The following is a 72089-nucleotide window of genomic DNA, read 5'->3' on the forward strand; positions in this document are numbered from 1 at the left end:
GTTTCACTAATAGATATAGACTCTCGCTGGTCTCCACGGCAACTGTTGCCGAGGCCTCGGAGAACAGGATGCTGCGTTGACATGGTAACGAGACACCTCCCACCCACGGTACAGTAACCGTACAGCACTGGTTCTCAACATGGGATCCGGGGACCCACCAGGGGGTCCAAATGGACCCTTACGGGTCTGTAACTCAGAGGGTGTAACAAATGGAACCAAATGGACCCGTGAGGGTCCTTTTGGTTCCATTTGTTACACCCTCTGAGTTACATAAGCACTGAGGATTTTTACACCAGCATTCGCAGGCAGTTACGGGACAGATACAGAGTAAGAGAAGTACTGTAAGATGCAGCAGGGTAATAACGTCACAAAAAACACCATCAATGATCAACAATGGCACAGTGTACCAGTTCTCAAGCTATTTCGTGTCAAGGACCCCCCAAATTGATACGTATTTGGCCACGGACCCCCATCTGACAAGGTTTTATTCCAGGGACCCCCAGATGAGATGAAAAGATGACTTGCATAAAAGAATCCAACTGAAATGCATTATCAACTTTTGAATGAACCTACTAATTTATATCTTGCCAGTATGTCTTGTATGCACCACTTCATAGTTTACTGATAAAACCCATTGCATTATGTTAAATATGGACTCCAAGCTGACTGTTTTGCACGAATAAACATTTGATATTTAACATTTGAGTACAAGTACATATACAGTCACCTGCCGATATGGACTCAAAAATAGCAGATATACAAGCTTGTATATCTGCTATTTTTGAATAGCCAAAGTATAAAGCGTGGATGAAGTGGCTAAAATGATTGTGATGCTGTATTAACCATTTTGCTGGGGACCCCCTTGAACCCCTCCAAGGACCCCTGGGGGTCCCCGGGGGTTCCCGGAACCAACTTTGAGAACCACTGCCCTATACAATAGCGTGCACTATATACGCAGGACAAAACATACACACAACGATGGTCGTTACAGTATGCCGTATGCTTATGCAAATATGTAAGCAACCAGTATACAAACAGTATACACTCTCTATATACAATAGCCTGCACTATGCAGAACAAAAAATACACACAGTCACAGCCATTACACTATCCCGCCTTATGCTTATAGGCAAAATATAAGCAAAATACACATAAAAATAATGTTGTTAAGGCATCACAGAATTCACTGATATTGTTACACTGTACTGTATACTGGTGGTTCTCAAAGTGGGGTCTGGGCACCCCAGGGGTCTTTTAGAGGGTTTTACCACTATAACTAAATCCCCTTGATGTGAGGACACTGCTGCCCTGTTTTTCACTCTGTAAATATATGTGTATTTTTTTATTACATACTTTTGGACTTTTTCATTACATTTTTTCCCTTCTTTTTTGCAAGCTCATGGCTTTCACTTTGCTACATTTCAAATAGAAATATTGTACTTTTGACTCAAACTTACAAAACATATAATTTGAATTACTGAATTATAAAATACATACATTTCAAGTCCTATTTCAAGCTCACAACGCGTCGTGATGCGTTGAGAGCTTGTGAAATGTAATTTGTAATTTGTGCTTTTGAATACTTGAGTATTTACTTTAGTATATACTTGCAGTTCACAAAGCCTTCCCAGTGGAATGTTCAAACACATCATGTTGCTAGGCAACAAATAGGCAACATTTGCAGCCAAAAGGCAGTTTGACTTTTAAGAACAAATGAGCTGTCTGCAGTAAAGACTACATCAGTGGCTCTCAAAATTGTTTATGTCAAGGACCCCAAAATGTATGTGAATATGGCTGCAGGCCCCCAACTGAAAATAGGTTTTGTGCCAGGGACGCCCATTCATGATTTGTGTTCCTAAATGTTTTCTTTTCAAGATTATTTGAAAGTAGCAGTCTGACCAAGCGCACAACGCGTTGCGATTCAATGCGTTGTGAGCTTGTCCTATTGATGTACTGTTTATACTGGGTTAAAGTGGTTAAACTTATTTGTATGCTATATTAACACATTTTGCTGGGGACCCCCTGGATCCCCCTCAAGGACCCCACATTGAGAACCACTGGACTAAATCACAGCAGCCAGTATTTTTCTTGATAACAAAGTGAAAGTCAAAAGTAATTGTGAAAGTCAATCAAAGAACAAGATTTTTGGGCAGGATATCCTATTTTGTCAACAAAAGTCCACTAAAGACTCTAGCTGGAGCCCTCAATCAATGTCATTTTCATTATGCTTGCACCTCTTCTCTTCACCACTTTAGAAACTCCCAAAACAAACTGATACAACCACTACTCGGCCTAAAGCCCTTAAGCCCATGATGACCCACCTCATTCCAACACACTTTGCTAGTTTGGGATGGCTCAGGGTAGAAGTCAGGGTAAGGCAAATATCAGGATTTGATATTTCGTCATCATCAGTGCCCACATAAAGTGAGTGACTCCCAGTCACAACACCAGAGGGAGCACGATCTGGTACCCCTCAAATTTAGCACAAACATAGGAAAAAGTGTATTCTGCTACTCTCCCACCATAATATGGAATGACATCTTCCACTAAAGGATGTGAAACACTGGCCTCTTTCAAAATTGGCCTGAAAAAGGATATGTCAGAAGATTACAAGTGGAGATAGATATTAAATCCTCTTGATATGAGGGAACATACAGTACAATGTCACCCAGTTTTTTTCCTCTTCTGTAAATATACAGTGGTTACCTATTGAGTGTATTTTTTATGACATGCATTAATCAATTAATATGTTATGCTCTGTTGATGAATTGAATACAATGTACTTTTTTGTGTTATCCTTTTAGCCCAAGTGTTGTACTGTACCTCCGTGCTGTTTAACTTTTGACTAATAAAGTAATCACTAATCAGTGGTCAATGCAAATCTTCATGCACTGTGAGATCACAGAAAGATCTCTTACTGTCACTCAGTGCTGCAATGTTCGGATACAGGAGTGGGCACCGAAACAATGTCGGCACCTCAGTGTTAAATTGCCTTTTTCGTTCCTCAATAAAAAAAATGATAATACATGGAAATGGTCTGAAATGTACCCCTCAACTTTTGTTTATTCCATAATGACTGGCTACAGGTTTTGTAAAGCTTTTTACCATTTTCCAAATTCTGTATTTCTTTACATTTTGTAGTGCACACAGTACTCGTCTTGTCACTTAATGTTCACTCCACACTGGCAGTCAGACATGCTAATCAATGTGTGTAAATGGGGGCCATTTCACTCAAAGAACCACAATGCTATCAAGCTTTTTTTAATGTTTTATCCTTTGGACAACAGGATAAAACACAAATAAAATCTCAGGTGGGTTCCAGGGGGTCCCCAGCTAAATTTGTTAATACAGCATCACAATCATTTTAACCACTTTATCCATTTATAGTTGGCTATTCAAAAATACCAGATCTACAAGCCCACAGCGCATCATTTTGTGCCGTGCTGAGAGCTTGTACATCTAACTTTTTTTTTATGACATTTTTTTCTTTTCTTTAAAGTATTGGAACATTTTGAATAATTTTGAGGGGGCCACTTGCAATATCCTCACGGTCCACCAGTTTGGTCCTGGTCCACAGTTTGGGAATCGCCGGCACAAGCAGTTTGTCATGATGTAAGTGCAAACAATTCAAAAGCAACGTTTGAAAATAAGGAAGTGGTGAAGCATGTGGTAATAGGCCTAATAGATTTCATGTGTAACACTGTATATAACCTTAGGTCCTCTCGATTTGTAATGTTATGTCAATGACTCCATGCCCCACTATCGCCATGGGGATGCCCTTATGCCTGTACCTTGATCCTCAGCACCTGAGCTGATCTGGAGCCCTTAGTAACATGTCTGTCTGTGATTTGATTTGATTTGATTTTCTTATACATAAAAGAAAAACACATGGTACTTTTACCAGCGTTACAAATAAAAGAGTGTTCCTGTAGACCAGTGGTTTTCAAATGCTGTGCCAGGAGACCATAGACTGTATAAGCAGGAGACAAGCAAGTTCAAGTTCACATTTGTGACAACCACACAATATTAATGCAATATACAACTAGCCTATACAAACAGTTGCGAATTAGCTTACTATTTACTATTTATTTAGTACTCATTTACAATTTATGCACATTTGCCATTACAGAGGCAAATTCTATTTGTATTGTTTAATAAACAATAAACAATTCTATACTCAGGGGTTCTATACTGGGGTCCTTGGAGGGGGGGGGGGGGTCCCCAGACAAACGAGGAACAGTTTACGGGTTGTTTGTTTTTTCCCACCATCTACCAGGTTACAACCAGTGTTAATTTTGACAGCACATTCTGATTTAGTCTTAATAACACAATAACACAATATTTATCCGTGGGAACTGAGTCAAACTAAATGTAATACCTTAACTCCTACAATTCCAAACTGCTTGTCAGGGTAGGGGGTCCCCAATTCAATTATGATTATTTTAGGGGTCCCCAGTTCAAATATGATTATTTTGGGGGGTCCCCAGTTCAAAAATGATTATTTTGGGGGGTCCTTGACATGAAAAAGGTTGAGAACCACTGCTCTACAGGTCTAAACAATGAGCAGTACCTAACGCCAACAGTGGGAGGCAGCAATACGCCAACGAGCGTCCAGTCTGCCCTAAACAGAAAGAAGAAGAACTCAAAGCACACATTGGGGAAGAAGTGGCCGCTTGCAGAGAAGAGGGGTTTGTAACTCTACTGTTGTCAAATAAACTATGTTTTCATGCTTATACTTTACTTTAAAGGATAAAAATGAATGTCGCGACCCGTCAGGAGGAAGCACATTCATCATAATGCAGTTGCTGTTGCACCTGGGGCTCCAGCAGCAAGGCAGCTATGTTAGCAGGATGCTAAGTGTTAGCAGCTAATGTCCATTCATTGTTTATGATGTACTTCCAGAGTTACTAAAGGTGTTTTTATCTGATTGTATGTGATAGTATTTCATGTACAAGTATCTATGCTACTTTGTGGCAATGTGAAACACGTTGTTGTGTTGTAACTAAACTAATTCAACTAATTAAGAACTAATTCTTAGTGCTCTGCAGTGGGTTGACCTTAATTGTTGGCATCCTTATTGATCAAATACATAAAACACTAAAGCCTTTATGGTCCTTCCTTATAGGGACCACCATGGAAATGCAGACATGCATAAGGTATTGCATATTCTGCAGTAGTTACAGGTAACTTAGATCATGCTATCTGCATCTAAGTTGCAATACAAGAATCCATTGACAGCCTATTCATGAATAGGAGAAGGCCACATCTGATTGTGTTAAACACAAAACAGCGATAAACGGACAGCTGGGGTTAACCTCTTTGTCCCTGTCAAGAAAGACTTTGTTTCATGAATGACCTGTCAATGGAGGGCATTGCGACTTAGATGCAGATAGCATCTACGTTTCTTAGTGAAGTGGTTCTCAATCTTTTCAGGCCGTGACCCTCAAAAATAATATTTGAACTTGGGACCCCCCACCCTGACAAGCACTTGGAATGTAGGAGTTGAGGGGGGACCCACAGGTTGAGAACCACTGGCTTAGTGCATGAGGAGGATGTGTTCATGCATTGTGCATTGCTCTACTACTTAGTGTCCTGAACATCCATGGGCCTTTTCTGTGTGAGAGTTGTGCAAATGTAACCAAATGGACCTGTTAACGGGTCCATTTGGTTACTTAATTTGCACTATAGTTACAAATGGATAAACACTGACTGAGGGTTTTACTGTGTGCATCGAACTGCACCACAGCTCAGCTGTCAATCCTTGTGTGATTGTGTGTGTGCTTGTTGTTGTGTTCCAGTTGTCAGTGGTTAGCGACAGAGCCACATAAGCGGGATGTACCGCCCCAAGCCCACACTGAGGGACCGGCAGCACCTGTACAAGCTGATCATCAGCCAGCTGCTGTACGATGGATACACCAACATCGCCAACAGCCTCATCAACGAGGTCAAACCGCCCAGCGTCGTGTCGCCGTCCGAACAGCTCATGCAACTGGCTAAGACCGGTATGGATCTGCCTTCATCTCCCTGCACTGATTTATGCTGTGTTCACCAGGCCTTTCACAATTATTACATAATCGACTGATTGCAATTATTTCTCATGATTCATTATTTTGCATAATCGTCATAATTGCTTTCTATGTTGAAAAAAGCGATTACATTTTCAAACATTTTCCAAAAATAGCAGATCTACAAGCTTACAACACGTTCATGGCGTGTTGTAAGCTTGTAGATTAGCTATTTTTTACATTAGTTTGAAAGTATTAAAAAATTAAATGGGGGTAGGGTCAGTAATTTATTTGTATATCTATTTGTCATATCTGCCCTGTGCAATTTTTGATTACGACACCTAAAAGACAATTTTATTCATATTTTCCTATGTTCAATGCCAAAAACACAATTAAATCGTTAATCGCAATCGTTTGTAGGGCAGGATTACACATTTAAGTTGGCGGTTAATTGTCACTCAAATAATTGCGATTAACGATTCAATCGTGTGTTTGGCATTGTTGAACATTGGAACATATTAATACAAATTTCTGTTTGCCTTTTAGGTAAGAAAATTATTATTATTAATAAAAATAAATTTTTGACATATTGATATAAAAATAGCAGAAATAGCTGATCTTCAAGCTTACAATGCATCATGAAGTGACAGGTTGTAAACCTGCAGATCAGCTATTTCTGATTTTTTTATATTTGAAAATGTTTGAACATTTTTCAACATGGAAACAATTATGACGATTATGCAAAAATAATTGTGAATATCTCAAATAATTGCGATTAGACGATTATACGTAATAATTGTGACAGGCCTAATCGTTTTTATGACAATTAATCGTCAAATAAAATCTTGATTCGCGACAGCCCTAGTGTTCACGCGCTGGCAGCTGCAAAAGACATAGAGCTACAAGGCGACCCAGCGTATCTGTAGCAGAGTCGCTGTTGAAGTGTTCGTTCGCGCTCGTTTGTGAAGAAATATATAGAGAAAAATCTAAAGCTTTGGGTTCAAAAGAACACGGAACTGGCTGACGGAAATAATTAGTTTTCCCCCATTACAAGTTGAGTGTGTCTGTGGGTTTTATAAACATTGAACAAATGAAAAGTATTAACAAGATTTTGCAGCCAATAACTATATTGGAACACAGGCTACCGTGACTTTAAGTGTCCCGTTGGAAAAATGTCTTCCAGGAATGGAAAACGACGACGCTGCGGTGCAGTACGCCATCGGTCGCTCTGACAACGTGGCCCCCGGCGTGGGAATCGACCTGGAGTTCGACGCCGACGTCCAGTCCATGTCGCCGGAGGCGTCGGAGTACGAGACGTGCTACGTGACGTCACATAAAGGGCCGTGTCGCGTCGCCACCTACAGCCGCGACGGCCAGCTCATCGCCACCGGCTCCGCAGACGCCTCAATCAAGATTCTGGACACGGAGCGCATGCTGGCCAAGAGCGCCATGCCCATCGAGGTAGGACTTGATAGAGCTGTTAGAACCGTTTTACCAATCATTTAGGGGCCAACTTGCAATATCTAATATAAGCTTTTTTTTTATTAAAAAAATCTTTACTTCTAGGGGTCCCTGGAACAAAATATTTTGAGATGGGTTCGGCGACCAATACATATAATTTTGGGGGTCCTTGACATATTTTTTTTTTAGCACCACTAATATAGCAACATAGGTTTTTAGAAGACATTTGTAGAATCTGCCTCAGGTCTTAATGGGTTAAATCAAAGCAGTGATGTGTTGGTGCTGTTTTTCTCCGTTAGGTGATGATGAACGAGACGGCTCAGCAGAACATGGAGAACCACCCGGTGATCCGCACACTGTACGACCACGTGGACGAGGTCACCTGCCTGGCCTTCCACCCCACCGAACAGATCCTGGCCTCTGGCTCACGAGACTACACCCTCAAGCTGTTTGACTACTCCAAACCCTCTGCCAAGAGAGCCTTTAAACACGTACAGGTCAGCTGGAACACATTAATCCAACTGTGGGTGACAATGCCGCCAAAAATATCCGTCTACAAGCTCTAGACCAGCGGTCTTCAATGTTTTTCAGGCCTAGGACCCCTTAGCTGAGAGAGATGAAGCAGGGACCCCCATTACATATTGTATAGAATTGTGTTGCAGTTTAAACTTTTTCATAGATTTCATAATAGACTTAAGCACTGTCATCAGTGTATGGTGTATTTTCAGACCTTTAACCACTTAAACCGTCAATATTTAGTAAACTTGACCTTTCACTCTGTACTTAGCCTGCTTTTTTCCCTCTACACTAAACCGATCTAAAATAGCTGATCTACAAGCTCACATCGCCTCGCAGCGTGAGGCGTTGTGAGCTTGTCGATCTGCTATTTTTGGCCAACGTTCTCCTCAGAATATGGATGCTAGGGTTCAAGTGGTTAATGTAAAAAAATATATTCTATCACACAAAGATTTGGCGGCCCCCCTGTAGTGACTCTGAGGACCTCCTAGGGGTCCCGGACCCCCTATTGAAGACCCCTGCTCTGGACTTTACTGATTTGGCGTAACAAGAATATTCACGTTTGGACTCCTATCTGAATGACTATTCTGAATGAACTGTTCTGTCTGTCTTCCTCTATTCCAGTGGTTCTCAGCCTTTTCTGGATCACTTGAAAATGTCGAAAGCGTTGGCGACCCACCCATCGTGTTAAGTGGTCAGATGGGTGGGCCGCATGCATTTTCAGATTTAGTTTAATTTAGTGATCATAGATCAATCGATCGTGTTCCGGCTTGGATCCATGGATCAATCTTAAGTGTTTTGCCAATTATTTGGGGGCCCACTTGCAATATCCTCACGGTCCACCAGTGGGTCCCGGCCTACAGGTTTAGAACCAGTGGTCTAACCCCGTCCTCATGCATTTGCATGAGTGCTTCCAGGAAGATAAGTCTAACTCGGTCCTTATTCATTAACATGTATTATTGATTCCAGGAAGCAGAGATGCTGCGCTCCATCTCCTTCCACCCGTCGGGGGACTTCCTGCTGGTGGGCACCCAGCACCCCACGCTGCGTCTGTACGACGTCAACACCTTCCAGTGCTTCGTGTCCTGCAACCCCCTGGACCAGCACACCGACACCATCAGCGGAGTGGGCTACAACCCCAGGTTATTTTGCCCCATATGTCATACTTTGTTGTGCGACGGTATTACGCTGCGAAAATAGCCGATCTAGCTGCTCACAACCACGTTGCAGATGCGACACGTTTTGTGATCTTGTAGATGGACTATTTTCAACATGCGAGCGTAAATTAGGCTTTATTGTTCATTTTTTTTTTCGTTTTGACTCTTTGTTTATCAATTTCAGTTTAGTTTTAATTCCTTTTTAAAGCAGGTTTGCTAGTTTCATTTTTATTTTGAGAAAATGCTTAGCTTTTGTTTAGGTTTGACTAGTTTCAGTAGTTTTTTTCACTAGTTTTTGTTTTGTATCATAATATTTGGTAATATTTGTCATGGGTGAGAAAAGATCAGAGAAAAAAAAAGTTAAATAATGTATTCATAGTTAAAACCAGTTGTACAGATTTAACATACAACCAAAATACTTGGAATAAATTGACAAAGACTAAATCCAAGGACATTTCCACTCTTACGTTTAGTTAGTTTCGTAAACACAATACAGTTTCATTAAGTTATTGTTTTTTCGTAAAGCATAATTTTTATTTTTATTTAGGTTTACTAAAATGTTTTTTTTTTCCGCTACAACCACAGTGCCAACAGCTACGTGACGTGCAGCAAGGACGGCAGCATCAAGCTGTGGGACGGCGTGTCCAACCGCTGCGTCACCACCTTCGACAAGGCCCACGACGGGGCGGAGGTCTGCTCCGCCATCTTCTCCAAGAACTCCAAATACATCCTGTCCAGCGGCAAGGACTCCGTGGTGAAGCTATGGGAGATCTCCACCGGCCGCACCCTGGTCAAGTACACTGGTGAGGAAGCATTCGTTCACACTAACCTGGTCAAGTACACCAATGAGGAAGCATTTGTTCACACTAACCTGGTCAAGTACACCAATGAGGAAGCATTTGTTCACACTAACCTGGTCAACTGGTCAGTAGGATACAACAGCAGTGCCAACACCAGGGTTGCAGCTAGGCATTTTCCTGGCCGGCCAACGTGACCGACAACATTTTATTAGTCTGGCTAGGTGTTAATTAACCGGTCATAATTTAATACACGTGCGTGACTGTTTACGTGAGTGTGCACCACCCAACTAATCAGCTGAGTAGCCTTCACGCTTTTTTCAAACACAGATGCACTGCACTCTGTGCTGTCCAAGTGTCCATAGTTTCAAAAAGCATAATTTATCTACTCGATCATGCAGGGGTGTCGCTTGCCAAAAAGAACGTGAAGTAGTTGGGATGGATGAGTGATACATATATGTACAAGCTACACCGTCCACATCATGTGCTGTAATATTACAGAGAATAAACAAACTGGTTGAATATGTTTCAGGGCAGCTATGCATAGACCTTGTCCAACTAAAGGTTGAAAGAGTAGTAGGTAGGCTTGTAACATAATAAGCTTTCTTATACTGTTAGTCACTTGCCTGTGTTCTTCCATCACTTTCCAAAACGTTCTCATTTCATGACATGCCCAAATGACGCCAAGTTGAAACTGGTTCAGTGTCTTAACCCATTAAAACCGGGAAAGCATCTGTGTCATTTTAGATTTTAGCATCGCCTATTCAAAAATATCAGATGCTCACAGCTCACAAGCTCACAGCGTGTCACTTTGTGCCACGCTGTGAGCTTGTACATTTTTGAAAAAATCTTGAAAGTGTTTTAAAAATCTTGAATCATTTTGAATTACAAAAAAGTATGAGAACTACTGATTTAGAGGGCATTTGTAGAATCTGCCTCAGGTCAATAACCAGGCGCGTATCGTCATTGGGGCCAACGAGGCCATGGCCCGGTCTGTAGACCCAGCTTGCCCCTGTGTAGGGGCAAGATCCGCCAGGGGAAAAAAACTAAAAATCAACATTAGCAGCCCCTCACCCTATTCTGTTGTAGCCGACCACAGAAAGTCGCCTTTGTTTTCAAATGGGGCTCATTTGCATTCGGCCGAATTGTTAATGAGTGGCCATTAGGAAACCAGTTTAGCCGTCAAACCGGTCCCCCCCCCCCCCCCTGGCCCGGTTCTGGCCCGGTCAACGTTAGAATCCACCAAACGCCACTTGCAATGACGTGCATTGCCGCTTTGTGGTTGTAGGCGCGGGTCTAAGCGGGCGCCAGATGCACCGCACGCAGGGCGTGTTCAACCACACGGAGGACTACGTGCTGCTGCCCGACGAGCGCACCATCTCGCTGTGCTGCTGGGACAGCCGCTCCGCCGAGAGGAAGAACCTGCTCAGCCTGGGACACAACAACATCGTCCGCTGCATCGTCCACTCGCCCACCAACCCCGGCTTCATGACCTGCAGCGACGACTTCAGGGCCCGCTTCTGGTACCGACGCACCACCACCGACTGAGGGGGTCCCCCCCCCCCCAGGGGTGTACAAATGGAACCAAGTGGACCCTCACGGGGTCCACTTGGTTCCATTTGTACACTCTCAGAGTTATGGTGGTCCTTGAAATTTAAAAAGTTTGAGAACCACCGGTATCGTAATTGTACAGCAGACAGCAGTCCATATACCGTACCAGCTCTGACAGTGTGATAAAATCGGTTCTGGAAGCGGTTCCAAATGTGATGGAACCAATTCCCTTTCCTCGATGTTGGATCCGGTTTCTTCGGTTCCGGATCCCAACCATATCCCACCCACCACCACGGACTGATATCCCTTCCACCCCCAACCCCCCCCCCCCCACCCACCCACCAAACCCCAGATAACCATCCGGGGACACCTGTCTACTACAACCGGGGGTTTTAGTATTAATCTGGGGGTCTACTACAACCGCGGGTTGTAGTAGACCCCCAGATTAATATGTATTTGGCTGCAGTTCCCCCATCTGAAAGGATCTTGTGGCCCGGGATTCCCATACAAGATTTGAGTTGTTAAAATGTTAAAACAAATATTCTCCCAATTTTTTTTTTCAAGTTTCTTTGAACTTAGCAGATCTACAAGCTCACCACGTGTCGCTTCGATCTGCCTTTTTCAATTATCCCATGTGCATTATAAAGGGTTCAAGTGGTTAAACTGATTTTGATGTTATTTTTACAAATTTAGCTGGGGAACCCCTCGGACCACCCCAAGGACCCCTGGGGGTCCCCGGACCCCACTTTGTGAACCAGTGTACTACACCTACCATGCGTCACAAAACTTGCAACTGTCCATAATCTCTAAAGCTGCAATCCGTGACATTTATTATGTCCAACCTGCTGTGATTTGAACCTTCCTACTACTGAGTGCAGACTGCCCTGACACTAGGGTCTAAAATGTCTCAATGAAAGAGTAGGGCGACCACTTCCTTCCACTGCACAACATGTACTAGTTATATTAACATCCTCTCAATTGGTTAAAATAATCGTTTATTCATTCATTTAATTTAAAGGTAGGGTACGTGATTTTCTTTGGTTCAAATACGTGTTAAATAGCTATATTCTGATAGTACTCATTGCTATAGAGTGTTTGTTCAGTAACAGGAGTCTCCATGTCTCTCCACCTCTGTATTACACAGACAAAGCATTTTCAGGTCGGGATACCAATTTTATCCAATCAGGATGGACAACTCAGTCAGGATACAGATTAAAATTGGAAGTGATGACACTAAGAAATGAGCAGACAAAATTGGAACTGGAACAATATAAAAATGAAGCTGATAAATGGGTACTCTCTCCTGATTGTCTGGCTGAGATTTTGTCACCTATCTGAAAATGTATTTTCTGTTTATTAAAGAGCTGGAGAGACAAACAAACACTTAAACACTCTATAGCAATGATTACTATCAGAATATAGTGCTTTAACCTTTTCACAAACAACTTTTTGTTTTAACCAAAACATATCACTTACCCTTCCTTTAACTCTTGAGTGTACAAATGGCATCGAGGATTTTACTGTGTAATGTCAGCCTTTTGATATAACTCAACAACTTAACTTTTCCTTTGAATAATTTTGGCCTGTAAGACAAGGTGAGTATGTGAACCACTGCTACATCAAAGACAGAGGGCGCCATTTCTTCAAATATAGTTGTAGGGAGAGAATTTGTAGCCTCCCATTAATTGTTTTGATCACTTCCACTTTGTTTAGTAAAAATAATGATAAAGCAAGTTGTCTTATTCAGTCTGGTCTGTGAAGATGCTCATATATATTTGGAAAATCGACTTAAGAGCAGATGTGATTTGTTTTTTTTCCACTTTTATATTCTGTTGATCAAATTTTTGTGTTCAGATTTGTATTAAACGGGTTTTAAAGAAAATCCCTGCTCTATTTTCATTCACATGGTCATTTCCTACTGTCTACTCATAACCAGACGTGTATTTCAGCAAAACGGATGCTTTAAAACCACAGTGGATGTTGCAAAGTGGTTATTGTTGGTCTGTTGTCACGCTCACTATTCGCTCATGTTGACCAAATAAAGCCAAAATAAATTAAGAAAGAAAGTTATTTTGCTGCGTATCAGAAACACTTTCGGTTTCTCTTTTGGCACAAATGTGTCCCCATCAGTGTTAAGAGTAGGCCTATAGAGGGAGAGAAACTGATGCAAAACACGGCATCCAAGTTTCCTTTTTATGTAGGCATTGTCTTTTTTAATAAGACGGACAACATTAAATCCTGTGGGTTAATGATTAATCAACAGGTTCTAGGTCTACTAAGAGGATTTTAAACCCAAGAAAGCCAATGGCTTGGAGTGGCAGGCGGTCCTACAAACCCACTCCCCGCTACGTTAAATATCGTCCCACTCCGCTCCGCTCACATGCTCTGGTTCACCTATGTACAAATATAGCTAAACTTTCCCATAGTCAAGAGGACTCATCCTTTAGTTGATTACTCGATTACTTACCAAAGCTATATAATATATATCACTGCTGTTGGGAAGAAACCTGTATCTCTGTTTTATCTTATGTTATTTTTCTTAATAAATAAATGCCATATTTTATACTTCATCATACTGTATGACACTGACGTGCAAAAATAGCAGATCACAATGCAGTGTGAGCTTATTTTTACTTTTTTAATGTTTGCCTATAGCTGAAGGACATGCTCAAAATAGGGAAACAGGATAGAAAATGGTTACGTCTTTCTGTGTTTTTTATACATTTTTAACCACCTGACAGCGACGGTGCACAAATGATAAACTCAAAAGCATTGCATGGCCAAGTACGAGGGTCTAACAACAAATGTATCGATGTAGAAAGATGAATTGATCACACTGCCAGGCCAGACGACTAGGGGGTACGTGTATTTCAGCAAAACGGATGCTTTAAAACCACAGTGGATGTTGCAAAGTGGACCAACTACCTGTGGTTATTGTTCACGTCAGAGCATGTGAGCGGAGCTGAGCGGGGGGAAATGCCGCTACATGCTCCAGGGGGCTGTTGTCACGCTCACTATTCGCTCATGTTGAATCCCCCGATCAGTCGCTCACCTTGACTTGAGCACCGGTCACTCAGACCCGTCCGCTCAGCAGTCAGATTTATTGATTGAATACTTTATTAGCAGTTTGCAAAAAAAAGCACACGAAAGTACAGTTGCAAGCGTTGCATGGCCAAGTACGAGGGTCTAACAACAAATGTATTGATGCAGAAAGATGAAATGATCACACTGCTGGCCCAGGCGAGACGCAGACTCCAGCCCAGGTCTCCCAGCCAGAGGCCCTGGTCTCCCTCACACCAGCCCTGGTCTCCCAGACACCGGCCCGTCCATGTTGTCCCAACAACGGTAGAAGAAGTTGGAAGAATTCAAGCATTCAAACACAGACCCCCCCCCCCCCAACTCCCCCAAACCTGCCCAATAGATCAGTGGTTCTCAGCCTTTTTTGAGCCGTGCTTCCAACAATCCTAAAGGGCGACCCCATCTCACCTTCCCACAACAATACTATGAGAAGGCATAATAACACACTTCTATTAGTTCTGTTATTTTTTGTATTAATATTGAACAAAAATTATCTTATCTTAAAGAAAGATTTATACTGTAGTTGCGCGCACCGAAAGTGACGTGGTCTGAGCTTGTACATCGGCTATTTTCAGTGCACGTCAAGCCTTAACAGTCAATTCATAGAAATCTTTTTCCCCCTACGCCTATTAGTTCAAAGATCGTCTTATGGACTCACTCATGAAATATTATTTACATATCTTTTGGATATTACATTTAACACAAAGGTACAATACATTTCTGTAAAGATTTGAAAACATTTTCCCACAGACCGCCTGTAGTTATGCCATGGAGTACTTGAGAAACATTGGAATAGATCAGCCTCAAAATGACTTAAGTCAGTAATTACATGTATGGGGGAAAAGGGGAAGTGGTTGAAGAACAAATGAAAATAAAAGCTCTACCAAATAATACAAATGAAATGTGTTGGTAAAGTTACCAGTGTATGAACTTCTGCTTTCTGAGAAGTCATGAAAAGAGGGGATCTACAGCACTAGATTCACGTTAAAGCTCAACAGAGATTGTGGGTTTTGCGGTGGTCGGTGGAGGACAGATGCTGTGTGTGTGTGCGTGTGTGTGCTCATGTGTGTGTCAGAGCCAATAAGGCTTTGGTGGGGGTGACTCTGTTCCTCTCCTCCCCGCCCACAGTGTGTGTAGAGTCATCTGGCTTTTCAGTGACAGCTCACAACAATATGAGTGGGAGACTACAGAGGACTAACACCCCAGCAACCACTGGACTCACACAGTTTTAAGCCCCCAGCGTCCACTGGACTCTCACACTTTTAAACACCCAGCCAGCATTGCAGTCATGGTGGACAAGGATCACTGAGAACCAAGCCTTACTCTGTACTGGACTTAATTCTACTGGTTCTGCCTTCGTGTTGTGGACACTGAAGAACCTGGAATTTAAAGGATGGAGGTAAGAACCGCACACCTCCTGTTTTTCATAAAAGACCATTGGATGATAAGGCTACTGATTTTATTACAAATAAGTACCATTTGTTTTCTTGTTTTCTTTTCCGAAAACACTATGTTATACAATTTTATACTTTGTACCTTCAAAAATGTACTAATGTTGTGGAAAACGTTTAGAAAAATGTAAATAGTGATTTTGGGAAGCCATGGTGAAAGTATTTAACCCATTAAGACCTGACATTGATTCTGAAAAATGTCTTCTATGTTGTTATATCAGTGGTGCTCAAAATGTTTCATGTCAAGGACCCCCAAAATTATATATATTGTATGGCCGTGGACCCCCATCTCAAAATATTTTGTTCCAGATTTGAGTTATATATATATATTCAAAGATTTGCACACATTTTCACAATTTTTCTAAAATAGCAGATCTACAAGCTCATAGTGCGGCACTAAGTGACGCGCTATGAGCTTGTATATCTGCTATTTTATCTAAAATTACACAATTCCCGGTTTTAATGGGTTAAATGATAAAAGGAACTTTCTTTTTCTCTCTGTCCTTTCTGTGTGGTGTAGTTAGTTAGTAAGACCACCTGCTTGATATTCACTTGAAACTTGCGGTGTCAGCTTTATAGCCTACCAGCCGCTTCTATATGCAGCCTGCATGCAGCCCACAGAGACCTGCAGCCTGCTGTTGGCAGCAGCCCTGCACCAAGGGCAATGATTTAAGAAGGAACAGACAGCAAGGCGGAAGTGACGCATGGGAGGCACTGGAGGCTAACTGGAACCGGAAGCCGGCTGGACCCAGCTTATGAACCACAAACACTTATTTCTGAACGATGACGACCTTTGTCATATCGTTGCTGTCTTGTTTTAACATTTTAACGGTTCCCTTTTTTCGTAAATTAATGCCCTACTTGATGATGCTACAACGTCACACAAAAGTATCCAAAGTAGCAGATCTGCCACTTTTGAATTTGAATTTGTACTTTGTGCTCTTTAGATACCTCATTAAGATTATACAGTGTGCATGTCGAAAAGCAACACAGCAGAAAACAATGTGTGATAATGTCTTCTTTTATTTTTGTTTTACAAAGGTCACAATCGTTCAGAAATAATGCTTTTTTATAAACTGTTCCAGTCCAGCCGGCTCTCATTGACTGCAATGCATTCCATTGAACTTCCACTGAGCTGCAGTTTGCCTCCCGGTGTGACGAATCTGAATTGACATGCACAAGGACACTTTTAACACTTAAGTGTAAATACACTCATACACATCACATCATGCAACACGACACAATTTGCACATCCAGATGAGAGGACCGCAATGGAATTGATCAATAAAGAGGTCAAAGTCAAAGTGCCAGCTGCAAGTGCTGGATAGAGAAAATGACGCAGATGACTGTACCCTCTTTTAACATACCGTGCCCGCCCCGTGCTGCTGTCTGTGGGCTGTAACACGAGAGGCTTGCAGAGAAAGCAGATTTTATGAGCTCATTAAGACTCTCTAGTGCTTCTGAAGGCAGGCTGCTCAGCAAACTAATAATTGGGGCTTGGGGCAAAGCTGTAGCACTAAAACTTATACTTTCCATACGCGAGGCTGCAATTGCACTTCATACAGTACCTATACTCTGTAAAACCTCAGTATATATATATATATATATATATATATATATATATATATATATATATATATATATAGTAACTATTGCAAGTTTACAAATGTAAATTCTCAAATGGTTCCTGTCCTACATTACAGTGGATATGTTACCTTCTCTGTAGTATTTTATCAACTCGGATTGCCTCATTCTGTCACTGTCCTGATTGAATTACTAGAAAGGTGTGCTACTCAGAGCACAGGTCTTCGCCAGGCCGGGCTGTGTCACTCGTGGTCGAGTGTAGCCGGCAGGACACGAGAAAGTGAGATATGACATACGGTTCAACTCTTAGCATTTGTGAGGACCTCTGAGGAACATGTGGTTATTATGAGGAACAATTCAATTTGGCGTTGATTCGATGTGGCGTTCATGATATGGTGTTTTTTTGATAAGAAATAGGCCAGGCCCACCAGCTCACAAGAACATGTGTACCTAATTTGGTGACAGAAATCATGTTTTTTTTGTTATTTTCATTTGTGGCCCCCCTAATGGTGTGCTTGAAATCGCTTTTGTTGAGGCCCTTCAATGTTTGGGTAGATTGGATGCTGCGTTCATGATTTTCAGGCTTTTATTTAGTAAAATAGGCCGCTCTAGCACATGTTGAAAGGTAATCATAGACAATCTGAATTGAATATAAAGAATATATAAATGATACATCTTGATCACATGACTCCAGAAATAATGTGTATTTATGTGAGTTTTGGACAAAATCTGTAGGAGTAGTAGAAGCTTTGTTAAAGAAAAATTGTGGAAAATCTAGTCGGGCAGAAATGGCCGGGTGCCTACATAGGGCGTTGTGTCATGATTCACAGAATCCATGGGAAATATTTTTGTGACTCTATGACCTTGGTTCAAGAGTTATAGGTGAAAACATGGAAGTGGACTGGTATACTGTATCGACACCATGAGGGTAATCCTACTATAATTCTAGTAACCTCTGTCTGTCTGTAGTGGTGTCTGTAGTGGTAGGTGAAGCTACCCGGTTCTCCTCAGTGGCTGGACCAATTGCTCTGATTTTGCACACAGCCATTGACCATTACCATCTGAAATTAACTGTGAAGCCCGTTTTTCAATTTCATCAAATCTCAGCTTCTTATTAGCGTTTATGTGTCAAACAATGTCGCCTCCCGGGTTGCCAGATCATGTGCGCATATCCCCCCACGGATGCGTCGACCGGGTATGGTCTAGTTCAAAATAAATGGAGGTGGAGGTTGGTCCTTTGCCTACTGGGAGTGGAGTGTTCATGTGTTCATGCATAGTTTGATGCCAATCAGTCCAGGTGTCCGAGACTAGCTGTCCACACACACCTGTAACTGATGATGTCCTAAAGGTTTAACCTATTAAGACCTGAGGCCAATTCTACAAAACCTTCTACATCAGTGGTCCTCAAACGTTTTTGTGCCAAGGACCCCCAAAATTATATGTATTTGGGGCGGACCCCCATCTGAAAATGTTTTATGCCAGTGACCCCCAGAAGAGAAGATTTGTGTGATTTTTTTTTTCTTTTTTAGAAATGTTCAAAAACAGCAGATGTACAAGCTCGCAGCACGACACAAAGTGACTCGATGTGAGCTTGTAGATCTGCTATTTTTGAGAACCACTGTTCTAAACCGCTGTTCTGAATCCTAAGAGTTTTTTGAAAAACTTATGTTGTATATGAATACATAGCTAAAATCTAAAATGACACAGAGTCACTGCATTTGGCCTCAAGACCTGAGATATTCAAAAAGCCTTATGTGTCTGCAACTCTGTAGTCTACGACCCTGAAGAAACTCTTCATGAGACAAAGTACTAAGTAGTGTTCCCATGCAGGCCATTCATTATCAGTGGGACCCAGTGGAGGAAAAGGGACTTGACTCATCCTTAGTTCTCATCACCATGTGAGCTCATCTTTATTCCAACATCTCAGCACTGAGCGGACGAGCCCTATTTCACTGGAAGCAATCTCATTTCCGGTCATGTCAGGGACTTTTTTTTCCTGTGGGTGGCAAAGTTCTGTTTTTAGTTTGTGATGCTCTATTTTAGGACACGAGCGCTGTCTGTCACCACATTTAGTGTGGGTTTTTATCACGTCAGAGCAGGAGTCAGCACACGCACACGCACACACACGCACACACACACACACACACACACACACACACACGCACACACGCACACACACACGCACGCGCACACACACACACACACACACACACACACACACACACACACACACACACACACACACACACACACACACACACACACACAGAGAAAGGACTCTATAGCGTGAAGAAGATGTGGGACCATTCTCCTGAACTCCCAACTCCAGGAATTCCAAGATGCTTGTTGTTAGGTTGTCATGGTACGGTGGGTGGCCCGGTGAGGTTCAGCTAGAGGTCATGGGAGGGCTTGCAAACTCATTGTGATGGAGACTAATAATTGTTCCCAGGAAACGGGTACTGGCATGGCAAATAATGGCCCTGTGCCACGTATACTGTAGAGCAGAGCAGGGACGTTATTGAGGGAGAGATGGGACCATATGAAGATTTCATGTAACGATTATTGTGGCCAAAATAATTGTGATCAACGATATTAACAGCTATTATCAGATATACAAGCTCACAGCGCAGCACAAAGTGACCCACTGTGAGCTTGTACATCTGCTATTTCTGAACATTTTAGAAAAATCTTGAAAGTGTTTGAAAATGTTTGAATATATTTGAATTCTTTCTCTTCTGGGGATTCCTTGCACATAACATTTTTAGATGGGGGGGGTCTGCAGCCAAATATGAATGTGGGGGTCCTTGACACGAAAAAAATTGAGTACCAGAAACCTATTATCTGAACAGTCATTCTTATACATTCTCTCATTGCATTACCTTCTAGCTGGTGACATTATAGTCAAATTCTCAACCTTTTTGTGCATGTCATATCCAAAAATTCTCACAGATACCCTAGCAAAAGAAATAAAAGAAGCAGATCTACTGTTTACACTGTACGTCTGCTATTTTTGTTGTTGTTGCTATTTTGGAAATAGGGCTTAAGTGGTTAAATTGTTTCTTAAAATAGCCAATCTACAAGCTTGGCTATTTTTGCTGTTTCTGAACATTTTTTAAACTGTTCGCCTATAACAACAGCATGTCCAAAATACCGGTAGGGACACCAGGTTGAAAGTGGTTAAGCATTATAATAACTTATTTGGAACAGCATGACTTGCATAATGACTTGTGTATGACAAGTATTCATACGCAATTTATTCTCACGGTACGGCCATTTTGACTGACGTCCTTGGTGTAGCGGTTAGGAGACAAGCAGGAAGAGATGACATATTGTATGACCACTGTGACAAAAAGCAGAAGACAGAGCTCAGGAGGCGTGTGAATGAATAAAGCCACGGGGCGCAGGAGATCTGTTCTGGAATGGAGCAGAGAGCCTATATAATAGAAAAGGCACGTTTATTTGGATAGCACATGGGGTCTTCAACAGGGGGTCAGAGTTATTACAGAGGGGCCACCAAATGTTTGTGTGAAAGGAACATTTTTTGGTCTGTTTGTTTTTACATCAACCACTTGAACCCTAGCATCCCTATTCTGAGAGGAACATTAGCCGAAAATAGCCGATATACAAGCTCACAACCTCTAATGCTATTGGAAGAGAATAGCTCTCAATCAGGATGTTCATTCTGATTGAGAGCTGGGGCGGTTTAAACCTTTTGGGAATCAGATCAAACAGGAACATATCAGCATATTAACATTGTCTCTCTCTGGTTGGTATTACTTTGTTTATGGTGTCAATTGATAATAATAATATACCATCCCTAGTGATTGATAGAAGAGATGTGACTTCCTACCAGGATTTGTCACCTCAGCCTGCAGAGACGGCCACCAATCCATCCATGCACAACTTGTTCTTTGAGACTTTTATATACCTCTCCATTAATGTGCATCATTTCATGAATGACCGTGGCTTAATTCGAAGAACAGCTCAATTATTTCAATTGCTGTGTGGCTTGTTGTGAGCTTGTAAATCGGCTATTGTTGCTATTTTTTGAAAGATTTCCAATTAAGTGAAAGTGATTAAGTGTGTCTGGGCGTTTTATAAATATTGAACCAATGAAAAGTATTAACGAGAGCTTGTGACTAAATAATAACTACATTAGATCCATTAAAACAGTTTCTTTTTTTCCCCCCGTTTCCTAAAAATAAATAGTTGCGGACATACAAGGTTTCCACCCGATTATGATTACAGAACTAAGTCCAAAAAGTCATGTCTACATGTCTACATGTATACATGAATTCAATGGCAGATGAGCAAAAGATTATAACACTAACATATCTACAGTAAGTAGATACACAGTGTCATCATTTGTTATTATTATGGTACTTGGAAATGATCTAAATATTTCACAGAAACACTGTACAGGCCATGGGAAGGCTAATAATGCAGACATGTCTATGTCTACGTAGTTATCTGTCGGCTGGAAACCTCATACTGTATGTCCAAAACTGTTTTCAGGATTCAAATAAAAAAAATAGCAAAAGTAGCAGATCTACAAGCTCAAAACGTGCCACTTCGCGCCACGTTTCGAGATTGCAGATATGCTACTTTTGATACTTTTGTGTGACATTGTAGTATCATTAAGTAGGGCATTAATCAAAAAACACAAAAAGTTAGAATATGTAGATAAGAGGTTTCTGCCTGACAGCAACGTTATCATGTCTTCATTTGTTTATGTGGAAACTATTCCAGTATTCCACAGAAACAGAGGCCAGTACATTCTACAGGCCATGGGAAAGGGAGAGATGCTGTGGAAATGACAATGATGTTACTGAATTATTACACAGCTATAATATATCATGGGAACCTTGACCATTACAGGCTCTCTATGGTTCTCAACTTCGGGTCCGGGGTCCACCAGGGGCCCAAATGTATTAAAGAAAAGTATTAAAAAGAGCTTGTGACTAAATAATACAGTACAGTAACTGCATTGGATCATTTGGAATGCAATGCACAATCCTGAAAGGAACGATTTTGGACATAGAAGGTTTCCACTGACAGCGAGGATATAATATTATGACTCAGGTGCACTTCCTCAGACTGGCGGAGCTTTCAGACACATTCCATTCATTTTTGGAAACCTTGACATTCACAATATAACACTGATCTTCCTTCTTTTTACCAGTCATGTTAATAATGACGTACAGTATGGCCATGCTGTATGGACAGTTTATGGGCTAGTGTTGCTCTTCAGAAGGTCTTGTCAGTTGTGTGTGTTTGAGAATAATATTCATAATTATAATACATTTCATATTTGACACAGTTCTCGGCCGTTCCCAGACAGGAAATAGCAGAACAGCTGCAGCCAGTCAATGTCACTGTCATCAAGGCCAAGTCAACTGTGGTGAGAAGTACTCTAAAAGTAGCAATACCACCTTGTGGAAACTTGTAAAAGTCCTGTATTGAACATTTTACTTGAGTAAAAGTACAACCGCATTGACATCAAATTATACTTACAGTATGAAAGTAAAAGTAAAACCTTTTATCGAAAAATAGCAGATCAAACATACTATGCATAAAATATTACGTCCAATCTGAATGGTATAGTATGTTAATACAATATAACTTATACAATTCGGGTGGCTGTCTTTTGTCTCCCTGCTCTTCTATTGAGACATTTAGATCGTGTCAATGTCTCGCCTATAGACACAGGATCTGACACGAATTTTGACCTGACAGTCAATATTCAATGTATCCCCTGAGCAAGCAGGCAGGCTCTATTAGCTCAATGGTAAAATTGTCAGCACTTGCGCAGGAAACCGGGTTCAAATCCGGGGTAGAAGAGAAAAGTTACATAGGGCAGCTTTAAGTGGTTGGTGTTCTGTATGTTTTATATTAATAGTCTAAATCTGCAAGTTAACTTGAAACTAAAGCTGTCAAACAATTGTAGTGGAGTAAAAAAGTAAAACATTTGCCTCTGACATGTAGTGGAGTAGAAGTATAAAGTATTAAATACTGGAAACAGTCAAGTAAAGTCAAAGCACCTAAAATATATTGTTCTTAATTACAGTATGTACGTATAGTTACTGTACTTTCTACCACTGGTCCCAACATCCTCCTGTTTGTTTGAGTTGGAGCGAAGGCAAAACAAAAGGAAGAACTCCCTAGAATGCTTTTCTAGAATTAGAAAATATGATGATTCCTTGACTATGGACATTTAAAAAATGGACCTAATGACCCGGTCTTTGTCACAGAGACACAGAGTCCACCCCATCCCCTACCCCTCTCTCTTTAGTCATATTGTATATTCTACTGTGGGAAAGTCTAACTCTATGTCATATTATTTACACACTAGCTTCCTGTCCCCACGCACATGCGCACACACGCACACGCGCGCACGCACGCACGCACGCACGCACGCACGCACGCACGCACTGATGTGGGAAAGCAGGGACTTTCTTATTATACAGACATATATTTTTTCATTCATTCATGTATGGATTAGTTTAATTGGATTTACTAGGTTCCATGGTTCTGGCACCAGGACAATAGTGGATACAGAGCATGTTTAATGGGCCTGGAAGAATCTGGGTCGGCCTGAAGTTTCTTGAGCTTAGCTATTATAATGACCGGTGGATGATGTCAATATGACCATTTGTTTTTCTCACTGTCTATTTGGCTGCTTTCTGCAAGAGGCACACGGAACACTGCTGTGGGGTGACGGGTGCGGAGGTCGGATGCTGGTATGTGCCAGACTGCCAGGACATATAATGGATGAGGCGGGTGACCTTTGCCCATAGAGGTCGTGACCCGGGCCTTGATGCAGTGGAGGAGGTCATAGAGTGAATAGTTCCCACACTGGCTCCTCCCACTTCCTGTCAGGTTTCCGTGGATACAACACCTCCTCAGAGTAGCACATATTTCACGGTGAAAGGGGAACATTTGACAATTTACTAGCCTGAAGGAAATGTGCTGCGATGCGTTGCGATGTGAGCTTGCAGATCTGCTTCCCGAATAGCCGGAGTGTAAAATATATGGCTTAAGTGGTGAAGCTGGCACAGGGAAAATGGTTAGCGTCAGTATACGGTATATACCATCACCATATGGAAACTGGTCATTTACTTTTTAATACTGTGATTTTTTCATGATCATGTGCTGAATGTTTTTTATATAGTGATATGGCAGTTTTCTGTTTTGTATCAATGAACTGCAAGTCTGAGGAGCCCTGGCAAATGAATTTCACCCTTCTTTTACTGTAGAGTATTTTTAAAGTGTGAAAATGTTTGTGTGATTTCTTGCAATGAGAAGACCATGTTAGCCTCTTGAACCCCAGCATCCCTATCCTGGGGGGAACATTGGCCAAAAATAGCCGATCTGCTGTTTTTTTTCTAATCAGACTCATCTTTATTGTCACATCACCGGTTTACAGGTGTAAAACAGTGGGTGAAATTTGTTTGTAGCATTGGTGTGGATGGGGGGGGGGAGCCGTCCAAGTACAGTTGTAACAGTTTTACTAAGAATAGAGGGCTTAAGTGGTTAATTTGTGAACGGAGGGTGGAGAGAGAGACAGACAGACAGATAGACAGACAGACAGACAGACAGACAGACAGACAGGGGGTGGGGTACAGACAGACAGACAGACAGACAAGACAAGACAGACAGACAGACTGGCAGACAGACTGGCAGACAGGCAGGCAGGCAGGCAGGCAGACAGACAGACAGACAGACAGGCAGGCAGGCAGGCAGGCAGGCAGGCAGGCAGGCAGACAGACAGACAGACAGACAGACAGACAGACAGAGACAAACAAACAGAGAGAGAGAGACAGACAGACAGACAGACAGAGACAAACAAACAAACAGAGAGAGACAGACAGACAGACAGACAGACAGACGGAGAAAGAGAGACAAACAGAGAGGGAGAGAGAGACAGCTGTGCATCTAAAGTGGTGATGGCAGTTGTCAGGGAGGCAGATCTGCACAAGCAGGCGTGTGCAGGAATCCAAAAGACTCACAGCTGAACATAGAGACTTCATCTTTACTACACACACGCGCACGCACACACACTAGCAGCAGTAAACATTAGCAGGCACACCCACGCATGTTTTTTACTGTCCTTAAAAGTGATCTAATTCCTGCACAGACCACTATGAAGTAGGGGGAGAATATTTTTGACCCCACAAACAAGGTCCCTTAAATGAAGTGTGCACATGTGCACATGTACTGCAAACACAACATGATGCATGCACACATGCATCATGTTGTGTTTTCAAGGTTGAGGTACAACGTTTAGTAGTAAAATATTATTATTTGAATTGTGATGATTTGGTGTTGAATGTTAACCCTCACCTTAACATTTTACTGTTTTACTGAGGTTTGACAGGGCTTTGGACACACCGGGACAAACCGGGACCGGACGTCCCTGAATCTTAATATTTTATTGTACGACGGGTTCACTTGCAGTAAAGACGTCATGTTGCTAATATACTACAGCACTTGCTTAATATAAAATAGCAGTTATGTACACACAACAGTCAGGAATTCCATCACTGGTCACAAACAAAATATGTCTTACGGTTGCACAGAGTACGATGTCTCAATGCCTACAGCTGTTCTGAAATATGAAAAATGAAACAACATCAAATGAAATATTGGAATGAGTTAAAACCATGTATGGTCTGTGAATTTGTATTTCTTTATGACAATGGAGCCAAACTGTTTGTAAATAAACACTTCCATAGCTATGTGGATGTGTTTTCTGTTACGGTTGACCTCGTTGTCAGACAGAGAGAGAGAGAGAGAGAGAGAGTCAAAACATGCTGCTGAAGAAACCCTGACAGTGAGAGTTTGCAGGGTTTGTCATTTGAGCCTAAGTATGGAGCTTACATGTCTGTAGCATGACCCAGAGGATTAGACAGACCGTTTGCTACGTGTGTGTGTGTGTGTGTGTGTGTGTGTGTGTGTGTGTGTGTGTGTGTGTGTGTGTGTGTGTGTGTGTGTGTGTGTGTGTGTGTGTGTGTGTGTGTGTGTGTGTGTGTGTGTGTGTGTGTGTGTGTGTGTGTGTGTGTGTGTGTCTCTGTGTCTGTGTGTGTGTGTGTGTGTGTGTGTGTGTGTGTGTGCGTGCGTGCATGTGTGTGTGTGTGTGTGTGTGTGTGCGCGTGCATGTGTGCACGTTCCAGAGGGTTTGGCAGGCCTTGCGCTCTAACAGGTGTGGGGTGTGTGTCAGTGTGTGTTGGCCTGTGATGGTGAAAGGACTCTTTGTTGTTGGAGATTCACCCACAGGGCGAGGGGGCAACGCCAAGCGAGGCCAACGCCATGCAAGGCCAACGCCAGCGCCCCCCACCGCACTTAGCAGCTTAGAGTGGCGTGTGTTTGTGTGTGTGTGTGTACTTGTGAGGGTCAGAATGTGAGAAATTAGACATTGCAAGGACCGTTTTCCTGCATGGTCCTCACAAGATACACGGTTGTGTTATGGTTAAAAAAGAAACATTAAAAACTGTGTTCAGGTTGGGGTTAGGGTTCAAATTTGACTTTAGATGTGCCTGATTTACTTGGTTATGCATGTAGATCGACAATTTTCTGCTTTAGGTTTTGGGTTAAAAATGACCCTATTATCTTTTTCAAATGGCATTCATAATCCTACATCCTTAAATGTTGACGTTATAATACGGGTGCGTGTGTGTGTGCACGCGCGCGTGCGTGCATGCGTATTGCGTGTGCACGCGCATGTGAATGCGCACGTGCATGCATATCTTACAAAAGGGCTACTGTAGTGACTGTCTGTACCATCTCTCGTCATTTAACTGGCCTTTGATGACACTGCATTTCTCAATGACAAAATACAAATACAGGATTCAGTGTGTGTGTGTGTGTGTGTGTGTGTGTGTGTGTGTGTGTGTGTGTGTGTGTGTGTGTGTGTGTGTGTGTGTGTGTGTGTGTGTGTGTGTGTGTGTGTGTGTGTGTGTGTGTGTGTGTGTGTGTGTGTGTGTGCGCGCGCGTGTCTATAGTCTAGTCTGAATGACAAAGCTCAGAGTGACTAAGCTCATGACTGTCAGTGACAGCGTTTTGTAGGCCTACTCTTTAGCAGTGGCTCACAACGTTATAGATCGGCTATTTTCAAATAGCCTACCAGTATGGTTACATTTGGTTAAACAGATTTTAATGCTATATTAACTGCTTTTAGCTGGGGACCCCCTGGAATCTCCTCAAGGACCCCTAGGGATCCCCGGACCCAACTTTGAGAACCACTACTGTATAGCATAAGGCCGCTGAAACCTTATGGAAACAATTTGCAATGTTTCACTTGCACAACACAAGTTATTTTCGGAGCGGTGCGGAGAGGATGCTCAGCAGACCGTAAGAGGAAGTCTGTTTCCTTAACAGGGTATTTTATTTTAAAACACTTCTGGGCTCCTTTTAACATCCACCCTGCCTCTTATTTAGTTTTATTTTTTTCTTTATGTTAAAATTGTTTGTGTAGTGTTGCATTAACTGGAGTCCTGTAAGTCCATGCATGAACTAACTTATTGAAAAATGACGGTCTCCTCATGTATTAGAAGGTCCCTGTGAAGCAGGGACTTTTTCCTAAAGAGTCTAACATGGTTAAAGTGGAGTTTGAGGTTCAAGGGATATAGGCCTACTCTAGGAGAGGTCATGTCTGATCAAAGTAATATCAAATATCAAAATATTGAATCAAGTAACTTAAACTATAGAAATACCTCTATGCCTGATTTATTATTTTGTTGTGTGCTGGTGTCTCACACCAAAAACAGCTGTTTTACAAAGCATTGTGAGCTTGTAGATCAGCTATTTTTGGTGTACAACAGAATACTGTATATCAGGCTTTATTTCTCTGAGGAAATACTGTGGAAGTGAAAAAGCACCACCGTCTTTATACGTATTCTCTATCTGAAAATTAAACCGTGGCACACAAGCACCTGTGCATGTTACTGTAGCTGCCACTGTGCATTTCTTTCTTGTGAAACTGCAACTGCAACTGAAATTTAATGTGATAACAGTTCACAGGAAATGTCTGAGCCTTACTAAAGCTGAGTGTAGTCAGCTTTAGTAGCTTTAGTGCAGAGCTCAAGACCCTGAGGCTAGACAGGAGGGTGTCAAGGGCAGCGATTCTCTCACATCGCATTGCATCTTACTAGAAGTGCAGCCGAGCATCGCAATTGCGCTAGTCCCCCTCAGAAATGCAGTTTCATCGTCACCCAGCAGATGGCTGCTCAGCCGGTCATGATGAGCGCTCAGGGGAGGGGAGCAGTTAGGGGTTAAGAATGAATTGTTCAGGGACACTTCGACACATAGACTGGGGCCGGCAGGTGAACTTCTGATTCTCTGGCCCATTAAGCTACGGCCGCCCCTTTGAAAAGAAAGAAAGTTATTAGCAGTAAGAATTCTTGGGTCTCCCTCTTTATCAACGGCTTTAAAGGTTTTGCCTTCGTTGTTATGTAAAGCACGCTTCAAGTTAAAAGTTTTGTCCTCCTGGCTTCCTTTGTGCTACCATTTACTACGCCCCTCTTTTTATTTCTTTCAGAACAAACTGGCGAAGGCTCTGTATGACAACACGGCAGAGTGTAGTGACGAGCTGGCCTTTCACAAAGGGGACATTGTGACGGTGATGGATCAGAACGTGGAGGGCACCAGTGGATGGTGGATGTGTTCCCTGTACGGACGCCAGGGCCTGGCCCCCGCCAACCGACTGCAGCTCCTACCGCAGCACTGGTCTTCTCCCAGCCGCCTCTGCGAAAAGGCCAAGTCCGTCGACTATCCAAACGGTGACAGTCCCCATAACATCTACCAGATCCCCAATGCGCTCAGACCGTCCGCCACGGCTCACGATGGCGGCGACCTGATCTACAAGGTCCCGTCCACGCCTCTGAACGCGCCCAGAAGCCCTCTGCCGTCGGAGGTACCGTTTGTTTTCTTTACAGTGTGGTGCTCGAAGTGCGGAACAGAGACCCTCAGTCTCTGTAATGAACAGGTAGACAGACAGACAGACAAACACACACACACACAGACAAACAGACAGACAGACAGACAGACAGACACTGATCCCAGAAGGGAAATGCCGTCGCCATGGCATGATCAGATAATTTCAGATCAGATAATCACATAATATAAAGCAGTGCAGATAAGATGAAATAGCAAACCAGGTAAAAATATTAAGATAAGTAGGGTCCACAGCTTAATACGTATCATTTTAGGGTCGTAGACATGAAAATGTTTGAGAACCACTGCCCCACAGGTAGCAGAATTATACTGTGTACAATTCTGTGGTTGCCGCCAAAGTGACCCAAACCACATGACCACGGTTCAGACGGTAGCTCTGTCTGTTGCTCCCGGGGTCAGCGTTGGTCCTCTTCCTTGGGAAGTGTTAACTTTCATGAATCATGATTAGAGAGGGAGGATGTCGCTGAAACGCAAGGTTCTGAAGCCCCCTGCTGACGAAAAAGGCTTACAGATGGGGACCAGAGGCCCTCTCCAGCGGGGACAGGCCTTTATGGGCCTCGTAAAGGCAGACTTCAGACACCGTTAAGTGCAAACAGCAGCGCGAGCAGCCGAGGACGGCACAAAACCAGAGGGGTCTGTACCAGAGCCCCGACCGATGCTGGGTGTTTTGGGTCCGATGTCGATCTAAGATTTTGGAGAGCCCCAGAGTCTAGACCAGTGGTTCCCAAACCTTTTTGCTCAAGATCCAAAAGAGAAATTAGATGTTTGCCCCGGGACCCAAGCTAGTGAAAATAGCAGATCTACAAGTTCACAATGTGTCGCTTTGCGCCGCGTTGTGAGCTTGTAGATCTGCTATTTTCACTACTTCTTAAATGCTATTTTTTATTATTCATGGAATTATTAGATTTTTTTATTTTATGTATTAAATACTTTAGGAAAATGTTTTTAATTGATGAAAAGTTGTGATTTTTTTTGTTTAGACGGAAATATTTTTTAAATATAATTTTATGTAGGACACAGAAAAAAGGTGATATTTACTCGCGACCCAAAATGGTTCCCGACCCACTGTTTGGAATCCGTTTGGAAAACAGTGGGTTAGCGATTACCGTTGTTTTGAATAGCCCGACATAGGGACGCCAGGTTGAAAGTGGTTAAAAATCGGGACACATCGGCTGCATAATTGCAGATAGTGACGTCATCAAAAAAGTCAAATAATGGCCGATTATAATCGACCAAAGCGATACATATCGGTGGGGCTCCAGTCTGTATGGGTGCCCGTACCGTCAGAGGGCCGGGACATTCCTCCCCACATGTTCACCATTTCCTCTCCTGCTCCAGGGGTCCCGGGGGCCCTTCCTCCAGGGGCCACGGAAGAGCCAATGAGCAGCATGTTTCTCATTACAGAGCTGGCTTAATTGGTAGAATGCAGGCATAACGGGGGTCCTCTGGTCCTCTGGAGAGCCGTGAGAGAATACGCTGTCCCTGTAAAGGTGCTCATATACCAGCTCAATGACGTAGGTGGAGCTACGATCAAAGGGTTGCTACTTTATTGTCACATCACAGGTCGACAGGTGTAAAAAAAACATGGGTGTGAAATCTTATGTCGTACATGCTCCTTTCATTTGTAGTTGTCAGGAAAGGGGAAAAGAATAGAGATATAAAGAAATCAAGGAATGGTCAGAAATGTCACATATTCCTGATAGGACAGGATCAAAAAATATGTGCATGAGGTGAATCGTGTGTGTTGGCCTGTGTCATCTGACATGAATCAGCCTCTACATTCTAGACTGTCTTGTTCACAGGCTTCCATCTCGGTCACATCGTCCAGTCACAGGGGTGAGGTCTACGACATCCCCAACCAGGCAAGACGCACCTCACTCTACACTGTGAGTCTGGACAAAAGGCAGCCTGCTGCTGCAACTGTTATTTCTTTTCTTAGCAATTATTCTACTGATTCCTTTTTCAAACCAAGAAGCCTGTTTAAAGAGAAATATATATGTAAAAAAAAAAATATATATATATATATATATATATATATATATATATATATATATATACAAACACAGTATATATATATATATATATATATATATATATATATATATATATATATATATATATATATATATATATATATATATATATATATATATATATATATATCCTGATCTAATTTCTATAATCAACTAAATTAGTCTTATTAATCACTTAAGCTGTATTTTATTCTTTGCCGTACAATGTTGTTTTTCAAAAATAGCATATCTCCAAATTCTTGCTATTTTTGAAAAGCTTTCACAGCCATGTTTCACAGCTATACTCACTTCATTGATTATTTTGTTATAATCGATTATGTTTAGAATGCATTCAATCGATTGGTTTGATTGTAGAATAAAGCTGTTGTGTGAATTTAGCGTTCTCTTCCTTTCTTCTGATCATGGGGTGACCCAGGCGTCAACAACTCCCAGACAGCTGGTTCGTAAGGCCTCCCTGAGCACCGCGTCTGAGCTGGAGAGACGCCTCAGCCCTCAGGACAGCCTGAGCTGTAGTGACACTGTAAGTGCCTGACTTTAATTATTATTTTTGTATTTAAAAAGAAATCTATTTATTCATTTTTGTTTACTTATTGGGGGGGAAATCTAATCGATATTTCTTTTACAATCAACTAAATTGTGTCACGATCCGCTCCTCTGACCGTGGACTGTGACTTTATTATTTAGCCCTTGTCTGACCTTATTTGGTATTGGACCCTTTTGGCCACCCTTTCTGTTGTATTGTTCCCTGTTCTCCTTGTACCTTTATTTTGTAGTGTTGTTGTGGTGTTTCCTGTCTACCCTAGTTGTTGCTTCCTGTCTTGTCAGTATGTCCTTGCATTTTAGTTCACCTGTGTCTTGTTCTGTTCCAGCCAATCATGTGTTAATTGTCCTTTGTTCACAGCTGTGCCTAGTTAGTCCCTGTCTATTTATATGCCCCTCTGTTTTACAGTTTGTGTTGATTCATTATTGTTGTCACAGTGTTCTGTCGGCTACCTAGCCTTGCCTTGTTTTCCCTGTTTAGTTAATAAAACCCCTGCATCTGATCCATTTAGTCTCCGCGTCACTGTCTGCGCTTGGGTCCTACAACTCCCTGCCTCGCACCGTGACAAATTGACTAGTCTGATTAACCCATTGAGACCTTAGGCTGAGTCTACAAATGCCTTCTAAATCAGTAGTACTTACACTTTAAAGATTTTTCAAAAATCATAGCAATCGTAATTGAGGCAAACGTTTGAAATATGGTCTTGATTTGAAGTCATATCACCCCTGTTAGCCCTATTATATCAACATCATATATCATTACATATCGATTATTCTCTCCACCAGGATGACAGGCAGCTAGGCAGACATTATGTTTTTGCCCCTGCCCGACTGTCCGTCCGTGTGTCCGTCCATCTGTGTACAGCTAACCTCGCATCACCAGTCTTTCCACCTCGGAGGAAAGCCTGGTCTGCGTTCCAGAAGACAACATATGATCCGGTCTAGACCACGCCTACTGAAAAAAGAAAAGAAAAAAGAATCCTCTTTCCGGATTCTGCCCATCCGGTTTTGCGGTGCCGCTTTGTTTTGGTTCCCCAATCCCTATTTAAATGGAATAGAATTTCCCCGTGGGATAATACCGATGCTAAATAATCTCCGGATAGTGCACGCACATTTACATTTAAAAAATAAGCTAAACAATGCCGCATCAAGGATTTTATTAGCACGGACCTATTTTGGGGTGAGACGTCTTTCCGGTTCTGCCCATCCGGCCACTTTTTCTTTTTTTTACTTCCGCTCCCGACCGGATCATATACCCGAAAATGGAATGCTGCCCAGGCTAGTGTACAGCTAATCTCTGGAGCTATCAGCGTGAACCTTTGCATACAGACTGCATGGCTTCCAGTTTAAATTTGCGGGAGGGCCTCGGGGAAAAAAGGGGAACATTTTATTTATTTTATATATCAGCAAATCGACACATTGTTTATAACTGACTAAATCAATTAATCAAAATAACCACTTAAACATAACTTTTTACCGATCTACAGGTTCATATTGCGTTGTGAACGCCCCGAAATTGATTATTTTACTAATCGATTAAATCGATAAGTCCGATTAACTGTTGCACCCCTATAATTTTGTTGTTCTTTACAGATGTATGCAGTCCCACCAGCTCCGTCTCAGGACCCCAACTATGACATCCCCGTCCCATCAGCCAACGAGGCCCAGCAGAGGATGCTGATCAGCGGGTACAACACGCTCCCCAACCCCCGCAAGCCAGAGTGGATCTATGATGTGCCAGTGTCTCCCGAAAAACCAGGCTCCTACGGAACCATGCCCTCCGTTCTTGGTAAGCTGCCCTTTGCCCTTTTGTTTTATATTAAGTTGTTATACTCAGATTTGTATCGGGTATAGATTGTGCATTTCTCGCTATCAATTTACAATTTAGGCATTTAGCAGACACTTAATCCAGAGCGACTTAAAGTAAGCAAGGTAATCAGTCTAAATAATAAATACATAAATAATCTGTACATTGAAACTATACACACTATTAGGATGCCAGGTCTACAAATGAACCTGGCATCTGTCTACATAACATTCTATCTAAATTATATTCACTGTGGATGACAATTCTGTTTACCCACATTACTAGGGGTGGATTGTCCAATTTGTCCAATTTGAAGTCTTTTTTTTTTATACCTGTTAATATACTGGTTACTTACTTACTTAATCCTCTTCGTCCCAAGTGGGACATAAGGCTTCGACGATCTGCCTCCATCGGGACCTGTCTTGTGCTGCATGTTGTGCCTCGCCCCACGTAAGGTTCATCTCCTGAAGCTCAGCTGTCACGGTTCGTCGCCAGGTGGTTCTGGGTCGCCCTTGACTCCTTTTCCCTGCTGGGGTCCACCTCAGTGCAACCTTTGGGATTCGATCCTGGGCCATTCGGAGCACATGTCCCAGCCATCGTAGACGGCGGCGTTTGATTTCTGATACAACACTGGAGCACCTGGTCATTCTGTGCAGCTCTTTATTTGAGATCTTCTCAGGCCAGAAGATGCGGCAGATTTTACGAAGGCATCCATTGTGGAAGGCATTGATCTTATTCATGTCCAGTGTTGTCACACGCCAGCATTCCGAGCCATACATCAGAACTGATTTTACATTACTGTTGTACAGTCGGACCTTTGTTTTTCGGCTGTACTGCTTCGACTTCCATAGGATGGAGCCTTGCAAAAACACCGTGAGCCTTTCCTAGCCTTGCTTTGATGTCCTTTTTTGTTGCGTTGTCCTTGCTAACAAGACTTCCCAGGTAGGTGAAATCTTCGACAAAGTCGAGGGTTTCCCCATTCACAATGATTGGTGCACCTGGAGTGGAATTAATGCACATCACTTGTGTTTTGGAACCATTGATGTTCAACCCTGTTTGTTTTGCATACTGGTTAAGTCTGTCAGTTTTCTCCTGTAGGTGTGTATATTTGGAGGAGAGAACAGCAAGGTCATCTGCAAAGTCTAGGTCTTCGAGTTGGGAGAATAAAGTCCACTGGATGCCCCTTGGTTTATCGGCCGTTGTCTTCCTCATCACCCAGTCGATGGCCATCAGGAAGAGAATGGGAGACATAGCGCACCCCTGCCGCACACCAGACTCTACGTTGAAGCATTCAGATGGTTTTCCATTGACAATGACACTACATTCAAAGTGACGGTAGAACAGCCCCATCAGCGATATCATTTTTGGAGGAATTCCATAAGCTCTTGCGATCTTCCATAGGGTGTCACGATGCAGGCTGTCAAAGGCTTTCCGAAAGTCTATGAAATTGATGTGCAGTGGGGCGTTCCATTCTACACACTGCTCGAGGATGTTCTTCAGAGCGAAGATCTGGTCTGTGCAGCCCCTCCCTCTCCTGAATCCTGCCTGTTCCTGTCTCAGGTTTTGGTCGACTGCGGCTTCAATTCTGCCGAGTAGAATCCTACAAAAGACTTTCGATGGTATTGACAGCAGTGTGATCCCCCGCCAATTGTCACAGTTTTGGAGGTTGCCTTTTTTGGGCAATTTGACAATCAGGCCCTTGTCCCAGTCTTCAGGTATTATTTCCTCTTTCCAGATGCTTTTGAAGAGTTCCGTGAGCACCTTTGTTGAAGTGGTAAGGTCAGCTTTCAGCATCTCGGCATGGATGGAATCTAGGCCGGCAGCTTTCCCACCCTTCATGGCTTGGATAGCACGCTTTACCTCTTCATGGGTTGGGAGACTGGTGTCGATGTTGGGGACATCCTCTGCTGGTGGAGGGTTAGCAGGGTCATCTGGCTCTGGACAGTTGAGGACTTCGCTGAAATGTTGTACCCATCTCGCGGCCTGTTCGTGCTCTGTCCTGAGGATGGTGCCATCCTTGCCTCTGACAGGGGTCGACTGGCAGGTGTACTTGCCGCTGAGTTTCTTCGTGATGTTATAGATCGTACTCATTTCGCCCCTTGCAGCAGCTTGCTCTGCTTTATCTGCTAAATCCTCTACAAAGGCCCTCTTGTCACTTTTGGCACTCTTCTTCACTTGTCTGTCCTTCTCTTTGTAGGCATTTTGGGCCCGCTCTAGGAGCCTGGGTGATTACTGGTAGCTCACTTTAACTACACATACCTGTTAAAAGGTCATTCACCACATTCATTCCCAGGCAGTGCTGAGGGCAGAATAAGATGTCTGTGGTTTCTGTTACTCTTTTCCTAACCCCTGTGCGTTACTGCCTGCTGCTGACTCTTTTTTATTATGTTATTTTCTAATATTTTCTTATTATTAAGTGTCACTCCCAGCTGTGTTTTGTTTTCGGCATTTGTGCTGTGTTTCATAACTGCTGTGCTATGACAACATGAAAGGTCTGTCTGTCTGTCTGTCTGTCTGTCTGTCTGTCTGTCTGTGTCTGTCTAGAATCAAGACTCAAGAATCACTTTATTTGTCAGTTTCCCTGTGAACTTACATACATAAAGAATATGAAATACGTTCCCCCTCAACCACTCGCAGTGCACCATAAAACATCAAGCCTAAGAAACATAAAAGACCAAAACTCAAACAGAACAAAACAAACATGTATCTTTGACTCTCTCTCTCTCTCTCCCAGGTCGTGCGTGGCCGGCACAGAGCTGCCTCTACGACATCCCTAAAGCCGGCTCCTCTGTGCAGCAGTCCCACCAGGACGTCTCCAGTCCGCCCAAGGTGCTTCCCAGAGCCCCCGTCTATAACTGCCTGGCTGCACAGAGGGCGTCACGGGAGCAGGTGTACGCCGTGCCGCCCCAGGAGGGACACAGAGTGCATCCGCTAAGGCCCAGGAACATCCTGGTGCCCGTCAAGGTTGTTTTTCCTTTTGTTTCCTCCATTATTTTGTTTTAAATTTAATTTTGACTTTTCTGAATCAGTTAGTTCTCACACTTTCAAGATTGTTCCAAAAAAAAAATCAGCTTGTAGACGCTGAAATCTAAAATGACAAAGATGCTTTCCCGCGGTTTGAATGAGTTATTTCTTTTTAGTTTTGATACGTTTTTTTTTACCATGTGGTTTTGCTGGCTTAGCTACTTTAGTTTTTGTTGTTGCCAGACCCAAGGAGTCGGGCTTACATGAGGCTTTGTACCTGTTTCGTCCATACATGGGCATGGTCACTTTGTCCTCCGGCCCCAGCCAAAAAAAAGTCTGTCACTTTGTCCTCCGGCCCCAGCCAAAAAAAAGTCTGTCCCCCAAAAAAGTCTGTCCATACATAGGCATAGAAGGGATGCACGTCATGTGAAGCCCGGCCATTCAGATTTCAACCACTAGGGGTCTGGCAGTACCAGGTCTCCTGGTTCTCTTGTTATTTTGTGAAAAGGCTTTGTTTTATCTTAGTTTGTATTGGTGTTATTGTGTACACACACACACACACGCACACACACACACACACACACAGGTTTTTTGTGAATGTATCTACAGTAGGTAGATAATAACCCTGGATCCCTGGTGCCTCCTCTGTCCAGGACCGGGCGGGCAGTGTGGACTCCCAGCTGCTGGAGGACGATGACAGAAGCACCTCCTCCTCGTCCAGCAGTCAGAGGAGCAGCACCTCCTCCACCAGCAGCTCCTCCTGTGACTCCCTGGCCTTGAGCTCCTCCTCCTCGTCCTCGCCCGAGCCTCCCATGCGCCAGGTGACACTGGGCCAGGGGGAGGCGGGCCGCAGGCTGCTGGACCTCCAGGAGGGCGTGTGCCGCGCGGTGCCCCGCCTCATGGAGTTCGTCAGCAGCCGCTGGAGGAGGCGGGAACACCTGGAGAAGCACCTGGACGCCATCAGGGAGGCGGCGGAGGGCGTGGCCTGCTCGCTGACCTGCTTCGTCAACTTCGCCCTGGACGTCAAGGGCAACGCCTGCCGCCTGACCGACGCCAACCTGCAGGTAGGAGGGCCCTGTCGCCGGTGTTCACTCTCCATTCCGACATCTCACCACTCCGACTAGTGGCTTCCGCGTGCGGTTAGGGTTAGGGTTAGGGTTAGGTATAGGGTTCGTCAACGTCGGAAAGGCGACATGTCGGAAAGGAGAAATGCACCCCCTGTCGCCATGCCATTGTTGCGTAATCGCCTGGTCGCGATTATTTGAGATAATTGCAATTATTTTTGCATAATTTAATGCATTCATCTGGATGAAATCATCTGTTGAACAATTGCGGAAATGTTGCGATGCGACACGCTGTGAGCTTTTAGATCTGCTTTTTACGCTATTACTTATTACATCATTAAATGTATGGCCTGTTTTGGCCACAATACATTTTGATTATTGGTGCTGGTCATTGTCAGTCTTTTTTTTATTTTTTTATGTAAGTTATTTGATTTGATTTGATTAGATTTTGGTCAAAGAAATACAAGTAACAGCGGCACTTTGTAACTTTTATTGAATAAATAAAATTATATTTTGTCCAAACTGTATGATAGAGTATGTTAATACAATATAACTTACAAGTGGTTGTATTTTGTCTCCCTGCTCTTCTATTGAGACATTTAGATTGTGTCAAATGTCATGTCTCACCTACACACAGGATCTGACAAGAATTTTGACCTGATGGTCAAGATTCAATTTATCCCCTGAGCCAGCAAGCAGGCTCTATTACCTCAATGGTAAAACATACATTCAAATCCGGGATAGAAGAGGAAAGTTACATAGGGCAGCTTTAAACCCAGGATATACACATAAAAAGTGTAATAAAACGTATTTCCAATGGTCCTGCATTTCCATATCTGCGCTGTGCAAGCCTAAAAGCCAATCAGAAATGTATATATTTCATTGATTCGTTTCCAATATTCAATGCCAAAAAAAGCCCACAATTAAATAATTAATTGAATTAATTGTACAACAGTTAATCGACAACTAAAATGTCATGATCGTGACCCCCCCCCCCCCCCCCACCCCCCTCTCTTACCTGCAGGCCCGCATCCACAAGCAGCTGTCGGTGGTGGCCGACTCCGGCGTGATTCTGCAACAAACGGTCAACGCTCTGGGGGCCACGGGCTGGCCCCTGGACGCTCTGTCCCAGGACCCCACGCAGGCTCAGACCCCGGACCAGCTGGAGCGCTTTGTCATGGTGGCTCGCACCGTGCCGGAGGACGTGAAGCGCCTGGTGTCCATCCTCAACGCCAACGGGAAGCTTCTGTTCAGGTCCGCTCAGAAAGAGACGCCTGCCGCGGAGCGGCCGCACGTCCACAGCGGTCCTAAGACCAGTGTTTCTGACCCCACAGAGGATGATAATGACTATGTTCAGCTACAGGTGAATAAGCTGTTTTTTTAAGCCTCTGTAACTCATTCGTGATAACAAAAGAGAAATTGGGTTGGGTAAATGTATTATTTTTTAAAAGTTTCATACAAATTTTATTATTTGATTTTTTTTTATTATCATTATATTTTCCCAAAACATTTAAAAATCAATGTATTTCCAGGAAAAAAAAACTATCATTTTAAAAACAAATAGTGTTGTGAACTTGTAGATTGAATATTTTCACTACTTTGAAATAGGACTTCATAATGTATTTTTGTAAGGTTGGGTCGCAGGTAGACTGCAAATTCCGTTGCTGTCAGGCAGAAACCTCTTATCTCCATAATATTCTAACAGTTCTTTCGTAAATGAATGCCCTACTTGATCATACTACAGCGTCACACAAAAGTATCAAACGTAGCAGATCCTCAAGCTCGTTTTGAGCTCGTAGATCTGCTACTTTTGTTATTTTTGAATTTGAATCCTGAAAAGTAACAGTTTTGGACATAACTGTATAAGGTTTCCACCCGGCAGAGTCTATTTATCTTTTGGCTATCAAGCTGAAACGTTTTGGAACCAATGCTTTAGTTAAATGAATGATAACCATACCTAAAGGCTCAGCCATCCTAATAATGGAAGTCCAATTGCTTTTGACTTTAATTCCTCATTCAGACCAAGAGTGACTTTGAAACGCAACAAAAGAAAGTGCAGGGGAATCCGATGGAAAATAGCACCACATCAACTAACAAAAACATTCAGGTATGTATTTTGTCATGGAAAATATGAATATCCAGTCAGGGTGAAGTGTTGAGAATTTATTAAGAAGATTCGGACAGAGTAACAGCATACAAATCATAAGAACAGGCCTCCTGGCCTGTTCCAGCAGCCTTTTTGCATAGCTTGCTTCTGTGGTGGTCTCCTCTCTGTTCTCCATCGTCTGGATCTGGTCCGGATCTGCTTTCAAAAAGTCCTTAAGTTCTTTTGGTTCTTTTTAGTATCCATCTATGGTGAAGATTAAATATTGACCCTGCTCACAGTATTAAAATATTAATATCCAGTCAGGGTGAAGTGTCCACTCTAACAGAAATACTCCAAATGGTCATATAAGGTATCAACTAAAGATAAGGGCAACAGAGTGAGAGTAAGCGTGGAGGAGTCAGCTCAGCTGTTAGATTGTTAGTTCTCTCTCCTGATTGGATGAATTTGGCAACCCACCTGAAAATGTTTTTTCTGTTTATTAAAGAGCTGGAGAGAGGGGGAGACCACTCTATTGCAATGATTACTCACAATCATTGCATACATGTATAAATGTAAAATACTTATACCACCTTTAACATTACCTTTGTCAAAATGTATATGGGGGACATTACATTGTGTCATCACATCCATCTCATTCCACCCATTTCACCCATTTCACCCCTCCCCTCCCAGGCGGATCAGAAACGGCGTTCCTCGGGGGGTCGGGTCGGTACGTTGGAGCAGCAGAAGCCCACCCTGTCGGAGCACTGCAGGCTGTACTTCGGTGCCCTCCAGAAGGCCATCGGAGGGCTGGTGGGCAGCCTGGGGGACAGCCAGCCCCCCGAGAGGTTCATCTCCCACAGCAAGCTGGTGATCATGGTGGGACAGAGGCTGGTGGACACACTCTGCAGGTATAGGGTCACCATCATGACATTTTAGTTCAGGGGTCTTCAACGTTTTTCAGACCAAGGAAGGACCCCTCAGCAGAGAGAGAGAGAGATGAGGCAGGGACCCCCCACTACATGTTGTATATATTGTGTTGCAGATTAAACGTTTTGAACCAGTTAACCACTTAAACCCACAATACTTAAAAACGTATACTTGGGTCTGCTTTTTTTCTCCCCCCTACACCAAACCTCTTTGCCGAAAATAGTCGATCTACAACGCCTTGCAGCGTGAGGCGTTGTGAGCTTGTAGATCTGCTATTTTCGGCTAATGTTCCCCCCAGAATAGGGATTCTATGGTTCAGTGGTTATTGGTTAATGTAAAAAAGAAACGAGAAAGATTTGGTGACCCCCCCGGTAGTAACTCTGAGGACCCCCTAGGCGTCCCGGACCCCCTGTTGAAGACCCCTGTTTACTAATAGGAGATTTATTACAGGATCGGCTCGTGTGAGCTTATGGGTCGGCTTTTTTCAACATGAATTCACACCGATTGAAGAAACGATTACGCAAAAAAAATCTCAAATAATTACATGCAATCAGTAATTATTTAATAATCATGACCTGTGGTGTGTGTGTGTGTGTGTGTGTGTGTGTGTGTGTGTGTGTGTGTGTGTGTGTGTGTGTGTGTGTGTGTGTGTGTGTGTGTGTGTGTGTGTGTGTGTGTGTGTGCGCAGGGAGGCTCACAACAACAGCAACAACAACGGGGGCAGCAGTCAGAGCCTGCTGTGTAAGAGCAACCACCTGTGTGCCATGCTGAAGCAGCTGGCCGTCGCCAGCAAGAAGGCGGCGCTGCACTACCCGGACCGCCAGGCTCTCCTGGAGGCCCAGGACTTTGCCGCCGAGCTGGCTCAAAGGGCACAGCACTTTCGCATATCGCTCGACCTCTGAGCCAGTGGTTCTCAAAGTTTTTTTATTTTTTTATTTCAAGGACCCACCGTAACTAGAGCCATATAAGAAAAATTTGCGTCACCTCCGTTCACTTCATCGGGCCAGGTCTTCTACAGAGCCTTCTATTGGCGAATAGTGACAAATCCCTGAACCGGAAGTTTACGAAATGCACTGGAGTCTATGAGCGTTTGTCACTATTTTGAGTTTACATGAACCATGTGACTGGTGCTGTTTTCTGCCCCCGAGGTGACGCAACTCTCTAATACAAGGCTCTGGGCCAGACTAATATCACCCTAATATCACTGCGTAGATATTAGTCTGGAACTTCGGTTTGGAAGATTCGGGGCGGTTACAAACAGATTCAAACGTCACAGCAAAAGAATGTCCCACTTTGAATAGTGGGCTCTGATTGGTCACCCACAACTCTGGGGTGAGTGAAATGTAATTCAAAGCGAAGAGGCCCAGACCAATCTGCCCAGAGCTATTTATTATGTTTTAGCTGTGGCAGATTTCTCTGGTTTCCAGGCTACCCCGTAACTATGAGAGTGTACGAATGTGTACACTACAGGCCTGCAAGGGTCCGTTTAGGAAACCCTCATTGAGAACCTGAGGGTCCCTGGACCCCACTTTGAGAACCACAGCTCTGAGCACACGGAACGGAGTGGCAGAGATTTCAGTGTTTACCAAACTGACTCTAGAATAATGAAAATAGCAGATCTAAAAGCTCACAGTGCGTCCTTAAGCGGCACGTTGTCAGCTTCTAGATCGGATATTTTCACAAGGTTTAAGTGGTTTATTCATTATGTATTGTATATGAGGTTTGGGTCCCGGTGAGATAACAAGACTTTTGACAGTCTCTTGACAGAGATAATACAATTATACAAATTGGACATCTGTCAGTCTTGTCCGAGGCTATAGGATCAGAGCTGTATATTGATTTCCACATATTATCAGCAAAGACTGTATTTTATACAGTACTCATGGGTATTTAGTAATCTGCTTGTTCAGACATTTCATATTCACCTCCCGCTGAATGTTTTTTATTGCATAGCTTCACAGGTTAGGAAGGTTCTCTCACTTATATTATCCATTACAATTTAATGAATGCAATTACTGTAAGTAATTAACCACACTATGGCAAGAAGGATATCGTTGCTGTCGGGCAGAAACCTCCATGTTATCTCCATATTCTAACTTGAAAGGCGACGCAAAGCGACACGTTTTGAGCTTGTAGATCTGATACTTTTGAATTTGAATCCTGAAAAGAGACCCGACAGAGACGATATGTTTATGGACTGTAATGCTTCATTTGTACTAAGTCCTCAGGTGACTTACAGTTTCAGTTTTTTTCCAAATAAACAGATTCATTACAGACCTGGAGTTCCAAAACAAATTGCACATTCACAATGGCATCAGTTAGGCCAAATTTGAGACACAATTAATGTATATAATATATTTTGCTTTTATATAATTTACATCCATTTCATATTGTTTGTTATTTGAGTATGTTGTATTGTGTAGGCTATGACCCTCCAGGTTTTATGTTTGTATGCTCTTTTTGTGAATATCTATGTAAATAACTCAAATGTGTTATGCATTCCCACGTACTTTTGAATACAATGTTATTGATATTCAGATTAAAGGAAAAAAATAAAGACTGGTTGTTTGTTTATACGTCTCATAGAAATAAAAGTGTGTAATACAAAGAGGAACGTGGGAACTCTGTTGGAGAGACCAGAAAGAATTGTACTGCCCTCTACTGGTAGCTTTCCTACCATACACCGCCCAGCAGAGAATGCTCTGAATGGCCCAAAAAAATCCCTTAAGTGTGGACATGTTTGCCTGAAAATGAATCTGTACCTGAAAATGAAACTATGTTTCACAGTTTTAGACGTATACTCCTTTTAAAGTTCAGACATTTATAATTGAGCTCAATGGCAGATTTTGGCACCTCAAAAAAAACACTTTCATCTAGAAACTCCAATCACACTTTTTCATAATTCAGCTTATTGTGGACATACATGCTTGAAATTTTTACTTTGAAATGTTTTGTAGTTTTTGAGATATTCAACTTTTAAAACATACATACTTGATTCACAATTCAGAAAATCCACCTTACTGTGGAAATGCATGCTTGAGTCGCGCAACAACGGGTGATAAGTCTATTGAGAATTACCAAGCCATTACAGGTGGAAAACGGACTGCCCCGTTTTTTTTCGCGGGGCGAGGCCGCCGGGTTAGACCCAGGGCATGGTGTTTTAGGACAACGGTTCTTCTATTTACATACATACATTTCTGAATGGAGAGAGGTGCCCATCTCTGCGCAATGGAGAAAAGGACGGCCGATGTTTTCTTTTTGCTTGATATTGTTTGATGGCGAACAATCATGATCTGATACACATGAAAGAAGAGTAGACCCTTCACAGCTAATAGAGATTTTTTAATTTTAAGAATCGGTCAGAATTGAATGAGTATGGCTATAGTTAAATGTGAAGCTCTTTCTGCTATAAATATGAATCCATGCGTTCTGGGCGCCTGTCGGTGACCAAACCGGTTTTCAAATGGTCCTCATTTACAATTCGGCCGATTAGCAAATGAGGCTCATTTGAAAACATAGGCAACAGAAGAGGGTGAGGGGCTGCTAATCTTATGTTGATTTTTTTAGTTTTTTTCCCCTGGCAGATCTTGCCCCTGCACTTTGAGCAGACAGGGCAGGCAGGGTGTTACAGACCTGACACTGTGTGCAGACAGGTGACGACACCGGCGAATTGGCCACTATTATTTGCTGCATTGACAATGCATTGGGCGCTTAAAGTTAAATATCTCCAAAACTACAAATGATTTCAAAGAAAAACATCTCAAGCATGCATGTCCACAGTAAGGTGGAATTTCTGAACTGTGAATGGAGTTTCTAGGTGAAAGTGTTTTTTTGAGGTCCCAAATTCGTCCATCGACCTCCATCATCTGAACTTTTAAAGGAGTACAATTCTAAACCCATTAAATATTTCAAAGAGTCCTTTTCAGGCAAACATGTCCACAGTAAGATGAACATTTTAAAGTATTATTGAGGTTACTAGGCGTAAGTATGTAGTTGTACGCCTGCCTTTAAATGTCCATTGGCCGCATTGACAATGCATGGGGCGCTTAAAGTTAAATATCTCCAAAACTACAAATGATTTCAAAGAAAAAATCTCAAGCATGCATGTCGGTCAGGGGATCTTAGTATAATCTCACATTTCAGTCCAATTCACTTTTTAAACAATTATTTTACTGATTTTCCTTTCAGACCCCAAATTAGATATCGCTCAATTTTTCAAATATTCACTTCCAATTTGAAGCTCAGATTATACTAAGATCCCTCGGGCCTGTGAAGGTATCTTAGTATAATCTGAGATTCAATTCGAATTCACTTCTCAAGTCTATCTTACTGATTTTCGTTTCAGAACCTAAATAAAACATTGCTTGTTTCTGTCTGCTTCTGTGATGTATGTCCTGTATTGTACTTTGTGTAATGTATTGTGTATGTCCTGCCTGTATCTTGAACGGTGACGTCATGGACACAAAGCAAATTTCGGTGAAAGCTGACAATAAAGTTGTATCGTATCGTATCGTATCGTATTGCTTCATTTTTTCAATTTTCTATCCCACCAAAAAATCAGGAAAATGCTCAATTTTTCTGATATTCTGCTTAGTATTTTGGCTTCTTTTGATTTGGGACTGACACTGAGAAAAGCTCAAAATACATTTTTTTTTCCAAATCTTTCATCCCAGAATAAAAATCAAAAAATGTCTTTGCCATTTTTCCAATTTTCTAGCCTACCCAAAAAAATCAGGAAAATGTTTCGTTTCGGTAAAATTTATTTTACCGGAACGAAAGTTAAATCCGAAAAAATCAGTAAGTGTGGAGGCCAAAATCGTCCCCCCAAAAACCTGTCAGGAGTACGTTTCAGGCAATTTAGAGTTGATTGGTAGTACTTTGTAGTGACTTTTTTTGGTCCCTAACATTCATCGAGCTCTGGACTTAGTAAATGTATTTTTTCACCATTGTGTCACATTTTTCCAATTTTCTAGCCTACCCAAAAAAATCAGGAAAATGTTTCGTTTCGGTAAAATTTATTTTACCGAAACGAAAGTTAAATCCGAAAAAATCAGTAAGTGTGGAGGCCAAAATCGTCCCCCCAAAAACCTGTCAGGAGTACGTTTCAGGCAATTTAGAGTTGATTGGTAGTACTTTGTAGTGACTTTTTTTGGTCCCTAACATTCATCGAGCTCTGGACTTAGTAAATGTATTTTTTCACCATTGTGTCACTACCGAAACGAAAGTTTGTCACTACCGAAACGAAAGTTAAATCCGAAAAAATCACTAATTGTGGAGGCCAAAATCGTCCCCCCAAAAACCTGTTAGGAGTACGTTTCAGGCAATTTAGAGTTGATTGGTAATTTTCGTTTCGGTAAAATTTGTTTTACCGAAACGAAAGTTAAATCCGAAAAAATCACTAAGTGTGGAGGCCAAAATCGTCACCCCAAAAACCTGTTAGGAGTACGTTTCAGGCAATTTAGAGTTGATTGGTAATTTTCGTTTCGGTAAAATTTATTTACCGAGCAATACCGGGGGACGATTTTGGCCTCCACACTTTTTTCGGATTTAACTTTCGTTTCGGTAGTGACAAACTTTCGTTTCGGTAGTGACACAATGGTGAAAAAATAAATGTGTTTGTCTTGTTTGTTGTTCAAGTCAAAGTACCAGGAAGGCTGTATTTCTTGGCCAACAGTTAGCTCAATGGGTTGAGACGCAGTATTCATGATCCAGAGGCCATGAGTTCAAATCCCGCTGGTGTCTTTACTGTGATGCTTCCCTTTGCAGACTAACTTCTAGAAAAACAAGTTAAAACCACCAGGAAACCTGTAACTCTCAGCCAACAGCTTAGCTCAACTGGCAGAGCGTCTGTCCAATAACATGACTTGACTTGAGTGGGTTTGATTCCCACTCGAGTCAAGTGTCCCAGGTAACTTGGGGCAACGGATAAATTGACTGATATCCTTAGTGATGCTTCCCTTTGCAGACTAACTTCTAGAAAAACAAGTTAAAACCACCGGGAAACCTGTAACTCTCAGCCAACAGCTTAGCTCAACTGGTAGAGCGTCTGTCCAATAACATGACTTGACTTGACTTGAGTTGAGTGGGTTCGATTCCCACTCGAGTCAAGTGTCCCCGGTAACTTGGGGCAACGGATAAATTGACTGGTATCCTTAGTGATGCTTCCCTTTGCAGACTAACTTCTAGAAAAACAAGTTAAAACCACCAGGAAACCTGTAACTCTCAGCCAACAGCATAGCTCAACTGGTAGAGCGTCTGTTCAATAACATGACTTGACTTGAGTTGAGTGGGTTCGATTCCCACTCGAGTCAAGTGTCCCTGGTAACTTGGGGCAACGGATAAATTGACTGATATCCTTAGTGATGCTTCCCTTTGCAGACTAACTTCTAGAAAAACAAGTTAATTCTAAAAAATAAAAAAATAAAAAGTTAAAACCACCAGGAAACCTGTAATTCTCAGCCAACAGCATAGCTCAACTGGTAGAGCGTCTGTCCAATAACATGACTTGGCTTGACTTGAGTGGGTTCGATTCCCACTCGAGTCAAGTGTCCCCGCTAACTTGGGGCAACGGATAAATTGACTGATATCCGTAGAATAACTTGTAGGAGTGTGCTGGTTCAAATCCAGTTCAACCCAGGACCAAGCGGTCCTGGGTTCGATTCCCACTAACGTCAAGTTCCCGGTAAATTGGGGCAGCGGATAAATTGACTGATATCCGTAGAATAACTTGTAGGAGTGTCCTGGTTCAAATCCAGTCACCACATTAGTAACTGAAACCGAATCTGGCCAATTCGGTCTCAGTTACTGAGATAGATAGATAGAGGGTGTGTAGAGTAGGCGGAGTAGATTAGTGAGTAGAGTAGGGGTAGAGTAAAGAGGGAATATAGTCGGGGAGTAGGGGGAGGAGTAGGAATAGGAGTAGGGGGAGGAGTAGGGCCCAGAGTAGGGGGAGGAGTAGGGCACAGAGTAGGGGGAGGAGTAGGGCCCAGAGTAGGGGGAGGAGTAGGAATAGGGCCCAGAGTAGGGGGAGATGTAGGAGTGGGGCCCAGAGTAGGGGGAGGAGTAGGGCCCAGAGTAGGGGGAGTGTAGGAGTAGGGCCCAGAGTACGGGGGAGGAGTAGGAATAGGGGCCAGAGTAGGGGGAGGAGTAGGAATAGGGGCCAGAGTAGGGGGAGGAGTAGGAATAGGGCCCAGAGTAGGAGGCCCTATTCCTACTCCTCCCCGTACTCTGGGCCCTACTCCTCCCCCTACTCTACCCCTACTCTACTCACTAATCTACTCCGCCTACGCTACACACCCTCTATCTATCTATCTCAGTAACTGAGACCGAATTGGCCAGATTCGGTCTCAGTTACTAAGGTGGTGACTGGATTTGAACCAGGACACTCCTACAAGTTATTCTACGGATATCAGTCAATTTATCCGCTGCCCCAATTTACCGGGGACTTGACGTTAGTGGGAATCGAACCCAGGATCGCTCGGTCCTGGGTTGAACTGGATTTGAACCAGCACACTACTACAAGTTATTTTACGGATATCAGTCAATTTATCCGTTGCCCCAAGTTAGCGGGGACACTTGACTCGAGTGGGAATCGAACCCACTCAAGTCAAGCCAAGTCATGTTATTGGACAGACGCTCTACCAGTTGAGCTAGGCTGTTGGCTGAGAGTTACAGGTTTCCTGGTGGTTTTAACTTGTTTTTCTAGAAGTTAGTCTGCAAAGGGAAGCATCACTAAGGATATCAGTCAATTTATCCATCACTAAGGATATCAGTCAATTTATCCGTTGCCCCAAGTTACCGGGGACACTTGACTCGAGTGGGAATCGAACCCACTCAAGTCAAGCCAAGTCAGGTTATTGGACAGACGCTCTACCAGTTGAGCTATGCTGTTGGCTGAGAGTTACAGGTTTCCTGGTGGTTTTAACTTGTTTTTCTAGAAGTTAGTCTGCAAAGGGAAGCATCACTAAGGATATCAGTCAATTTATCCATCACTAAGGATATCAGTCAATTTATCCATCACTAAGGATATCAGTCAATTTATCCGTTGCCCCAAGTTACCGGGGACACTTGACTCGAGTGAAAATCGAACCCACTCAAGTCAAGCCAAGTCATGTTAATGGACAGACGCTCTACCAGTTGAGCTATGCTGTTGGCTGAGAGTTACAGGTTTCCTGGTGGTTTTAACTTGTTTTTCTAGAAGTTAGTCTGCGAAGGGAAGCATCACTAAGGATATCAGTCAATTTATCCGTTGCCCCAAGTTACCGGGGACACTTGACTCGAGTGGGAATCAAACCCACTCAAGTCAGGTCATGTTATTGGACAGACGCTCTACCAGTTGAGCTATGCTGTTGGCTGAGAGTTACAGGTTTCCTGGTGGTTTTAACTTGTTTTTCTAGAAGTTAGTCTGCAAAGGGAAGCATCACTAAGGATATCAGTCAATTTATCCGTTGCCCCAAGTTACCGGGGACACTTGACTCGAGTGGGAATCGAACCCACTCAAGTCAAGTCAAGTCATGTTATTGGACAGACGCTCTACCAGTTGAGCTATGCTGTTGGCTGAGAGTTACAGGTTTCCTTGTGGTTTTAACTTGTTTTTCTAGAAGTTAGTTTGCAAAGGGAAGCATCACTAAGGATATCAGTAAATGTATCCGTTGCCCCAAGTTACCGGGGACACTTGACTCGAGTGGGAATCGAACCCACTCAAGTCAAGTCAAGTCATGTTATTGGACAGACGCTCTACCAGTTGAGCTAAGCTGTTGGCTGAGAGTTACAGGTTTCCTGGTGGTTTTAACTTGTTTTTCTAGAAGTTAGTCTGCAAAGGGAAGCATCACAGTAAAGACACCAGTGGGATTTGAACTCATGGCCTCTGGATCATGAATACTGCGTCTCAACCCATTGAGCTAACTGTTGGCCAAGAAATACAGCCTTCCTGGTGCTTTGACTTGAACAACAAACAAGACAAATACATTTATTTTTTCACCATTGTGTCACTACCGAAACGAAAGTTTGTCACTACCGAAACGAAAGTTAAATCCGAAAAAAGTAATTGTGGAGGCCAAAATCGTCCCCCCAAAAACCTGTTAGGAGTACGTTTCAGACAATTTAGAGTTGATTGGTAATTTTCGTTTCGGTAAAATTTATTTTACCGAAAAGAAAGTTAAATCCGAAAAAATCACTAAGTGTCAACTCTAAATTGCCTAAAACGTACTCCTAACAGGTTTTTGGGGGGACGATTTTGGCCTGCACACTTAGTGATTTTTTCGGATTTAACTTTCGTTTCGGTAGTGACAAACTTTCGTTTCGGTAGTGACAGAATGGTGAAAAAATAAATGTACTAAGTACTGCCAATCATCCAGTGTTGTGTTCTAGTTTTTTTCGGAAGGTACACGCTACGATACGATGCGCGTGGTCGTGGGTATACGCTCTCGCGTTTTCAATGGATGAAATGGTTATTAGACTGTATACGCTTCTTCCCAAAATAATCTGGACCATGTACGGCGTATACAGCATCTGACGGTAGAACACACCACTGCAATCAACTCTAAATTGCCTGAAACGTACTCCTAACAGGTTTTTGGGGGGACGATTTGGGCCTCCACACTTAGTGATTTTTTCGGATTTAACTTTCGTTTCGGTAGTGACACAATGGTGAAAAAATAAATTTACTAAGTCCAGAGCTCGATGAATGTTAGGGACCAAAAAAAGTCACTACAAAGTACTACCAATCAACTCTAAATTGCCTGAAACGTACTCCTAACAGGTTTTTGGGGGACGATTTTGGCCTCCACACAGTAAGATGAATGGGGTTACTAGCAGTAAGTATGTAGGATTAGTAGCCTGTACTCGTTTCCCTTTAAATGTCCATTGCCGCATCGACAACACATTGGGCGCTTAAAGTTAAATATCTCCCAAACTACAAATGATTGGCATGTTTTAATTTGGGACTGACACCTGAAAAAACCTCTTAAATTTTTTTTTTTTGCATTTTTTTCATCCCAGACCAAAAATCTAATAATGGCTTAATTTTTCCAATTTTTCTGATATTTGGCTTAGTATTTTGGCGTATTTTGATTTGGGACTGACACTGAGAAAAGCTGATTTTTTTTTTTTTTTTTCAATTTTTTCATCCCAGAATAAAATCAAATAATGGCTTCATTTTTCCAATTTTCTAGCCCACCAAAAAATCAGGAGAATGCTCCATTTTTCTGATATTCTGATTAGTATTTTGGCATTTTTTTTTATTTGGGACTGACAAAGGAAAAAGCTCTTTATTTGTCTTTGTTTTTTCTTATTCATCTGGACTCTAAAAGCCTGAAAAGGTTATTATTCAAAATGTCAATCATCTTTTTTCATCAAAATAACAAAGCCATGTGACCATGTGTCAAAGCACATGGTCTTTGTCCTTCAAAGTAAAAGTTGTAGTCTAACATGCAAGCAATAGGATCTACAGTCATTACAGTCATTAACACCACATGTAATGAATGTATGATGTGTTTTTTAATGCATTTTCTGTCTTTTTTTTTTTAGCTACGTCTCACAAAAGTATGTTGCAAGACTACTAAAACCTTTCTGGGACATAAAACCGTAAACTCCTTACAACTATATACTTGTGGTGTGGAAGCTCCACCAGCAGGGGTCATTCACTTTCTAGGACCTGGCTAAGATATGTATGGACTTAATTTAGGAGAGAATATCTCAACTGTTCTTGGCTAATATGACCCCAGGGAACAACTTATGAACTGTGACTAATTCTTTATCCGGGATGAAAACCCGAAAATGACCACGCCCTTTTTAAAATGACCATAACCGGTGCACTACTTCCAACATGTGTTACGACCCTTTAGGTCTAGTCTAAGGATCGCAACATAATGACGGAAACCACAGCACTTGAATGAATTAAATTGTATTTATTACTCACAACCGGCAGGAGTATAGAGAGTAATGCTGAATACAATGTGTTAATGGTGAAACTTGGAACAAGATAACAACATAAATGAATACTACAAAATATGAGAATGAATGGATAAACAAAGGAATGAAACAAAGAACAAAGCAGGCTAACCAATAACAAATGACAAACTAAACAAAACAGAACAGGAGCCTCCTCAAGAGGAGCTCTAAGGCACCATAGTCATTGGTAGTTCATAGAATAGGTGGTGGGGGAAAGGAGGGACAGAGTCTCCGCTCACACTAGTAAGTGCTGGTGTTTCCCCCAACAAGTGTCAGATACGAATGAGCCTTTGTAGAAGATCTGCAGCCGGTCTGTCAGTCGTAACCATGGAAACGAAGCGAGCAGGCCAATCCGTGGGGGTGATCACTCCCCACGTGCCGATCCGTCGTCAAGCCACGCCCCCATGCCACAGGACGACTGAGATTGTCAATGAGTGATAGAAGCCAACGCCCAGGCCAGCGCTCTCACTCATTCTGTTGCAACTCTTAGGCCTACTATATAGGATATAGAAAACAAACATAACAGAACCAATAACAAATAATAACCTAATAATAATACTAATAATAATACCAACGGCCCCCTGGCCGTAACACCCCCCATCCTAGAGAGAACTTCCTCCCCCAGAGGTTTTCTCTAGCACGGGTTTACACTTTAACCCTAAGGTTTACTTTACACACGTGAGAGGGCATCAGCCAACACATTATCGACGCCTTTTTTATGGCGAATCTCAATATTGAAATCTTGCACCAGTAACGACCACCTCATCAGCCTCTGATTCGAATTTTGCATTTGTTTCAAAAAAACCAATGGATTGTGATCCGTATAAACAAGAACAGGTAAAGGGCTTGAGCCGACATACACTTCAAAGAATTGTAATGCTAGCAGTAAGGCCAGAGCCTCCTTTTCCACAGTACTGTAATTGCCTTGTGGCGCATTGAATTTTTTCGAATAGTAGCAGATGGGATGATCGATACCTTGTGCGTCCTCCTGCAGTAACACCGCACCGGCTCCGCCGGCGCTGGCATCCACCTCAAGTTTGAATGGCTGGTCGAAGTTTGGGGCTGCCAGCACAGGGGTACTGCAGAGGAGCGCCTTGCAGGATTCAAAAGAAAGTTGACAAGCAGGTGACCACACAAATGTTTTTTTAACACTGGTCAGGTCAGTTAACGGCACAACTATCGCAGCAAATTTTTTGCAAAAGCCGCGATAATAACCGGCCATTCCGAGAAATCTGCGGAGCTCACGCCTCGTTTTGGGCGCCGGATACTCAAGTATTGCTTGAATTTTTGCATTTACTGCGCGGACCTGACCTTGACCTACCTGCCTGCCAAGATATGTAACCGTAGCACACCCGAACTCGCACTTGGCCAAGTTCAATGTGAGGCTGGCCTCTGTCAACCTCTCAAAAATCAATTTTAAAATGTGAATATGCTCAGACCACGTCTCTGAAAAAGCAACAACATCATCCAAATACACTTCACAGTTCTCTATCCCGTTAAGAACAGTGTGCATTAACCTTTGGAATGTGGCGGGTGCATTTCGAAGCCCGAATGGCATTACAGTGTACTGATAAAAACCATCGGGTGTAACAAAAGCGGAAATATCAGACGCACGCGGGCTCAAAGGGACTTGCCAATAGCCTTTGAGTAAATCAAGTTTAGTAACACATTTAGCAGAACCAACCCTATCCACACAATCCTCCATGCGAGGCAGCGGGTAGGAATCGGCCTTTGTCACATTATTAACTTTTCTGAAATCAGTGCAAAAACGCTGGCTACCATCAGATTTAGGCACAAGCAAACATGGTGAACTCCACGCACTAGAGCTGGGCACAGCCAGTCCGTTCTCTAACAGATAATTAATCTCTTTCTTAAAAAGAGCACGTTTAGTAGGATTAACCCTGTATGCATGTTGTTTGATTGGGGGGTTATCACCTACATCTACGTCGTGAGAAAGGACATTAGTGCGGGAGGGAGTGTCTGAAAACAGAGCGGGATTATCCTTAATTAAAGAAATAATATCTGCTTGTGCGCGTTCATCTAAATGGTGCAAAAAATTTGGCAAATTTGCCACCACGTCAGAGTTTTGCAAACGTAAACCAGAGGAGTTTTTTGCACGTAAGCCATCACTTTCGGGGGAATAAAGCGAGGGCGCAACGAATGCCACCGAGGCAACAACAGCGGGTGAGACTGGAGATGCGCTCTCGGCGCGATCACAGTATGACTTGAGCATATTCACATGACAGACCCTGGTCTTCTTTCTACGTTCTGGTGTTTTAACCACATAGTCTGTCTCACTAAGTTTTTCCTCTATCACATAAGGACCACAGAATTTTGCTTGAAAGGCAGAACTAGGGATTGGGAGGAGGACCAGAACTTTATCACCCACTCGAAAATCCCTCTTTACAGCCTTTCTGTCAAAATTTTCTTTCATCTGATCCTGAGATTCAGACAACGCACTGCGGGCTGTCTCTCGAGCTTTGTGCAGGCGCTCACGAAACTTGGAAACATAATCCAACACATTTGTGGCTGGACTAGCTGGGTCACACAACAGGCCATCTCTAAACGCATGGAGAGGACCACGCACACTGTGGCCGAAAACTAGTTCGGCAGGACTGAAGCCAAGCGACTCCTGCACACTCTCCCTAATAGCTAACATAAGAAAGGGCAAACCCTCATCCCACGCTTTTCCCGTCTCAGAACAGTACTTCTTCATCATCGACTTAAGCGTTTGATGAAAACGCTCAAGCGCGCCCTGGGACTGTGGATGGTAAGCACTGGACTGTCTGTGTTTGATAGAAAGAGAGGATATCAACACTTTGGAGGTGAAATTACTTCCTTGATCCGATTGAATTATTTTCGGTAGGCCGAAAATAGAAAAAAAATTAGTCAAAGCTTTAATCACCACTTTAGCCTTTAACGTGCGTAACGGGAACGCCTCCGGATAGCGAGTAGCCGCGCACATCACAGTCAATAAGTATTGGTGACCAGACTTTGTCTTAGGCAATGGGCCTACACAGTCTATGATAATATGTTCAAATGGTTCTTGAATGATTGGAATTGGTCTCAACGGAGCGGGAGGAATAACCTGGTTAGGTTTTCCTGTGACCTGGCACACATGACAGGAGCGACAAAAATCGGCCACCGCGGATTTCAATCCTGGCCAATAAAAATACCGAAGAATGCGATGATAAGTTTTTCGAACACCCAGATGCCCCGAAAAATTATCATGCGCCAAACTCAAAATTTGAGATCGAAAGGCCTGAGGTACAACAATTTGTTGCACCGAATTCCACTCCAAATTACCTACAACAGGCGGATACCACTTACGCACCAGAAGGCCGTCTTCCTCACTATATGGGCAGCTCGTGTCACCGGTACGAGCTGCAGCCCAACATATAGCGAGAGACGGATCATTCTGTTGCGCCAGCATGAATGATTCTCTGTTCACATCAAACACAAACTCGGCCTTAATGGGCAACAACCTATCACCCACTCTCTGCTTGGATTCGTGTGCAGGAACACTCAGTGGCTTTTCAGAAAATAAGAACGAATCGTTCAAACTTAACACATCATCAAATTTCCGTGCCTGCGCACGGGTCACCGCACAGGCAGGGAACACAGTGTGTGGTCCCCCACATACAGAATCAAAATGTCAATCACCGGATTCTCAGTAACCTCTGGCGTCGGGAAAACCTTCTCCCCTGCCAGATCATTACCGAGAATTAAAGTAACACCGTTCACAGGTAAACAATCTCGTGTACCGACCTGCACAAAACCTGACACAAGAGGCGAGCGCAAAAAGATGTTATGCAGTGGCGCGCGTAACAAACTCATTTCTACCCCAAGCAACAGCGCATCAGAGCCACAAAAAGACCTATTTGAAAAGGGCAGAGCACTGCGTAAAATCAAAGACTGAGAAGCCCCCGTATCACGCAACATGACAATGGGGACCTGCTCATCTTCACTTTCAGACAGCGCAACTGTACCTTTTAAAAGGAATGGGCCAAAGCACTCGTCCGTCTCTGCCTGGACAGGCTCACCTGAACCAAGTGGAGACGGAGAAATAGAGCGCACAAAACCCACACCTTTTGATTTTTTAGGAGAATTGGAGCTCTGATTATCTTTGCGCTGCAGGAGCGTAGGGCACCGAGAAATGAGATGCCCCTTCTCATGGCAATAGAAGCACTCTCTAGCCTCCGAAGAGGCACGGCTACTATCGCCAGAGGGAGGCGGGCTTTTTGAGGACCTTCTCTTGTGGTAATGTTTCCCAGGTTTTCCATTCGGGCCGCTTTCGCGCCGCCCTGATGGAAAAATTGGACGGTGAGACAACACAAATTCATCTGCACTAATTGCAGCCTTGGCGATAGTTTCAACTTTTCGCTCATTCAGGTACACTACAACTCTCTCTGGCAGACATGACTTAAACTCCTCTACCAAAATTAGCTCGCAGAGCTGGTCAAAATTGTATACTTTACTTGCTTTACGCCACTTTTGAAATTGCACACACTTCTCCTGTGCAAATTCAACGTGAGTTTGATTGGCAGTTTTTTCAGTAGTTCTAAATTTTTGGCGATATGCCTCAGGGACCAATTCATACGCCCGAAGAATTGTTGCCTTAACAATTTCATAGTCCAAACTCTGGTCAATGGATAGACTAGTACAAACCTCCTGGGCTTTGCCCACTAATTTACACTGCACCAATAAGCTCCACATATTTCTGGGCCATTTCACAGTTGCTGCTATACGTTCAAATGCATGAAAATAGGAATCTATCTCCTTTTCCTTAAAGGGAGGCACTAAGTTAATATGCCTAGTGATATCAAATACAGGCTCAGCGCGCTCAGGGAGGGGACTGGATCCCGTCGCAGCTACAGGCTGAGAGGCAGGTGACCGGTCAGAGTCAAGCCTCACCCGCAGATGAAACAACTCGAGCTCCTTGCTCTGCCGCTGGAGGTTAACCTCCGCGGTTTGGAGCTCGAGCCGCTTCATCTGGAGCTCCACCTCTCGGAGGCGGAGGGCTACTCCTAGATCACCCATATCCCCCCCAGCTACTGGTTGTTTTTGCTCAGACATTTCAGGCGGTTCTGGTTCGGAATCAGAGTCTGAGCCATGGAGATCCGCATCCCCATGGCCTCCAGGGGCTGCCAAGAGAGTGTCTGGCTCCCCCCCAGCTACACCCCCAGATATACTCACCGCCGCTGCTTCTGACGATTCCAGGATGCCCCTCTCCTTTAGTCGCTGCGACACACTGGCCTGTATCTCTGCCTTTCGGGCCCCAGCCGAAATATTGATCCTGTAATCTTTTGCTATGGCCATCAGTTCTACTTTTGTGCACTGGCTTAAGTGTTCATCAGTGAGGACTTGTACTACTTCTACCTGACCAGAGGACATGATTATCCCCCGTTAGTACAATATACTACCTGCCAATCTTTTTTTTTTTAAAGCAAAATATACCTCTTTCACCCCGCAACCACCCTACTATTGCTACTTACTTTAACCAATAATGATTGCCTTAGCTTAATCAAAATAATTAATTAGCCTAACGAACAAAAAAAAAACTTTTTTTTTTTTTGTGTCTTTTTCACGCCAACCAAGAACCCAGTTTGTGTAATGGCCTGGATCCGACCCAAACCACCACACAAACTGGACTGGACGAGCCCCCAATTATGTTACGACCCTTTAGGTCTAGTCTAAGGATCGCAACATAATGACGGAAACCACAGCACTTGAATGAATTAAATTGTATTTATTACTCACAACCGGCAGGAGTATAGAGAGTAATGCGGAATACAATGTGTTAATGGTGAAACTTGGAACAAGATAACAACATAAATGAATACTACAAAATATGAGAATGAATGGATAAACAAAGGAATGAAACAAAGAACAAAGCAGGCTAACCAATAACAAATGACAAACTAAACAAAACAGAACAGGAGCCTCCTCAAGAGGAGCTCTAAGGCACCATAGTCATTGGTAGTTCATAGAATAGGTGGTGGGGGAAAGGAGGGACAGAGTCTCCGCTCACACTAGTAAGTGCTGGTGTTTCCCCCAACAAGTGTCAGATACGAATGAGCCTTTGTAGAAGATCTGCAGCCGGTCTGTCAGTCGTAACCATGGAAACGAAGCGAGCAGGCCAATCCGTGGGGGTGATCACTCCCCACGTGCAGATCCGTCGTCAAGCCACGCCCCCATGCCACAGGACGACTGAGATTGTCAATGAGTGATAGAAGCCAACGCCCAGGCCAGCGCTCTCACTCATTCTGTTGCAACTCTTAGGCCTACTATATAGGATATAGAAAACAAACATAACAGAACCAATAACAAATAATAACCTAATAATAATACTAATAATAATACCAACGGCCCCCTGGCCGTAACACATGGCTCTATCCGCTAAACTGTTGGAGCTACAGATTTACTGAGAAGCTCAAAATGTTCAGAATACTTATGTTTAGGGAAACATAGTAAAGTGTAATACTGTACTTCTAAGTTGATATTTTATGACAGAACAGCTAAAAAATGCAAAAGAAACTGCCAACATATTACAGTCCAGGGCTATAGGAATAATTTTGTGTGAATCAGTCTAGAAGCACCTAAATTGATGTTACCCAGGGCATGCTCCAATGATTGAGCAAGGGTACCTGAGCCAGCAATGCTCTGGGTCGTCATTGTGGCCAAATCAAAAATGGCCACCACCTGAAAAAGGTTTTGGCTAAAGCTTTGGAACCAGATGAGCTATAAATGAGAAAACATGGTGTCTAAATCATGTTTCTTTTGACAATTAGAAACATGTTGGAATGCTTATCTTTATGACTGGGTGTGGATGGACCTCTATTTTGCATGTTTCAAAGAAATATTAGTTTTGCAAATGTGTTTCACTTACCTTAGTGACATTTTTGGCAATCTTGGTGTCTACTTTATGCTTTTTGAGCTTTAGAAACACATCGGAATGCTCATATTTATGATTGAATCCATGTAGAGCACACTAACTTGCTTATTACAAATATGGCCACTATACCAAACATGTTATGAAACATAAAGTTTCATCCAGACTGAGTGTATACAGTAGTTGTAGGAATGAGTTCAGATCAAACCGGAGAAAACAATGTAATTTTATCAAAACAACAAAATATGACTATAGCATCCAAAGGATACAGAAACAACCAGTACAGTATGCACATCAATGCTCAGCATAAAGTGAATACTATCATAATAGTCAAAGAAGGTGTATGCAACTTGAACAATATGTTCAAATTATAATCAGAAAAGTGAATTGCTAAACAACAAATCGTTGCTAGGAATGTGTCTTGGTGTTACTACAACAGAAAAGCTCTGCGATAACTGATACTGTACATACTTTATCACACACACACACACACACACACGCACGCACGCACGCACGCACGCACGCACGCACGCACGCACGCACGCACGCACGCACGCACACACACACACACACACACACACATGTGTTTGGTCCTTTTGATTCCTCGGGTGATGACTGTTTTTAATGTCCTAATCACACAACATCTACATATAGAGATGCAGCAGACTCCAGTTTTGCAGCATTTGCTGTGTCCACTACATGACCTTTGCAGCCACAGTGGAGGAGGATGGCGCAAGATTTACTGGCATCTGCAAGATGGGTCCAGTAAGGTTCCCAGGTTCTGATATGCTCAATCAGTGCAGCTTGGGTGGGAGGAAGGTTCTCAAGGGACCTGGTATTAGTTGACCAACATCAGCCTTCCCTGACTATGGGAAAAGGAGTGCAGGTATCTCAAAGAACTCTGGTCACCCTTACTTTGGAGCCTGAAAAGATGGATTTTCCATGTCCAAAGATTGGAGTATATGGTTATAAATTATCATCATATATTGTACGCCGGCAAGAGCCGTGGTTTCCACAGCAGAGTAGATGAATCCTGACAGTGGCTAGTGACTAGTACTGTATGATATCATACTAGTCAATGGTGTATAGAATAGTATACTATAGTATTACACTTTATGCTGAGCATTGTTGAACATACTGTATTAGCTGTAGCTGTAGGCCTATCATCATAGGAATTAGTTCTACTGTTAAATCATTCTTGTTTCAATAAAATTACATCGTAAGATACATTGGTTGTTTCAGAACATAGTAGCCATATTTGTGATAATCAAATTAGTGTCCTCTAGATAGATTAAATCATAAAAATAAGCATTCAAACATGTTTCTAATTGTCAAAAAACATGATTTAGACACCAAGTTTGCATTCATAGCTCAAAATGTGGTTCAAACGTATAGTGCACCGGTTATGGTCATTTAAAAAGACGGCGAGGTCATTTTTGGGTATTTCATCCCGGATAGAGAATTAGTCACAGTTCCTAAGTTGTTCCCTGGGGTCATATTAGCCAAGAACAGTTGATATATTCTCTCCTAAATTAAGTGCATACAATAAAGAATACATCACATGGATGCACCTGGGATGTATCATCAGTGTTGTAGCCTGGGGTCATAGGGTGTTTCGGGTCTCGCAACATACACCCTCGCCCAGGTGACCCAGCCGGGGTTGATCAAGCCCCAACTTACATTCAATTCAATTCAATTTTATTAAAGTGTCAAATCACAACAAGTTGTCTCAAGACACTTTACATAGAGAAGAGACCCAACAATCCCACCCTGAACAAGCAATTTTGCGACAGTGGCAACGAAAAACTCCCTCTTAACTGGAAGAAACGTCAGGCAGACCCTAGGTTCTAGGGTGGCCGTGTCGGGGGAAAGAAGAGAGAGAGAGAGAGAGAGAGAGAGAGAGAGAGAGAGAGAGAGAGAGAGAGAGACAGAGGAGAGACAGAAAGAGATACAGAGACAGAGGATAGACAGAAAGAGATACAGTGCAAGTCCATACATCCCAGGTAGGTACCCACGGTCAGTCCTATAGGGAAAGACAGGGCAACTGAGTCCGCTTCTCCGGAATTAGTCTGTGGGTGGCAGTGGCTCAGGGGTAGTGGCCTGGTAGAGTGAACTAGAAAACCGCAAGGTTCCCAGTGCGATCCCGGGCTGGGGCGCTCCCCTAGAGTTAGTGTTGAAGTGTCCTTGAGCAAGACGCTGAACCCCTAATTGCTCCCGATGAGCAGGTTGGTGCCTTGCATGGTTTCCTCCGCCATCGGTGTATGAATGTGTGTGTGAATGGGTTAATGGCACAATCAATGTAAAGCGCTTTGGATAGAAGCGCTATATAAATGCACCATTTACCATTTAACACGGGGAGGCTCTGCACGTGGAGGGACTAGGCTCTGTGGGTGGCCTCCTGGCCGGGCTCCTCCTTCGTCTCACCAGGTCCACGACCTGAGAGTCATAGGGGCTGAAACCTGGTCCAGTCGGGCAAATGACCATCACCAACTCATCGAAGACAAGAACTTTAGAAGGATGAATTAGGTATGTAAATATGTACTACTGTTTTAGTACTACTGTACTCTAATAGGATAAACACTAACAAATATTATTATTGTGATATTGAAATTATAGTTTCCCAATGTTATTACATGTTGAGTTCTTAAGTAGAGAACATGTGGAGTATACCAACTAGTGTCACTCATCTGTGTTACAGAAGCACACTCTACTGTACAAGGCTCTTGCTGGACCTCTCCATGACCTTTCGGTGCTCAAGGTTGAAGAGGCATACAGTGGTTAGCACTTGATAATGGCAGTAATACCATCTGAGTGCCTCTGTGGTACCACAGAGGCGCCACTACTACTTGGTGGTGCCACATTTGACACCTTTTTTTAAGGTGTAGTGTGGCTGATCGGCCACCATGTGGCGCATGTGAGTCCATGAACCCTGGCACAGTACATTATTAGCAACAGGTAGGCCGTATTGTCTAGCCCCTTTTCCTTCAGTTTCGTTCCCATCAAGTGGATCTAAATAATCTCTGCTTCTTAAAAAAGATCTATTGGTAGTAAGTAAGAAAAAAAATTACCGACATCTGATTTGGCGCAGTATTTTTATAATCAGAGTTTAAAAGTCGGTACTATTTTCTTAGCAGCGCAGTAATACTTTCAAAGGGGTGGTGCGGTTTTTGGCACGTGATTCCCGTTACAACCAATGGGGTCGCCTCTTCCGCCTCACCATTTCCTGCAACAACTGCCAATCTGCCATAGCAACGGTAACGTCCGAAGAAAATAAATCAAAACAAAGAAAATATCCTTCAAAAGCACGTCAAAAGGACTCGAAACGATGCTATATGAATCTCATGTCTGTCCAGAAAGAAGAGGTTCAGGAATTTACACGGACAAGATGGGATACATGTACAACAAGCCATGGATACACGACGGTCGTCTGTCCCGACCAAACTTCAACCAGGTGTTTGCACTTTTCCATTTACAGCCCGTACATCTACATAAACGTTCAGATTTCAAATATAAAGTGCTTACCGCATGGCCATTGATGTTACAATTCTGTATGGTCCCGCAGAAGTACCCGTATATTCTGTATTGTTCAATAAAGAGTATTCTTAACCAATCGGTGGCCATTTTCTCATAGATTTATAATGTATCAGATTGCAATACACCTCCCATCCGATAGGGTCGCGTGGTTAAAGGATATGGTGAAAATGGCCACCGATCGGATTAACAGGCTTTTTATTGAACAATACGGAAGATACAGGTACTTCTCTGGGCCCGTACATAATTGTAACATCCATGGCCATGGGTAAGCATTTTAACATGAGAGACTGAAATAATTTATTGTGTTATCAGATAAAAACATCTATTGAAAATAGCAGATCTACAAGCTCACAACGCATCACAACGCGTTGTGAGCTTGTAGATCTGCTATTTTCAATAGATTTATTTGGGGGGAGACACATTTTAACATGAGACTGATATCATTTTTTATGTTATCACATGAAAAAAATCTATTGAAAATAGCATATCTACAAGCTCACAACACGTCACGTTGTGAAAGTCAAACTCAAAATTCTACTTGAGTACAGTAGCCTACTTGAGTAAATGTACTTAGTTACTTTACACCACTGAAAGTACAGGTACTAAAAAAACGTACAGTACTCAAGTGAATGTCCACCACTGCATCTCACCAGTGCTGATAAAGCCCATAAGCTAATTGGCAATATGGCCAAGTAAGAGATTGTAAACAAAACATGCGTGTCAATATTGGACTGTCAAATATTGATTTGTCATTTTATGATTGTATGGGTGCTATTACTGTATTTTAAACATTCCCGTGTCATTTCATCCATGTTCCATCTCTGTTTTAACTCAGACATCTTTACATCGTTAACAGCTAATACACCAGATGTTGTGATTGATAAAGAGTCCAGGGAAGTGTCTGTATTAGATAGCCTGCACCTTTGACTCTAGCCTAGAGGAAGCCTTTATGACCAAGATCATTAAATACCAACCACTCCTACACACCATCTCAGAGCTGGGCTATTAGGTGCAGCCTATTTGTTTTTATATTTGGCAGCTATAGGACATACCCACATACTGGCTGTTAGAGGGTTTCAACAACTTGGGATGCCCAAAAAGGAGGCAAAAAGGTTGGCAAAGTATTGTGCTGTCTGTAATTGGCAGCCGCCATATATGGCGGAGACGGTGTTACTTATACCCATATAGAGTACTGAGTGACATGTTTATTGTATTGTGAAGACATATGCCAGGATTATGTGTCCCTGTATGTTTCTCCTTTATGTGGACATAAATAAATGGTTAAAATCTGTGTGTGTGTGTGTGTGTGTGTGTGTGTGTGTGTGTGTGTGTGTGGGGAAATGAACCACCCTTCGCTGACCGCTACAAGATCTTCTGTGAGAGAGTCATCCGCCATGGCTTATAGTTGACCAAGAGGTGCTGAAAATAAACCATCTACGAAGGATGTTCGTAAACACAGTGGAGAAGCATGAGGACCTTGATGCTTCAAACTACAGGTAACTCAAATACCATGTGTGTCTTTGACAGTTCTGGGAAACAAAACAAAAACATTTATGCTGAAAAGTATATTATAGATGTATTCCATCACAAACAAGTCTATGAGAGTATATTTAAACTAAATTGGCTATCATTGTGAATACATTTTTATCTATACACTTGTGCTCATCTTTCCCTAACATTTTATGTTGCAGGCAGGATAAATTGAAGCGGAGGTTGACCCCTGATTTCCCCCAGCTGTTTTTTCACTGCCCTACCAAGTGCAACATCTCTGAACATACATACATGTCCTTCCTAGGTATTTTAGGAAAAAGGTTTGGTGATGCAAGGCTGCAAGACATACTCAATGAGTCAAGTTGGTGCCCCAAATCCATGAATGGTGTGATCAGTGGTCATCCAGAGGAGATGCAGTCTGCACTTTCATATTTTGTCATATTTGTATACTATTTTGCTGCCATTGCACTGTCAACCAACATTTCTCTGTGAGTGACACAGAAGGCCTGATCTTGTGGGTGGGTGGGAGGGTTGATGTACAAATGACACATGCTGTGACACACTGTGGTATTTTAATAAATATTTTATACCATGTGTTGTAATAATTTGGAGCTTTAGTGTATTTATTTTAGTCTAGTCCATCTAGGGGCTGATTCTCAGCCATTTTGGGCCAAGGAGTGCTGCTTTTTTTCCTACCTTTCAGTACACAGTAAGTTGTGACATTTTCTATGTATGAAATATAAGCTTTTAGCTAAATGTACTATGTGTATGTTTCATTGTGCTGGGCGCCAATCACTTAAGTAGAAGCGTTTTCTTTCTACATTTCAAATATGAGTATACTAAGGCACCAATACTTGTTTCAGGTGTTAGGTACATGTATTTATGACATTTGAGAAAGATTTTGTGTTGCCAAAAACAATATAACACATTTTACAAGCAAAATCAGCAGCATAAGATTTTCGTTTTTTGGTTATTCATTGTTATATACATTTCTGGCTTGTAAAAAAATACTGCAGGATTTTGTGCGGAGACATTTTAACCAAAAGTCCACAAGGGTATTGTCTATGCAAAAATGCATTGAAAAAGTAGATCCAAGACGTGGGAACGAAATTCATTTTCTAGGCACTTTTTGGTGGGTCACCACACGGCCTAAGGGGAAGGGTGAATGCATTTAAAAGTGAATGTTATTTTTATTTTTTGTAAACATAGAAAATAAGGGAATGAGTCCTTAGGATGAATTGAAAAGCAATTATTTCTTTAAACACAACTGTGTTTCATGGTGGAAGAAGTGCACAGACATTTTACTTAAGTAAAAGTAGCAATACCACAATATAAAAATACTCTATTTTTATATTTACTTATTTTTAAATATACTTACCAAAAGCTAAAGTTCTACAATGTTTGAAAGTAGCCGATCTAGCTTGTAGATCGGCTATTTTCAAATGGCTGTGGTATAAAATAGGGCTAAAGTGGTTAATATGTATGTTTTATTATATAACAATTTATATCTGCAAAGTAACTAAAGTTTTCAAATAATTGTAGTAGTGGAGTAAAAGTACACTATTTGCCTTTGCAGGTGTAGTGGAGTAGAAATAAAAGTGCACTAATACTCCAGTACAGTAAAAAGAAAACACTTCATCATTTTCCCCAAGGTTCTATGGAACCCAAGCGGGATTCGTACCCGGTCCTCTCACCTTTGAGAAACATCTCACTAACCACTAGACTACCAGTTCAGTTGACATGATGGCTGTATGTGATCCCAAGACACTACACACAGAATGGGGCATCTCACTTCCAGCTGAACCAGTGCTATGTTACTTGAGTAAAAGTACAAAGGTATTGGCATCAAAATATACGTAAAGTACCAAAAGCTAAAGTACTACAATGTTTGAAAGTAGCCGATCTAGCTTGTAGATCGGCTATTTTCAAATGGCTGTGGTATAAAATAGGGCTAAAGTGGTTAATATGTATGTTTTATTATATAACAATTTATATCTGCAAAGTAACTAAAGTTTTCAAATAATTGTAGTAGTGGAGTACAAGTACACTAAATAAGAAAAAGAGGTTGCGCATCAACAATGGGTTTTCTCAGTGGAGTGCTAGACCCAAAGTCAGTATACATATCAAAAAAGGAATTTTGAAAAATTCCAAAAAGGTAGCACATCCAAAAATGTCAATTAAATGGAGGACAAATTACTCACATTTCCACTTTTTTATTGGCACACCAATAAAGTGAACGCTTACGCTTTTCGGCTATGAGCCTTCCTCAGAGCATACACTATTTGCATTTGCAGGTGTAATGGAGTAGAAGTAAAAGTGCACTAATACTCCAGTACAGTAAAAAGAAAACACTTCATCATTTTCCCCAAGGTTATATGCAACCCAAGCAGGATTCGTACCCAGTCCTCTCACCTTTGAGAAACATCTCAATAACCACTAGACTACCGGTTCAGTTGACAAGATGGCTGTATGTGATCACTAGACACTACACACAGAATGGGGCATCTCACTTCCAGCTGAACCAGTGCTATGTTACTTGAGTAAAAGTACAAAGGTATTGGCATCAAAATATACTTAAAGTACCAAAAGCTAATGTAGATGGTAAGAGAGAGAGGAAGATTTTCATTTCATTTTATTTATTTCAATTATGGTTTACATGATCACATTCATATTTTTTTACATATTCCATAACTGAAAAGGAGCAGTTAGAAGATACATCTTATTTATACCTGCCCCTTTCTACCATTAAAATCATCAAATATCCTACCAACCAGTGCATCATGATTCATCAAAAACTAAAACTAAACGGAAAAGAAATGAGAGAACAAAGAACGAGAGCATGAGAAAATCACACAAAATTTAACCAGAACTAAAAAACAAACAAAAAAACTTAAAAACAACAACAATGACCAAAAAAATGAAGATTAACCATCCAATTCATACTTGATCATTTTCCCCCTTTTGAACACTCTCTTAAACTGAAACACTGTTGTACAACTCTTCAACTCCTTGCTTTGCGAATTCCATAATTGTATGCCTGTAACAGAGATACACATTTGTTTTAATGTTGTTCGAGCAAACAGATGTTTAAAATCATCTCTTCTGTTGGCCTCTTCCTGCGAGTTCAAATTAAATAACTTCTGTAACTGTTTTGGCAACCCTCTGTATATCGCTTTGTACACGACTAATAATGTTCGTAGCTCAATTAAATCCATTATTTTCAACAAACCTGATAAAATAAAAAGTCTGTTAGAATGTGCTCTGAAATCCTCTTTGTAAATAACCAAAGGAATGGTGTTACTCTCATATGTGTTGCCCCACACTTCCAGACATTTGAGGTAAGGGGGGAGGTAAGGGGGGAGGGGATCTTGAAGTGAATTGATCTAATGTACCAAGCCAAAACAGGTTATGCTAATGCACAGGCTGTCTGATCTCACAAGAACATGGGCTTCACAGTGAAACACATCACAGCAAATGAATACAGTACAGTAACTTCAGTCCTGCATAACCAACCAAGTAACCAAGTAAAAAATCAGATAGTACATGAACAACTCCGACCATAGTACATGACCAAAAACTACACAACCCAAACCTCTACCAAAGCGGTCTTGCCCTTTAACTTGTGCGATGTTTTAGGCTGACCTAGGATCAGGTTAGTTAGCAGCGACATTAATGGCTGTGCATTTCATTACGTGGTGGAAAGCCTGACACGAGGTTTATGGCTTGACTTGTGTGATGATTATACTGGTTTATATAAATACACCTTTAACCTGTAAATGCAATCAGCAGGACACCGCAGGGAGTTGAACCCCATCCTAGTGAACCAGAAGTGCCATACCAGTGTCTTTTACCTCTTTGACTCATTTACAGGTTGAAGAAACCACATATTAACGTTCACTCTCTCTGAGAGTGTGAATGTTAGAGTATACCTGTGGTCATAATGAGATCTACTTTTGTGTATTTTTTTTATATCAAAGGTCCCTAAAATTAGATTTTTAATGAATTCCTGTAAACGCAAAATAGAGAATAAATAAATACACCCATACTAGGTATCCTCTAAAATGTAGTTATGATGGGCACGATTTGCATGAGTGCTGTGACCACTTTTACATTACGTCTAATGAGTGCTCGGGCCTGCGTGTAAGCGCGCATACTGGTTCTTATCAGTGTGACGTCTGGAAATGAGTCTAAACAATTTGAGTACACGTTGTGATGAGCGGTCGCTGTTTGTTTCATTTGAACTTTAGCTTGAAGGTCACAGGTGGGTCCAGCTCATCAAGACCAAACCTTAGGCTATCCACAAATAGGGCTTTCACGACTAGAGATTTTTACTGGTCGACTAATTTGACCCAGTGGTAGTTTTTTTTTTTGCCATTGTTTTAATGCCATTACTATTGTTATTATCCTCCTTCCTTTATTTCTATGCCATTTCAAGGGAAGTGCTTCTGGCACAGCAGCACAGCAGTGTCTCCAAGGATCCTCAAAAGGGGGTTATTGCCCAATAATAGCCTATTATTGGGCATACTTTTGACCCCCTTTGGATAAAAATAAAGGCAGGAGGATAATAATAATAATAATAATAGTAGTAATGGCATTAAAACAATGGCAATGTATTTGATCAACTATTCGACTAGTACCAACAAGGTCGACTAGTGGTTATACTAGTCGACTAGTTGGTGAAAGCCCTAGTGTGTGTGTATGCATGCATGCATACATGTATGTTTCTAAACCACTGTTCTAAATCCTAATAGTTTCTGAAAAACTTGGGCCTTTATATACATACAGTATACAGCTAAAATCTAAAATGTGGACAAAGTACTCTTTTTTTACTTAAAGGGATATTTCACTTTCAAAAAAACCTTTGGTCAATTTATCGTCTACTCAGGCCTTTGTGAACCCCCCAGACAGTTTTTAAGTTGCTCGATTCAGTATTTAGATATTAGATATAAATGTTATCAGACATGCCCCCTTCCTATACAAACCATTGTAACTTCAAACTCTATTTTAATCATGTTAGATTCATCAAAAACACCCGTCCTTGGTTTTGGTGACTCATCCTGCCCTCCTAATGAGGGGACCGTGTTTTTACTTTTTTCATTTATTTAAAAAAAAAAAAAATTGGAAAATGAAAAAAAAAAAAAAAAAAAATTAATCGGAAAAACACGGCCCCCTCATGCATTAGGAGGGCAGGGTGAGACCCCAGAACCAAGGACGGGTGTTTTCGATGAATCTAACATGGTTAAAATGGAGTTTGAAGTTACAATGGGTTTGTATAGGAAGGGGGGCATGTCTGATAAAATGAATATAAAATATCTAAATACTGAATCGAGCAACTTAAAAACTGTCTGGGGGACTCACAAAGGCCTGAGTAGACGATAAAATGACCAAAAGTTTTTTTGAAAGTGAAATATCCCTTTAAGTAAAAGTATCAATACTGCAATGTAGATATACTCTGTTACAAGTAAAAGTCAGAAATTCAGAATTTACTTGAGTAAAAGTACAAAAGTATTGGTATACAAATTTACCTAAAGTACCAAGTAGAAAGTACTCATTATGTAGAATGTTCCATTTCACAATTTTTCAAATGTAAAAAAATAACTTTAAAATAGCAAATCTACAGGCTCGTAGCTCGTAGATCGATTTTCAAATGGCCGTAATGTATACATAGGGCTACAACTAGTAACTCAAGTCTTCAAATAAATGTAATGGAGTAAAAGTATAATATTTGCCTCTGAGATGTAGTGGAGTAGAAGTATTGAAAATTGGAAATACTCCGGTAAAGTAAGAATTCCTCAGATTTGTACTTACTTTACACCACTAGGTTTTAATGGGTTAAATGGCCTGTCTTGGTTCAAAGCCCACTCACCACGACAAGGTGCAGGCCGAGAGTGGGGACAGGACAAGACTAACTCTGACGAGACAACATGAAACATACATTACAAACAAACAAACATGAAACATATATTACAAACAAACATGAATTACAAACAGATATTCAACATGTATTACAAACAAACATGAAACATGCATTACAAAAAAACATGAAACATGCATTACAAACAACAAACATGTATTACAAACAAACATGTATTACAAACAAACATGACTTACAAACAGATATGAAACATGTATTACAAACAAACATGAAACATGCATTACAAACAAACATGAAACATGCATTACAAACAACAAACATGAAACATGTATTACAAACAAACATGAATTACAAACAAACAGGAAACATGTATTACAAACAAACATGAATTACAAACAAACAGGAAACATGTATTACAAACAGAAGTGAGACCTGGAAGGAGGTGGATGAAGGAGGTGGTGGTGGTGGTGGTGGTGGTAGAAGGAGGGTGATAGAGGTAGGTGGTAGAAGGAGGGTGATAGAGGTAGGTGGTAGAAGGAGGGTGATAGAGGTAGGTGGTGGTAGAAGGAGGGTGGTGGAAGGAGGGTGGTAGAAGGAGATTGGTAGAAGGAGGTGGTGGTGGAGGAAAGAGGGGGTGGTGGAAGGAGGGTGGTAGGTGGTGGTGGAAGGAGGGTGTGTAGGACCTTGTGTTCTCCAGAGCTTGCTCTCCCTCTAACCTCTCTGTTACCTCCCTAAATAACTCTGACCATCACTTCATAACCTTCTCCCTCTCTCTTTCTAAACCTACCCACCCGCAGACCGTCACCACTTGACGTAACCTGAGGTCCCTAAACCCCTCCATTCTCTCTCAACGTGTCGTTTCCAACCAGCTTTCTCTCCATCTCTCAGAGAACAACCTGTTGATCCCAACCAGTCAGGATTCAAACCGGCCCACTCTACGGAAACTGCACTCCTTGTAGTCACAGAAGCACTACATGCTGCCCAGGCTGCCTCCCACTCTGCAGTCCTGATTCTTCTAGACCCATCAGCAGCATTTGACACAGTGAACCACCAGCTGGGTTCTCCTCCCACCTAACTGGCCGGACCTACCAGGTTTCTTGGAAAGATTTGCTCTCCTCTCCCCGCACCCTCCGAACCGGGGTCCCCCAGCTATCTGTACTTGGCCCCCTCATTTTCTCCTTGTACACTAAATCTCTTGGCGCTGTTATCTCTGTGCACAATCTATCTTATCACTGCTATGCCGATAACACTCAAATGTTTCCATCCTTCCCCCACGTCTGCCAAACAGGTGGAAGAGTGCATCACTGCATGTCTGGCTGACCTCTCACAGTGGATGTCTTCACACCACCTCAAGCTGAACCCAGACAAGACTGAACTTCACTTCTTCCTAGCTAAGTCCTGCCCCATGCAAGATCTAACCATTTCTATAGACAACGCCCTGGTAACTTTGGTTCCAACAGCCAAGAACCTTGGTGTTGTCCTGGACAGTCAGCTCTCATTCAAGAGCCACTATCACAGCGGCCACTCAATCCTGTAGGTTTACACTCTATAACATTCGAAGGATCAGACCCTTCCTCACCCAGGAGTCAGCCCAGCTCCTTATCCGGACATCAGTCATATCAAAACTGGACTATGGTAACTCTGTCCTTACCGGCCTCCCGGCATGTGCACTTTAGTCTCTCCAAATGATCCAGAATGCCACAGCACGCTTGGTCTTCAACCAGCCAAACTTAGCACATGTCTCCCCCTTCATTGGCTCCCAGTTACTGCCCGCACAGAGTACAAAACACTGACATTGGCCTACAAAGCAACCAAAGGTATGGCACCCCCATATAAAGCCTGATCCAACCCTACAACCCCTCCCACTCTGTCAGATCAGCTAACACAGGGAAGCTGTCAGAACCTTCTCTAAAACATCCAGGACAACACTCCACACGTCCCAGACTCTTCTCCCTTCTGGCTCCCAACCTATGGAATGAACTCCCCATTGCAGTTAGAACTGCAGACTCACTCCCAATCTTCTGCCCTAATCTGAAGACTCACATCTTCAGACTCCACCTCAGCCCGTAGCACTTGCCCTAGCCTTGAAACCTTGCAGGATTATGCAAAGGCTAAAATGTTAGATAGCATGTTATGTAGACTGATGCCAGGTCATTGTTGACCTGGCATCCTATAGTGTGTATAGGTTCAATGTACAGGCTGATGATAGGTTCTTGGTTTACTTATGTATTAGTTTATTGGTTTACTTATGTATTACTTTATTATTAGATTATTAGTTTACTTATTTATTACTTTATTATTAGATTACCATTTCGATGCATTTGATGCATTATCTTGTGTTGTCCTTGCTTACTGTAAATCACTCTGGATT

General features: G+C 42.4%; 2 protein-coding genes across 2 annotated transcripts; both read left to right on the forward strand.

Moving 5' to 3' along the window:
• Positions 1 to 4632: 4632 nt before the first annotated feature.
• cstf1 (cleavage stimulation factor, 3' pre-RNA, subunit 1) lies at positions 4633 to 13386 on the forward strand. Its single transcript, XM_084061527.1, has 7 exons — positions 4633 to 4688; positions 5799 to 6002; positions 7189 to 7466; positions 7766 to 7963; positions 8952 to 9124; positions 9725 to 9942; positions 11225 to 13386. Exons 2-7 carry the CDS (start codon positions 5834 to 5836, stop codon positions 11482 to 11484), a joined length of 1296 nt encoding a protein of 431 aa, XP_083917653.1. The 5' UTR covers positions 4633 to 4688; positions 5799 to 5833; the 3' UTR covers positions 11485 to 13386.
• Positions 13387 to 15759: 2373 nt separating this feature from the next.
• cass4 (Cas scaffold protein family member 4) lies at positions 15760 to 43476 on the forward strand. Its single transcript, XM_084062009.1, has 11 exons — positions 15760 to 15964; positions 29137 to 29511; positions 31355 to 31438; positions 32001 to 32105; positions 33719 to 33914; positions 36667 to 36896; positions 37550 to 37960; positions 38985 to 39323; positions 39981 to 40067; positions 40740 to 40957; positions 41665 to 43476. Exons 1-11 carry the CDS (start codon positions 15959 to 15961, stop codon positions 41876 to 41878), a joined length of 2265 nt encoding a protein of 754 aa, XP_083918135.1. The 5' UTR covers positions 15760 to 15958; the 3' UTR covers positions 41879 to 43476.
• Positions 43477 to 72089: the final 28613 nt, after the last annotated feature.

This window comes from Gymnoscopelus microlampas, assembly GCF_963454915.1.
Source record: "Gymnoscopelus microlampas genome assembly, chromosome: 7".
NCBI lineage: Eukaryota > Metazoa > Chordata > Actinopteri > Myctophiformes > Myctophidae > Gymnoscopelus > Gymnoscopelus microlampas.

Bases quoted from the DNA above. Each gene is read 5' to 3' on its own strand.
- cstf1 (XM_084061527.1), top strand. From the start codon at position 5,834: ATGTACCGCCCCAAGCCCACACTGAGGGACCGGCAGCACCTGTACAAG. The intron at 7,964-8,951 runs GTCAGCTGGAAC...TATTGATTCCAG, and splicing joins GAGCCTTTAAACACGTACAG to GAAGCAGAGATGCTGCGCTC. The intron at 9,125-9,724 runs GTTATTTTGCCC...CTACAACCACAG, and splicing joins GGAGTGGGCTACAACCCCAG to TGCCAACAGCTACGTGACGT.
- cass4 (XM_084062009.1), top strand. The intron at 40,068-40,739 runs GTATGTATTTTG...CTCCCCTCCCAG, and splicing joins CAACTAACAAAAACATTCAG to GCGGATCAGAAACGGCGTTC. The intron at 40,958-41,664 runs GTATAGGGTCAC...GTGTGTGCGCAG, and splicing joins CTGGTGGACACACTCTGCAG to GGAGGCTCACAACAACAGCA.